This window comes from Medicago truncatula, chromosome 1, assembly GCF_003473485.1.
Source record: "Medicago truncatula cultivar Jemalong A17 chromosome 1, MtrunA17r5.0-ANR, whole genome shotgun sequence".
Classification (NCBI taxonomy): domain Eukaryota; kingdom Viridiplantae; phylum Streptophyta; class Magnoliopsida; order Fabales; family Fabaceae; genus Medicago; species Medicago truncatula.
The window spans coordinates 37,428,527-37,497,841 of record NC_053042.1 but is presented as its reverse complement, the minus strand read 5'-3'; the positions used below and the strand labels follow the sequence as shown (position 1 = coordinate 37,497,841).

The following is a 69,315-nucleotide window of genomic DNA, read 5'->3' as shown; positions in this document are numbered from 1 at the left end:
ATGAAAACAAAACCTTTGTTAGAAGCATGTTATTTCAGAAACCACAACAACAATCTAATGTTGTTGATTTGGCTTCATTTTCAGCTCCACCATCAATACACCAACAAGGGGCTGGTGGTATGGAAGTCTCTCCGATCGATGGAACTAAGCCATATATCAACATGTTGGATAAACCCATCGACAAAAATGTCTTCATTAACTTCATTGATGAGACATCATTGAATTTGGAGCTAAAGCTCTAGAGATTATTAGTGTACCAAGATATGATATTGGTTGTTGTCAATTATGTCATGCATGAATTAAATTAAATCCTATATTGTGTTTTGATTGTAATTTGTCTGAAGAAATTTATGTTTAAGTGATTAATTGAAAGTTGAAAACTTCATGCTTATTATTGGAAGAGGAAATTATTATTGTTTTTGAAAGGGTAAGAAGAAAATTATAATGATCTAGTTTTTTTTAACTCATTTGGTTTGGTCTGGTGGTATAAGCTTGAGATCTGGAAGTGTGATGATTTTTTTTTTATTAATTCAAGTGGCACGGTTGACCAGTTTAGAACTGAATTCGATGAGATTTGAATTCGATACTTGGATGTTAGTATGTTACAAGTTTAAGCTCTTACCATCGAGCTATAACTCTATAGTTTACTGTATTATTTTAAATTTTAGTGAAAATGGTTGTTGGACAATATTATTTGATTATGTAAAGAAACTATATTATTTGATTAGATATTGAGTTTTAAAAAAATATTAATTAAACATACACTAATGATCATTTACAACCGTTTTTGAAAAGAATTAAAAAATAATTATGTACACGTGGACAAATATATGTTCTAATTTCAGTGAATACTGTAGATATATATTATTCATTCAAAATTTTCACGACAACATGATTTTTTTTTACGGGATGATTATTTTTTTTCTAATAAGTTCATATTGTCTACGATTACTAATCAAAAAATAAATAAAAAATGGTAAGTACAAGTATATAATTTAATATTATTGGGCTCCTGACGTTGTCGGTGGTTACACTGTGCGTGGTGTTTACCAGATTCTGACTACGCAGTCATACCCCGTTGATGATGGCATGTTGGATCTTGTATGGCATAAACAGGTACCTCTAAAGGTCTCAATCTTCGCGTGGAGACTGTTGCAAGATAGGTTACCGACAAAGACCAATCTTTTGAGGCGTGGGATTATTCACCATGAGGCTGCGAGATGTGTGGCAGGGTGCGAAGCCGACGAATCAGCGGTTCATTTGTTCCTTCATTCTGATGTTTTCGGGTCCTTGTGGCAGCTAATCAAGTCTTGGATTGGCATCATAGGAGTTGACCCCAACAATATTAGTGATCACTTTTTTCAGTTTATTCATTGTTCAGGTCACTCGAAGAAGCGTCGATCGTTTCTACAGCTTTTATGGCTTTTGTGTGTTTGGCAGGTTTGGAATGAACATAATAACATGATTTTTAACAACACCCAAACCCCCATTATGCAGCTCTTAGATAGAGTTAAATACCATTCGTTGTGGTGGTTGAAGGTTAATAATGTCACTTTAATGTACGGTTCTTATAGATGGTGGTCGAACCCTATGCTTTGTTTGGGTATTGACCGACCGTGTTATTGTAATTATTACACTTGACTGTTGTTTTTTGGGATGACTTTCTTGGTACATCTTGTGCTAGGAAGGTGTTATCGCCTTACTTAATATATTTCATTTTTGATTTTTCAAAAAAAAAAAATTAACATTATTGGGAGCATTTAACTAATATGGATATCAAGTAAATTTTAATAAACTTGTCAAAAAAAAGAAAAGTAAATTTTAATAAATAGTACTTTTCTTCTCCTTTTTATATTATAAAACCCGCTTTTTTTTAGTAAAATTGATAAGCATCTTTGGTAAAGTTGGAAATTGATTGAGTTGTATTTGTCTGAACTCGACTCGATAATAATTTATTTAACTTGAAACTCGACTGAAGTTTGATATGAGTCTCTATTTTAGTTCGAGTTCGGCTCGTTTAAATTTCACGAACAACTTGATTCACCTTATTAGATTCAGCTCCTTGTCTTGAACCACATAATTCAAAAGGCATATTTTTATTAAAAAAAAAAAAAAATCAAACAAACAAACTTTATATATTTGACCTTGTATTTTAATTTCAAAAAGACAAATATCGAATTAAAATAAAAGCTATAACAAACATACCGTGTTTAATTGATAGACATAAATACAAAGTTCAAACCTGCATACATATAAAAATCTTAAAGCATAGTCAACTACACCTACAAGCTACAAACACCCCAAAACAAAAATACAAAAACAACTCAAATAAAGTATATATAACAGAGGCAAATTTCAATACTGGGGTTGAGAGTTTTCTCAAAATACTCTTTCATTTGATTCATGAATTGAGTTCAATGAGTTAATTATCGGATCGAATTTCAGACTATATTTGAGTTGAATTTATTTATTATTTTCCCTAATTTTTTATGTCCATATTACAATTTCCCCATATTATTGCTAAGAAAAATTCATATACAAAAATTAAAAACAGCTCGTGTATGACACAAGTACACTCTAGTAAATATAAGATAATATATATATATATATATATATATATATATATATATATATATATATATATATATATATATATATATATATACACACACATTAAGTGTAATACAAGTGATAGATATTTGGATCCCTTAACCATTTGGTAAAGAGTGACTGATGTGTATAAAAAATATTTGTTGGGAGACGTCAACACCTTAAATAAATGTCATTATTTGAGGATTAGTGATGGATAATTTATCAGTTGTACTAAATTGTTGTCAAATAATAAAATATAAGTTTGTATCCACGTCAATTGTTTCAATTTTGACTTAACAATTTTACGTACTAAAGATGCAAAACTGGAGGGGTATGCTTAGCATATAGGTAGAATAACATAAATTGAAAGACTTTGATTAAAATTATAAACTAAAGATGATTAGGTCTTTTGTAACCCCTTTCTTTTCTTATTTGATAATCACGGTCATAAATTACAATTACTTTGCTAGAATTACTATGAATTAACAAAATGGTTAAAACCAATGTCCTGATTCATAACTCTTTTCTCTAATTAGAACACACTAATGTTTTAGGTGAGTTTGTAAATATCAAAATTTCGATCAAACGTTGATTTAATATCACAAACTAAATAGTTCGATACTTTTAAAGCTGCTAATTGTTTTTAATTATTTTAGATCAAGATCTAAAAGTTAGAGTTAATAATCATTTAAATTTTAAAATCAATTAATACATTTATCAACATGTGAAAGACAATAAACACAAAGATAATTGAATAATTTTAGATCTACATCTCGCCGGAGCAATTTAAAAAAAAAAGGGAGAGGGACGAAGGAGTCCCATTCTTATTTTATTTAAAAGGGTTTGTCTAACATGTAAAATATTACACTTGTTAAAGAATCTAAAAGTAACAATTTTTTTTTAAAAAAGCAGCAATCATTTATTAAAGAGTTATATATTTAAGAGTTAATAGGTCTTTACCTCCCTGTAATATAGGTCATTTTCGATTTTCCACCCTGTAAAATTATTTTTTTTGATCTACCCCCCTGTAATATTTTTTTTTGTTTTGATTTACCCCCCTAATAGGCCAAACAAAAACCAATTTTATTACAGGGGGAACCCGGAAATGACATACATTACAAGGGGTAAAGACCTATTAACCCTATATTTAATATAAAATTCAAAAATTTCAATACAAATTAACAAATATTTTATGGTCTAAAATAAAACAGCAATGACCAAAATATTGAGCACATGATAAATTAGATACATGTGTATATTTCTATTGATCTATTGCATATATTTTTTTAGAGGATCGATCCAATAAACTTGAATATGGGTATTCAAGAAATTGAAGGATATTGAAGTTGTCACAAACAAGAACCATTGGAAGAAATTAATAACCCAAGGAAGAAAGTATATAAGAAGAATTTAAATTAACAATGTGTATTTTAAGAGGTTAACAATGTGAATCTATATGGTTGGTATTTTGTGAAGATCCTAGTTTTCAGTATAGCCAATGTTGTATGAAAATTATGGCTAGAGTAAAATTCATATAATATATTATTATATTTGGTCAACTTTCTAATATTGGTCCAATCCCTCTCTCTCTCTCTCTTTTTCTTGTTTCCTTTGTTTTCCAGTCATCAATGAACACTGTTCCTACATTATCTGAGCTATAATTTTGGCCATCCATAAATGCATTCTTATAGGCTTCAATTAACACACTTCCATGGTTTATCCTCTTTTCACCATTTTCCATTGAGTCACCATTTTTGTTGATTATTTAGTTATATTATTGTAGCAACTATTTTCTAAAGAAATACAATACATACATTAAGATAACAATATTCATATATCAACCAATTGAAAGTTTGATTTAAAAATATAGTTGAAATGGGTAGCCTACTCCTAGATCAAATTAAAAAGCAGACAACAAATTTTCTACAAGAAAAGTACAAATCTGCTAGGATGACATTTACAGACGTTACAGGAGCTGAATTGTAAGTATGTGTATATTTTACATGTGTTTTTTATGCACTAATAATTTATAGATTTTCCTCATCTAAATTTCTGGTAAATAAAATGTGACTCTTAATTTGTTAATACATAATTATGATTAATGGGTATTAACATGTTATAATAATAATAATTTTATTATTAATTAGGCTAGCTGAGGAAGCAACAAATAAGGATGATTGCAGCCCGGATGCCAAAACAATGACTAAAATTGCTGAGGCATCTTTTAATATTGATGAATATTGGAGGATTGTTGATGTTCTTCATAGAAGGTATATAAGCATGCATATTATATTTTTTTGGTTGTTGAAGAAATAACATATTATATATTAAATTCATAAAAAATATTTCAAATATACAATATTTTATGATTGAAAGTGCAGGTTGTACAATGTTGATTGGGAACAATGGAGGCAATCTTACAAAGCACTAGTTCTTCTAGAATTCATGCTCACCCATGGTCCTATAGATTTTGCTCAAGAATTTCAATGTGATGCGGAAATTATTGAAGAACTAGGAAATCTTACTCATATTGATGATAGAGGGTAATTAACCTTTTAACCCAGTTAATATATGAATGAGAATAAGTAAGTTTTGGACGTATCTTGACATATCGTCTTTAGTTGAATTTTTCTTTTCTTTCAATCATATTTTTGCTATTTGTAATATTCAAACTCGAGACATTACTTAAGTAATTTGAACAGTTCTAAACGGACCAATATAATATAGTTTGGTATTTCTATATATATTTCATGTAAAGAGGGGTACATTTTTGTACCCAGAAAGAAAAAAAAAAAAGAGCAGTGCATTTTTTTTTAATTTAGTTTTTTTATCAAGTTCATAATTTTGGTTTGAACTTTCATTCTTAAATCAACTTGTTAATTATTGATTTCAGGTTTAATTGGGGATGTAGAATGCAAAACCTATCAAACGAAATACTAAGACTTTTACAAGGTGGAGAAGGTCTAAAAGAGGCACGTTTGAAAGCACTAAAAATAACAACTGAAATACAAGGTTTTGGAGGTTCATTAAGCTCTCCATCATCAAGAACAACATCACCTAGTTCATTATCTTCTGATCAATTAGCATCGCCAGGATCTTCATCATTTTCTTCATTTTCTTCCTCAGGCACTCCTAATAATATGCCACAGAAGAATAATGTGGATGAAAAGCACCTTTGGGATGGTCCAGCAATTGAAGAGATTTTGATTGATTCCGATGATGATAAAGATGGAGAAATGGGAAAACCAAAAGGATTTGTTAGTGAAATGTGTTCAAAGATTATTGGTGGTAATGATCGTGAAAAGATTGAATTTAGATGCATCTCTGATGTTGGGAGGAAGGTTACTAAAAAAAGATATGATCGACAATATTCACTTTGGTTTTAAATTAAGAATTGTATGTATGATCCATTGTTATTGTATATATACTATATAATATATTTTTAGAAAATGTACCATGCATGACATGCATGTTAGTTATTCAGCACTATGTACAAGTGTCCCTCAGTTTTGTAAATTTGATTACGTATATATGAATAGTGTTTGGAGTTTGAACTCCGATTTCTATATATTTTAATTTATTGTTTCTATCAATTGAGGTGAACTCATTGAACGTTTTAAAACTTTTAATTTTCAGTAGTTTTATAGTTTGTAGCACCTTTTTACAATTCAATAATTTACTTTTGCTCTTTTATACCATTGTCTTAATTTTTCTTGCAATTTTACCTTCATTTTCATTTCTTTGTTTGTTCTTAAAAATTCACAATCAAACTCATCCATACCAAGAACTTTATAAAAATCCACACACTTGCATATCAAGTCGTCTAATTTACTAACTAACTCATTCAAAATCCTATGATCACATTAAATAACTTGGTAATTTTGCTTCTAATCTATACGAGTGTAGGATACAAAATACACTAAACAAGTTGCAATTTTTTTTTATAGATATGTGAGGTTTTGTCAAGCTTTGCATAAGTTTGTCGGATTGAGGTTTCCTGCATATATGCATGGTAGGGCTATCCGTGCAAATCTAACTATCATATCATATTATATTATATGCTTAGACAGTTTCATATATAAAAAGACATTATTATCCTTAAAAAAGAAGACATTATTATAAAAAAATCTAAATATTCCCATAAGAAACTAATGAGAGAAAAGGAAGCAACAAGGCAAAAGCATAACAATATTATATGAAACGATGAATGCGTCGTTTATTTGCTGTTTAAGAACATATCCTCTTCATTTGCAATGATTGAGTAGATTTGTAGTGATGATGGTCCATTTCTTCATCATAACTTAAAATGTAGGTTCCTCGACATCCTTTCTGATACCCTAAGAAGAAAAAATCGATGATTGCGCAAATTAATCCTCACCAACTTGTGGCACGTTGCCTTCAACTGGTTTTAAAATAATAAAATATATGCCAATTATTTACAAAAAAAATTATTATACTTTTATACTAATTTTTATATTAAAAACTAAAAGATGTGCCCATTATTTCTTATAAAATTAAATAAGCTTTAATAAAAAGTTGATTTCGAGAAGGCGTGTGACTCGGTTGATCTGAATATCTTGATGCAGCGATGGTGAAAATGAATTTTCCAACCCTTTGGCAGAAATGGATAAATGAATGTGTAGGGACAGCAGTGGCGTCAGTTCTTGTAAATATGGGTGTCCTACGGAGGAGTTTCCGTTGGAGCGGAGACTTCGTCAAGGGGACCCTCTTTCCCCTTTTTTATTCTTATTGGCGGCTGAGGGATTTAATGTTTTGATGAACGTGGTGGTGGAGGCCGGATCTGTTCCATGATTTTGAAGTAGGAAATGGAAGTGAAGTTCGTTTAACGCACCTTCAGTTTACGGACGACACTCTAATTATGGGTGGAAAAAGTTGGTTGAATGTGCGGTCCATGAGGGCGGTTCTGCTTCTATCTGAGGATGTGTCAGGCCTAAAAGTAAATTTCCACAAAAGCATGTTGACGGGAGTGAATATTTCCGATTCTTGGTTGGCAGAGGCCGCGTTGGGTCTTCCAATTGGTGGGGATTCGAGGAAGTTGAGTTTCTGGAAACCTATCATTGACCGTATTGTGGGTCGACTGTTGTCATGGAATAATAAATTTCTCTTTTGGTGGTCGTCTGGTTCTTCTGAAAGTTGTCTTGTCCTCTCTTCCGGTTTACTTTCTTTCCTTTTTCAAAGCCCCTGCAAGTATAATTTCTTCTATTGAATCTATTTTTAAAAGTTTTTTTCTTCTTCGAGGGGGGGTGGGTGGTGGTGAGGTTCTTAGAAAAATAGCTTGGATTAAATGGGACTTAATTTGTTTATCAAAGGAGGACACATGGTTGGGGGTTAGGAGGATGTGAGCATTTAATGTTTCTATGTTGGGTAAGTGGTGTTGGAGAATGTAAATGGAAAAGGAGCAGAAGACGGTGTGTCATATCCGTGAAGGAGTAGGTATGAGTGTGGGGAATTGGTTTGAGGATAATATTAGGCGGGTGGTAGGTGATGGGCTGAACATTTTATTTTGGTATGACAATTGGATTGGGGATATTCCGTTAAGGATGAAGTTTCTGCGTTTGTTTGAGTTGGCTGTGGAAAAGGTGAGCTCGGTTAGGGACATGGAGAGTCGTGGGTGGGGGGTTGATGTAGGGGCGTGGGAGTGGAGGCGTGGGCTGTTTGCCTGGGAGGAGGAGTGTGTGAGGGACTGTTCCTTGTTACTACATAACATTATTTTGCAGGATACTGTTCCAGACACTTGGTGGTGATTGCTTGATCCCATTCATGGTTACACGGTGAAGGGAGCATATTCCTTTTTTTACTAGCACTAGCGATATGGTGGACAAGTCCAATGTTGACGACGTTTGGCACAAGCATATACCTTTGAAGGTATCTCTGTTGGTGTGACGTCTCTTTCGTAACCGCATTCTAACTAAAGACAATTTGGCGCATCAGGGTGTTCTACCTTTCACAGACATGTCATGTGCGTTTGGTTGTGGCTCAAATGAGTCGGTGGTACATCTTTTTATACATAGTTCCTTATTTGGCACTCTATGGGCTCTTGTTTCGAACTGGCTCGATATTTCATTTTTTCATCCTAGTGAGCTTCGATATCACTTTATTCAGTTCACTAAGATGGCGGGAATGCCTATTTATTCTCACTCTTATTTCAGGATTATTTGGTTTGCCACAGTTTGGGTCATTTGGAAGGATAGGAATAACCGAATATTTCAAAATATGGTTTCCGGTCCTATTAAGCTCTTAGAAAAAGTAAAACTTAATTCTTTCCTATGGTTAAGGTCCAAGCAGGTGAATTTTGTCTATTCTTATCATGATTGGTGGAAACACCTCATCCCTTGTATGAGTGTTCTCTTGTAATTTTTTGTTTGGGGGTGCTTTTGTTTTGGCACCGTAATTTTATAAATATTTTCCGGTGTTTCTCCTTTTGCACATCTTATGCGGGGTGAAATATTGTTGGTTTAGTAATATATATTTTGATTTGTTAAAAAAAATTAAACTCTAATTAATTATAAAACTAAATAAGCTTAATAATTAAACTCTAACGGTATATTTTTTCAGATATTTTTTACTAAAAAAAAAAATCAGAAATTTTATTTTCTAAACAGAATATGCTTTCTTTTCTTCAGAAAAGATTCAGAATATTTCTGGTTTTTTTAATTTCTTCTAAAACTTCAATATTATTTTCATGAATTTATTATGTTCTTTTTATTGCGCTAATGTTTGTAAATTATGAACGGTATTTTTTTTTTTTTATAAATTTTTGATTTTAATTAATATTAAAAATATAAATATTTGTCGCTTTCAAGTTACAATAAACCAAACTAATGAATTTATTCTGTTCTTTTTATTGCGCTAATATTTGTAAATTATGAACGGTATTTTTTTTTATAAACTTTTGATTTTAATTAAAATTAAAATTATAAATATTTGTCGCTTTCAAGTTATAATAAACCAAACTAATCATGCTTATATATTGCAATGAAATCAACAATATAACAAAAAAAAATCTAAATTCTTTTTTTAATGATACCACATCAATCTTTAATTATAGAAAAATTTGTTTAAGGGTATAGTTGAGACAATAAAAAAGTAAGTATATATATACTCATCTAGTTTGTTACATTTTTTAAATAATAATGGAAAAAAAAGCTAGACATATATGCATATATCTTGTTTGTTACACTTTTATTTTAATATTTAAATTTATTCTTGTTTATTTGTTTTTTTTTTTTTGAACAAGCTTGTCTATTTGTTATATGTGTTGTTTGTATTGAAAGTTGAAGATAATTTTAGAAATAGTAAAAATCAGATCAAAAAGACAAAACATGTCATTTTCTTTGTATATAGTAAGTATAGATTTACATAAATACTAACAAAAGTTACCTCTTCTTGGGCAATATGGAAGGATAGAAACAACCGTGCCTTAAAAAATGCGGTAATCGATCCTCACAATATTCTTGAAAAGGTGAAGATGAATTCTTTTTTAAGGTTATCTTCGAATTATGTTCCATTAACTTTTGGTTTTCATGATTGGTGGAGACATCCACTCCTTTGTATGGACGTCATGTAATTTTATTTTTGTCTCGTGGTTGCATCCTTTTGATAGGTGTCTGGTCTTTGTAATAGATTTTGAATGATCCATCACTTTTAACACACCTTATATGGGGTGAATTACTTTTCGTTTGAATGATATATTCCGTTTTGATTTGTTGAACAAAACAAAAGTTACCTCTTAATTTTGCCGTGCGATGTACAAACTAGTAAAAATAAAAGCTTGAGGGATGGTACTATAAAGCTTCCAAAGAATGTGTTAAAAAAAATGGTTAATTAAGTTTTTAGTCCCTACAAAATAAAATTACAATTTTTAGTCCTCTGACATTTTCCTTAAGCATTTTAGGGACTAAAAATGCTGATGAAAAATTTTTATAGGGACTAAAAATGCTTATAAAAAATTTTATAAGAACTAAAAATGTTGATGAAATTTTTTATAGAAATTAAAAAGTGTGATTTTATTTTATAGGGATTAAAAACAAAATTTTAAATATTTATAGAGACTAAAAACTTAATTAACCCAAAAAAGAAAGCCTCTCAAAAATATTCCACCGCTATGTTTGTGTATATCATGCACATGATCTTCTGTTATATTCTTTTAAGATCTTGCACATGATCTTCTACACATTAATGTGATAGGATACAAAAAAGTCATCGAATTTTTTGTTAAATTTCCCAAGTCACACAAAATGGTCCCGGTCCCGGTCCCTAATAATTTTAACTCTTTCTGAGAACTCACAAATTAGTCATTAGAATGACTACTATTAGTAATTTAATTTTTTTAGGGAACTATTAGTAAATTAATTACTTCACTGATTATAAAATTGGAAACTGCCCAATTCCCAAATAGCCTTATTTGATAAATACTAGTATCTTATTGTAAAAAAAATAAAAATATTTCATCGTTTCAAAATACACGTCACAGCCTATGACTTATTAATATTTTTAATTATTTAAAAAAAAATTATAGAGATTTAATATTTTAAAAATATTTATCGAAATAAATTAAACAACATCTTAGATTATAATATTTGAATTTATATACATATCACACAAATTTCTTAAACAGAATTTACTGAACATCTATCAATAACTCTATTATCACATTTTATTTTTTAATATTAAAATAATGTAAGACCCGTACGTAAAATATTATTATTGTGGATAGTCCAACCATTATGAATAATGGATATTGCAAACAACAACATGTATTTTGAAACGGATAGTAAAAGTAAATATTAATCTTAGATCTAAAGAGTAATTATTTTGTTGACTAAAAATGATTACCTACGACAACTTCTTTAATATAAAGTCACATGCTATTACATTACTTTTCTTTTTCATCACCTACATTCCATATTTAAACCAAAAGCAATTTTAAGAAAAAGTGATTAATCTTTAATAATAAAACGCAAAGGTTAAATAAAGAGGTTACCAAACAGAGAATAAAGGGAGACAGATAAGAAAAGAACCCTCAAAAAAAGGGAAGAAGGGTAAAATGGTAATTTAAAAGACAACCTTGAAGCCACAAAAAACACAGATCTCTGTTTGTCTTGACCATGTCACTGTCTAAACTTGGCACCTCCAATTGTTTGTCATTTTTAATGTTTTTCCATTTTTACCCTCAACTGTTATTCTCTCTAAATTGATGAAATTATTATTTGTCACTCTCACACTGGTTTTGGTTGGAGTTGGTATCCAAAGACAACAAGAACAAAAAACAATAACACAATCTTTGGATCCTTTTTTTTCTCTTTCACATTTTCTACTTAACCCCTTTTTTTCCTTTTTTGTTTCTATATATAAAAATACTATCTTTTTCTTTCATTGAAGCTATTTTGGCTTGTTCTTTTGAGTTTTGATGACCCTTTTGGATTGTTAATCTGATTCTGAACTCTATTGGTGGGTTATCAGTTTTAGCTTTGTTGGGTCTTTTTTTGTGACAAAAAAATGAATTCTTCAATGAGGTTGGATTCAGCTGTTTTTCAACTCACACCCACTAGAACAAGGTAATAATAGTTTATTCATTCATTCATCAATGGGTTGAATTGAATATTTTGTTTAAAACTTTGAACTAGTTAGTGAACAAGTTTGAGTTGTGTACAATGGTGAAGTTTTTTTTTTTCTTTCTGCCTTGGTTAATACTTGTGGTATATGCTGTTTTTGGTGTCACTGAATTTGTTTAAGGATGTTAATGACTTTAGTTTATTTCTTTATTTGGCAAATAGTTGTTTAGAAGATATGTTTTATTTTCAAGTTTGTTGATTTAATTTAATTGGAGTCAAGTAACATGATATGGTTTTTACAACAAGGGTATTGGGTATTATGTGCAAAGTTTAATCCTAAATTTTATGGAAATTTCTGAGCATTTTCTAGTCTGTATTTGGTTAGGGTACTATTTTGCATGTAATCAAATTTGAAGTTTTGTGGATTTCACAGTGATGTTGTTTGTATGATTAAAAAGTACTAGAATTCAAATTTAGAAAGGGGGCACTAACGCCTACGAAGTTAGAAACCGATGTTTTTTCACTTGTAACTTTTAGTTACTGATTGATGTGTGCAAAATCTTGTTCAAAAAATTTACACATTGTCTGTGGACTTGTGGTTTTGATCCATCACTTTCTCTGCCTTTGTATATATCAGGTTTGACTTGATTATAACTGTGCATGGGAAGAAGGAGAAAATTGCCTCAGGTTTGCTCAATCCGTTTCTTTCTCACTTGAAGGCTGCTCAGGATCAGATAGACAAGGGTGGTTATTCAATTGTTCTTGAGCCTGAGGGTGGCAGTGATGCTACATGGTTTACCAAGGGAACTCTTGAAAGGTTTGACTCTTAATATATCGGTGTTTATTAATGTGTTTAGCATAGAGCTTCAAAATTGATGTTGCATAAACATTATCATTTTATTATCGCATGATCTAGAATGACATTTTGAAAGGATAGTGAAATTAAGCATAGAAGTGGTAACTTGTAACAGTTGAATGCAAGACTTATTTTTTTTCTTCCAATTAGCTTAGTGTGCTGGACTAATCTTCTATGCTTATATAGGTTTGTTCGCTTTGTAAACACTCCTGAGATATTGGAACGTGTTTATACTACAGAATCTGAAATCTTACAAATTGAAGAGGCAATTGCAATACAAGGAAATAATTCCATGGGGATTAGCACAGTAAGTAAATATCAAGCATTATTATATGATTGATTGTCTGCACTTAAAAGAATGTTTCAGTAATTATGTATTTCTACAGGTGGAAGAAAACCAAGTAAAACATGCAGAAAATACAGAAGGTACGTTTGAAATAACTAGTCTATTTCAAATTATCATTGAAAACAACTCACTTGTATTAAACAAATATGAGTGTATTTAATGTTCTGCTTAGATTTTCAAGATTTACAGCTACAACTTACAAAACTTGCTGCTGTGCACAGGTAGGAAGACTCAACATGATACTAACGAGGAGAAAGCGATTGTACTTTACAAGGTTAATAACTTAATAGGTCTTCAATAATACATACCATATTCATTTATTAAATTAATTTATTATTCTAATTGTATGGTTATGTGTCAGCCTGATGCACAGCCACCAGAAGCAAATGGACATGCCACATTAGAAGGAAACTCAAAGTAAATTCCGTTTCCTTTATTCCTCCACTCTATGACCATCTTTTGTAGTAGAAAATTTTAACTTTTAATTCAGTGTCGTCTCTGATTAAATAATATAATCCAATAAGTGTACATTCCATACTTTGCATACTTGAAGTTGTATCAATTAAGTTTCATGCTAGGATATGCTTGTAGAAAATAAAGCAAATGTGTTAAAAACCTTGATGATTTCCTTTAGCATTAACTTTGAAGTCCATTAAAATTCAAAATTCTGATAGTACAAAGTTTGGACACCTTTTTTTACATCACAGAAAATCCTAAGTTCCGTTAAGAGTTTTATGGTGAATCTTACATAAACTTTCTGTTAACATGATATTTACATCTCGAGGTTAATTGGTTATCCACCACTGTATTAAAAGCAATATCTTAGAAGACTATGAGTTTTTTATTTACAATTATTGAAGATTATTTTCAAATGCAATTGGAATTATTTTCTAATGCGTCTATCACAGCTTAAGTTATTGGGACAAGTTTTTCCATGCTGTTATAAATTTTTAATTAAAGCTCTGTTGGACTGAGTTTCTTGTTTCCCACAATTGCACATAACTGATAAGATAAATATGCTTCTCTTTTCTTAATTTGTTCGTTATTCATAAAGCTTTTTTTCACAGTGCGAAACAGATTGTTAACATGTTTTCTATTCAATACTATCACATATTTTCTCAGAGTTCAGCTTTTGAAAGTCCTAGAAACGCGCAAATCAGTGCTACAGAAAGAGCAAGGCATGGCATTTGCACGCGCTGTTGCTGCTGGTTTTGACATTGACTATATACCCGCGTTGATGTCATTTGCTGAATGCTTTGGAGCATCTCGGTTGATGTAAGGGAACTTCTGTTTTTTTCATACACCATTTTGACCTTAAATATTGGTTGGTCAAAAGTTGTGTTCTTTCTCCCATTGACCTGTAACATACATGTAACATCTAGACATTCTTATTGATGCTATTTTTTGTCACTTATCAGGGATGCATCCGCAAAATTTAGAGATCTTTGGAAAAGAAAACACGAAACTGGACAATGGCTTGAAATGGAAGCTGCTGCTGAAATGATGTCCAGCCGCCCAGACTTCACTGCATTAAATGGCTCTGGCATTATACTTCCCAATATGGCCTTTGCATCCCCTACTGAATTGAACTCGGAGAACAACGGGAAAGCTAGTTCAGGTACCTGACAATTCCTGAACATTTTGAATTTGTCAACTTGTAAATTTATGGATTCTTCTGGACTTGATATACACAATTATAATAAGCTACTTTGAAGAATATAGAGGCATGTTTGGTCACATTGATCTTAATTGTTTGTGTTGGTTTTTATTTTGGTACCGTATTTTTCTTCACAAAGTTTGATTACAGCACGCATAGAAAACTATGAATGATAAATGTCCTGAAAGGAAGAATTGTTAGCGGCCAACACTCGGGTGGGTTTTAGTCCCACATCGGATAGATAGGATTCTTGAAAAGAGTTTATAAAGAGGAGGCACTCCTCACCGTACAAGCCGGTTTTGTGGGGATGAGTTAGGCCTTGATATTCGTTACAAAAATACCGTTGTTTTATAACTGTGCCATGTGTGGTAACAGAAATGGGACCAAGGGTCTGTTTGGGAAACTAAAAAAAAGAGCTTTTAGCTTTTAGCTTATAGCTTATAAGCTCGTTTGACAAAAAAAGCTCTGTTTGGTAACACTTTTTCACCATGAGCTTATAGCTTATTTCACGAGCTTATAAGCTATTCCAAGTAGCGTTTGAGCTTATAGCTTATAGCTTCTCACTTTTTCTTCCAATTTTACCCTTATTATTTCATTTAAATTGTATTTTTATCCATTATAATTTTTATAATAAGCTACGTAATAAAGACTACTATCCCTTTATTCCAATTTTTGTATATATATCAGCTGACCTTTTTTTTTTTTTGAAAAAATATATACCTTCGTTTTTTTTTTTTTTTACGAAACAAAATACTATTATTCTATTAGTGTTACTTTTTATTTTTATTTTTTTGAGGTAAGTGTTATTTTCTTTATTCTCTGTTATTAATATTACTCTATTAGTGCTACTTTTTTTTTTTGTTTTTGATGTAAATGTTATTTTCTTTATAAAGTAGAAACACTTAAATAATAATAAATATAAGATAAAATTTTAGTGAATAAAATTTAATTTAATTTATAATACATAGGATATATTAAATTAATAAATTTAAAGTATTTTTTTAAAGAAAAATTAGTTTACAAAATTACAAATACTTAAATTAATGATATAATTTTTATTATGAATTAAGAATACCTGTCATTTTACATTTATCAGCTAGTTGAACCGCTATTTTTACCAAACACTTCAGTTAACTTATCAGCTAAAAGCTACCAGCTAGCTTATAAGCTAAAAGCTATCAGCTAGCTTATCAGCTAAAAGCTATCAGCTAGCTTATCAGCTATCCGCTATTTTTACCAAACAGAGCCCAAGTGTTGGGCTGTCAAGAACCACAACAAATATAAATTAAGCGCAGCATAAATGAGGATGGATGTTGCGTTGGATGTGGTAAGACTAAATGGGATAGGATTGGAAATGACAACATTAGAGAGAGAAGACCTGTAGATTCTGTAGTAAGGAGAGTAGATATGATGGAGGGTAGTCAAATCACTAGAGGCAGAGGAAGTCCTAGAAAAACTGTAAGGGAAACTATTAAGTAAGATCTAGAGATTAGCGAGTTGGATATAAATATGGTATATCAGAGAACATTATGACATTGTTTGATCCATGTAGCCAACCCTACTTAGTGGGATAAGGCTTGGCTGTTGTTGTAAAACAGTGCCATGTAGCAATGCAAAATGTTGCTTCGATAAAAATGAACTACAATACATGTGACAGGTTTTGAAAGGGGATATATAAGTCTTTGTGTTCAAATGTTTACCCGTGATATCTGGCTTATAATTTTCCTCAACTGAGATTTTTAAATGGTGATAGGCACAGTACATGTCTGCCTTTTTTCTTTGATTATTAGAAATGTGTCTTGAGATTTTTGTTTACTTTTCCAGATGTGCCTCCAATGGACCGTCAAGGCCACCAAGATAATATGCATGCTCAATTTCCACATCACATGTTCCCTCCTTGGCCTGTTCATTCTCCACCAGGCACTGTACCAGTCTATCCGCCATATCCAGTTCAAGGCATACCTTACTATCAACCATATCCTGGAAACAGTCCATACATGCAGCCCAATTATCCACCCATGGATGACCCTAGACTAACTCCTGGTCAAAATATGGGTTTAAGAAGGCATTCCATGGATAGTAGACATAGCAATACGGGATCAGAAACATGCGATGTAGAAGCCTCAAAATCAAGGTTGCATGATGAAGTGGATATGGAGAGGGAAGGTTCGCAGACAGGAGATCGACGGAAGAAGGGTAGCCGGTCGGGTAGACAGAAATCTGGCATGGTGGTTATTAGGAATATCAATTACATAACAAAGACTGAAAACTCCTCTGGCAGTGGATCATATTCAGATTCTGTCTCTGAAACTGATGAAGATATTGATGAACAGGAGCATGCGAAGACTTCAAAAAGGAGAGGATCAAGAAAAGAATCTTTGAAGAAGTTGAACTCGTCCGATAAGGAAGAAACAGACCATGTGAAGGATGCAGATGGAGGACACTGGCAAGCTTTCCAAAATTGTTTACTGAGAGATGTTGATGAAGATAGACATGCCATTGACCAAGATCAATATGGTATGGAAAAGGTGCATGACAGGAGAAGAAATAAACACGTTTCAGTCAATGATCCTTTAGTTTTGAATGATCGGGAAATGCATGAAGTTCAAGGCAGTCGTACTATAGATGATGCACAATCTTTAGAAGTACATGGAAGAAGCAGTGGTTCAAGGAAGGCTGTTAGTGATGATTTCATTCTTCGTAAACAAGAAAGTCAGTCTGGTAATTCATATCCTTCCTCAGATCTGGAAATCACCGGAAGTGGACAAGGTTATTCAAACGATAATTTGCAAAGGAAGTTGTTTCATGATATGAATGATGATTCCTACATGTTGGAGCATAGATCAATCCAAGTCAATGATGCAGGAAATGCTGAGAGACACATGATCGACATAGACTCTGAGTTCCCGATGGTGCGTCAAGAGGATGAAAAAACTTCAAACGGGATTGACCGTATGAACAATCAGCTAGATGAATTAAGCATGATGCCTGTACGAGGAGCTGAAGGGGGATCGATGAGTTACGATCCTGCTTTAGACTATGAAATGCAGGCCCAAGCTGGTGGTGCTCTACAAGGTAAAAACAAAGAGGTATTGGCTGATGCTAAACCAGGATCTAAGAGGTTGGATAAGGAGCCAAAATCAAAACTTACTCCCAATAGCTCCGATAAAAGAAAGTCTGTTGGGCCAATAAGGAGAGGGAAGACTTCTAAACTGAGTCCTTTGGAAGAAGCACGGGCACGTGCCGAGAGTTTACGTAACTACAAAGCTGATCTCCAGAAAATGAAGAAAGAGAAGGTAATCGCTCCTACTCGCGTAACTCCCAGTCTCCCTTCCCACTCATATTTCTATTTCATACAATTAACTTTAAATGGATGTGGAACTTGTATACAGAACCTTAACATGCTTTTTAGTTATATTAAATTGATAAGTAATTTGTTTGTTATACAACTGTTTTTTTTCCCTCTGATATCTAGGAAGAGGAAGCGATTAAACGCATAGAAACTTTAAAGATGGAAAGGCAAAAGAGAATCGCTGCCAAGAGTAGCTCAGTCACTACACAGTCACCCGTGGCATCTCATGCTACCAAGAGACAAGTTCCATCAAAATTTTCACCAAGCTCTCATAAAGGATCAAAATTTAGTGATTCAGAACCAGGACCATCTTCACCCCTTCAAAGATTCCCTGCCAGAACTGCTTCTGTTGGATCTGTTGATTCTTTGAAATCCTCAAAAACCAGCAGATTGAGCATTAGAAGCCCCTTGAATGATAACAAATTAAGCCAATCAGTGTCTTCTTTGCCTGAATCTAAGCTAGAGAAGGATGATAGCGCAACTAATACCAAGGTATCTATGGCACGGATTAGAAGATTATCAGAACCTAAAATGAGTTCCGTTCGTCAGACTTCCTCGGTTAAACCGCTTGGTGCAGGGACAAAATCAAAGACTAAAGCATCTGATGGACCAGAGAGCAAAAAGATTTCTGCTATTGTGAATCATGATAAAAGCAAGATAGCAGCCCTCCCAGAACTGAAAGTTCGAACATCTAAAGCAAGTGAAACAGTCCAAAACGTATCATCAGCGAAAGTGAAGACACAGAAGTTGAATGATAACAAGTCTTCAATGAATTCAGAAGGTACTATACTGAAGAAAAGTAAAACTGGAATTTCGTCCAGTAAAGATGATGGAGATGATAATCCTGTCATTGAAAAAACTGTTGTGATGCTTGAGGATGAGAAACCTTATGCGCCTGCTATTTATGCCCCAAAGAAAGAATATGATGGTGATAAAATGACGGAGAAAACTGAGACATCATCCAACTATGTTGCCATTCGTGCTCCTATTTCACCATTAAGCATGGATACACTAGAGAAAGGAACCTCAGAGAGCCAGTCACACCTGCAACTCATATCTTCTGAGGTATGTATTCACAACAACTTACATTAACTTTGATGATGATTTAGATACATTGTTTGGTCATACTCTCACAGGGGAAAGGTGCATGAAAAAACTTGATATTTTGACTATGAGAACAAATGTGCTACTGTCTATTAGCATATCCTATGCTAGCATTTTCCTTTAAATAATTACGGTAAACATGAGTATTGCAAACGCAATGTTTTGTATTCACGGTCTTATCTTTCCTATAAACTTATGGCTCACTAGATCACAGAGCAACATGCTCGGTCCCTTATTTGTTCCTGCCTTTTACTCTCTACATTTTCTACAAAAAGAATCTGAATTTTTTTTTAAGAGAAAAAAAAAAATATCTGATTTGGACACTTCAAATATTATGTGTGAAATATAAGTCTATTCAGTTCTATGATAGATAATTAGAATTTCTATAACATTTGATTTTAAAACATATGTACAAGAAATTTCATTTTGATTTTAGATATGTTGGTATTGTTTATCCAAATTTTTGATGGATTAGATAACGTCTTAGTTCATCAGCTAATTTTGAATATAATATCTTCCAAACCCAGGTCAAAATGGATAATACAGGAAAAGAACCTTCAAAATCATCCAGCAATTGTATAGCCGAGGAAACATATCATGCCCCATATGCTCGAGTTTCTTCCATGGAAGATCCTAGTACAAGAAATAGTGAGTATGGCAAAGCAGCTCCAACAAGTTTAGAAACTGCAGCAATCGGTGCAGACACCGGTAAAGCACGTGTGTCTGACATCAGGAACTCAACACTTGAAAAGATTCCTGAAACAACTGAGAAGCCTCATGCCAAGGAATCGCCGAAAGGGTTCAGACGACTGCTGAAGTTTGGGAAAAAGGGTCATAGCTCAGCCACACGCAACGCGGAATCAGATAATGTCAGCATTGATGGTTCCGAGGCAGATGAGGTTGGAACAAATGGTTCCTCTAATGAAGGTAACGTGCTCTCAAAGACATTGACATATTAAAATTAGTATTCTGTAGCATTTTCTGATGGTACACTGCCACTTCTAGGACCTCAATTTTTGTACCATGATCCACCAAACACAACCTTCACATGATTTTTAAGGACAAACTGTGAGGACTGAGGTGCAATCCATTAGGTCAAAGTTGACAATACTAAATGAGTTTGGGGCTACCCTACTATAAAAGAATTGTTTCAAGAGTTTTCCTTAACAGAACTAAACTATGAATATGAAGATTCAAGATTATGACACTAGTGTGCATCTTGTAAAATTACTCCACTTTTTGAAAGATTATACTATTGAAAGTATCTTCTGATATATGCATTTACATAAATTCAATGATATTGACACATTGTTTTGAAGTCCTACTTATTCAATTATTTGGTTTATATTTATTCAATTCTATATTTGTGTACATAATAAACTGACTATCAAATTTTCCATGTCACCTTCAGTTCATACTTTAAAGAATTTGATCTCTCAAGATGAAACTCCAACTGCCAGCACAACTCAACAAAAGTGTAAGCACTAAATGCATGCTCAATTTACTAATTAGACTTGAGTCAACTTTATGTCTATGGTAGTATTACTGATCTGAATATGAATGTTGTTGTTATACAGCTTCTCGCTCGTTTTCATTGTTATCACCATTTCGTAAGAATAGTGAAAAAAGATAATGATGGCGTGATGGAGTGGATGCTGTTAAGGTTGATGCAATCACAAGCTTAAACCCTTGATTCTTTTTTTTGGTCTTAAATGTCAGTCAGGAGCAGGAAAAGAGAACTGAGTCATGTATTGCTATAACATTGATCTTTGTATATTCATCTAACGTTGTTGATATCCACAAGTGATTAAGGATGATGTTTTTTTGTCTCTTCTGTGTTCACTAGAACAAATACTTGAGCATTTTTGTTTTGATCCGACAACACATTTCTTGCAAAACATAATACCATTTTTGTTTTGATCTGACAAACCATTTCTTGCAACACATTTCAATATTTATAATATTGAAAGGGTTTTATTTTTTGTTGATAATTTAGGAATGGCTTAAATGTGTGTTTAGTCCCTACACTTTCGCCCAGTTTTGGCATTGGTCCCTGCGCTTTTTTTTGTTTGGTATTGGTCCCTGCACTTTCTAAAACTTTTGGCTTTAGTCCTTCCGTTAACTTTCCGTTTAAAAAAAAAACCAAAACTAACGGTGTGCCACGTGGCCCAATCATGACACGCCACGTGGCACACTAAAAAACAGAAAAAATCAATTTTTAATTATTTTTTTACTTAAAAATATCATTAGTCCCTGCACTTTCAGTATTTTTTGATATTAGTCCCTGCACTTTTGTATTAGTCCTTGAATTTTATTTTATTTTAAAAAAAAAAAAAATACTTTCAATGAAATTATTATGTTTTAATTATTGTTTTGTTCATTATTTTTATTGAGAATAATCATAAAAAAATAAAATCAAAAAATCTTTGTTCATTATTGTCGTAATATAGTCTATTGTTCGACTTTGAAAGTACAATTATATGTTAATTAAAAATAATGAACAAAGATTTATTTTATTTTATTTTTTTATGATTATTCTCAATAAAAATAATGAACAAAACAATAATTAAAACATAATAATTTCATTGAAAGTATTTATTTATTTTTTTTAAAAAAGTTCAAGGACTAATACCAAAGTGCAGGGACTAATATAAAAAAATGTTAAAAGTGCAGGGACTAATGATATTTTTAAGTAAAAAAATAATGAATAAAATAATAATTAAAAATTGATTTTTTTTGTTTTTTAGTGTGCCACGTGGCGTGTCATGATTGGGCCACGTGGCACACCGTTAGTTTTGTTTTTTTTTTTTTAAACGGAAAGTTAACGGAAGGACTAAAGCCAAAAGTTTTAGAAAGTGCAGGGACCAATACCAAACAAAAAAAAGCGCAGGGACCAATGCCAAAACTGGGCGAAAGTGTAGGGACTAAACACACATTTAAGCCTTTAGAAAATGAAAAAGTTGGTAACATAAAAACATCTCAAAAACATGTAGCACATAAACCGTGCTAATATGAACTTGTATTTTTTTATTTTTCTTAAATATGCTTGGTATTTCAAAATATTCCATTGTAGCTATTTTTTCTGTTCTAAAATAGTTGAAGTCTATTGAAAATGTTTAATGATGCAATGTAAATAAGTGGCATGAGTATCTATGATCAATAGTGATGTAATAAAGGGTCAATGATGTAAGGAGCAATTTGGCACACAAAGTTTTCAGTCTATAGGATACATCCTTTTGGCTATTACTATTAGGAATTTAGGAGTGAATATGGTGAAGCTTCAGTCAAAACGAATGATTAAGCATGAGATATTGCTTTTGCTCATTCTATTTAAAGCTTCATTTGCTAAGCATTCAGCTGCTTCTTGTGGATCCTCTATGTGACTTATTAGATTCACAGCTTCTTGATTCTTCATCACCTACACATATATTTGAAGATTCATTTACTTCAAAGAATTATTACTATGAAAAATGATATTTTCCTTTTGTTTAATATTTAAATAAAGAAATATGGATGTTATATTTGAGAGTGTGGATGGAACCAAAAAAGAATTCTACTATTAATAGTGATCTATCTTACCTCCCATATGCCATTGCTTGCTAGTATCAAAAATTCAGTATCAGAATCAATACTTTCACTTCTGATGACAAGTTCTGAGCTGCTAGATTGCCTGTTAGCTACTGCATTTCCTGATTCATATGCTAGTATGAGATAAATGAACAAAATATGAGTCCATTTATTGATGAACAAAAGAAACAGTGACAAAATATATTACGGTTTGTTTTCTTTAACATATGTGAACATTTTATTCCAAGTTCTAATAAAGCCAAACACATTTTTAATATTGGATACCTGAAAATATTCTGCGAGACCAATGTCTTTTGGCTGATTGTTGGTATGTGTCAGTTTTCTGGTGAGCCATTCCATCTTTACACACAACAACTCTGTAATTGCCTATATTAGCTATTACAAGTTTTTCTCCATTGATTACCATAACAGATGCTGAACCCATTCTACATGTCTCTTCATATCTATGTTCTTCTCTCATCTTTGCCCTTACACCTAGATAAGCTCTCTTCATCATTTCTTTGCTTTTTCTCCATATTTGAGCCTAAGAAGCAATACATTATGATGCATTTAAAAAAAGAATCTTTCATAATAAAGTGACCAATATTTAAAGGAAGCATAGTTTGAAAAAAGAAAGCATTTTTAGCAATACCATCTACTTAATGAGCTAATAAAAATGATGTTTACTCAAAGTACCTCTTGAAGCTTCTTAGCAAAGAAATAGGATTGCATGTACTTGGTAACCTTGTCTCCAACTAGTGGATCAAAGATTCCAAAATACCACAATTCTGTTTGATCCATTTGCTCTCTCTGTACCACAACTGAATCAAAATCTGAGTAATCAGAACCATCTTTGATCATATGATGCTCCACCACTTGATAACCATGTGTTACTGGTGTCATCCATGAAGGCTTCTTTGCTGGCATGAGCCTTCTCTTCCTTCCTAGAAATCTTAGCAGAAACCTTCTCAACCTAAATGCCTGTCCAAATCAGTAGTTAGATTAGCTCCACACTAACACAGACACCAAACACGACACTGATACGTAGTAATAATTTAAGAAAATAAAAGTAATTGAAGTAACTACATGTACTGACACATGTTGGACACTAAACACACACCATTGATCTATAGTGTCTAAAGAGTTTATGGATGTGTCATAACCTCTCTCAAATAGCCACTAGATAAACTCAAATAAACAAACGCTAAATAGAAGCTCAATGTAATGTAATGTAATATGGAAATAATGGAGAGAGGACATTGACTTACCTTGAGCTTGAGATGAAGATGTCTGATTCTCATATTGTTCAATATTGTTTGATCAAAACATGAAGGGAAAATTAACTTATATTTGCAGAAGTTGACTAGAAAAGTTAGTAAAACAAGTATCCTAGATAGAAAATAAGACAGAACTCAATTCATTTGGTTTTTGGTAATATATATATATATAGCTGTTGAGTAAAAAATGGATTGGCCTTTTTTTCTTCTCCCTTGGCGCTGGCTACAAGGTTGGTTTAATGGGCACATGCAAAATCTAGAATAATATTGTTCCAAAAAGAAAAACTTAGACTCAAAGATAGATATACCCTTGGGAATTCCCAAGCTACTAAATTGAATTAACCATTTCAGCTAAGAGGACTTTGAATAACAAGTTAAGGTCAAGCTCTACTTATTTGCACAAGGTTGGCATGAGACACACAGTTTTTTTTCTTTTTTTCTTTTTTAATGGCAGCATGACACACACAACATGATCTGAGGTGGATTTTGGTCCAATCCATGATGTAGGTTTAATTATTGCATATGATCTGAGGTAAATTATTACTCCAATCAATTTGTATGATCATTCTTTCCCCCTTTTAAGGGTTATTCTTTTTCTTTGACGGATTTTATGGGGTATTCTTAAGTTTGTAAGTTAGTGTCAACTATTGGGAGATGACTCGGTCCCTAGGGTGTAGTTTATTATTATTATTTTTAATTAATATGAACTTGTTTCTTACTCTAATATACTCATATCTGTTCTTGATACTCTACAAAGATTTATAACTTTGATTCATGTACAAAAAAAGTTGAAAATGGGAACAATAGAAGAATAAATAAATAATTGTGAACGGCAGAGGACATAAAAAGATGCTGGAGAAATGACAAATGGCACATAAATATTCACGGCTTTTTGGTTACGCTTCACAGTGTTGAACGCATTCTTTTAACTTTAAATGGAGTATTATTAATTTGGTGTCAATACATTAGTTTACTTTTAGTTTAATTAATAGGCATACATAGAGGTTAATTCAGTTTATATGAACAATGCATAAATATATATAATAAATGTTATATGTCAAACTTTGAACACCTTGTTTATTTTTTTTTATGTTAAACTTTTAATCACTAAACTACTTGATTGGAAAAGAAAAATGACATATATTATACGCAGAATAGATCAACACTATCATCCAATTAAAAATATTATTATACTATATCATATAACTAATTTCATAATACTTTTTTGATTTGGTAGAGTATAAAATGATCATTGTATTCCATTGCAAAACTATTGGTACATCTCAATTTCGGAAGATGAGGGACTTGTGTAAGCGTGGTTTTCTTCTTGATTATATATTTTTTTATACATATATGATATATTCGTGGGCGATTTAATTCGAGACAATTTGCATATTTGATTTTTATTTTTATGCAAATACATTAAACATTTTGAATGTGTAAAACAGAAGCTACTGAGGATTGCTGCTAGTTCAATCTACGTTGCCATGAAAATTAGAAAGTATTTAATGGTCGTGCGGTTTTTTTAGCCATTCAGAAGTCAACGGGGTTTGTAAAATAAAAAAAACTAACATAGACGGGAAGCTATGAATGACATATACAAACATGGACATGACAGTAACATGGATAATTAAAAAAAAATCATATAATTTAAAGTAATCATATGTATCGGTATTGTAATGTGTATCTGACATTGTGACACATCTAATCTAAGATGTGTTTGTATTTGATAGACTAGGAGTAATTAGATACCACCTTTGTCCTTTATTTTACTTTTTTAAATTGAGGCTCAAGGTCTTTCATTCATTGATTCATCAATAATACAAAAAGATTAGAATGATGATTAGTTATGGATAGAGCTTCTCTAACAAGTTTATGGGCAACACTATTTGTTAGATTCCGAATAAAACTTACGCTAAAATGTTGTCAAATGGAAATAAGATATCTTTTTTTTTAAGGAATGGAAATAAGATTTGTTTAAAATACAAGCTAGATCATATAAATAGGAGTATCATATAGTAACTTGTAAATAGGGATAAAAATACTTGTTATTTTTCATTTTTACAGTAATAAGTTTCATTTATTAAAAAGTTAAAATAAAGATAACACAATGAGTTGCTGGATACATGCATATATTGATATCAATACTAGCTATCGAGATAGGTAGATACATGCTAACGAAGTTGCTGGATGAGGTGAAGGACAATCCATCGGAAAAAGACTTGTAACAGTACGGCTCCACTGGGATGTTGCTCTTTATCTTCTCTATTGTCGTAATGTTCTTCTCTATTACTAGCTCACAAACACTCAAGAGCTTTCAAAAGACACATGTTTTCCCCTCTCTCAATCTTTGAAGCAACAAAAGCCTCATTTGAGTCCCCACGACACATATCCAAACCAGTAGAAGTAGATGGAAAAATCAACATTCACATTACATTTTAAGAAACCATTCGGAGGGAGTTTCCAACGAGATTAGGAAACCTGGCAACTAGTAGTAATCGACCCTTCCCACAAGCCATCATTTAAAGCTTAACTTGAATTGGAAACTTTAAAAAAGAACCTTAACTTTAACTTTTCTCTGTGAATATGCACATCCAAAATGTTCACAACCATGGACGATTGAAACATCGTGAACATGCAAATGAAAACTACATGAATGAATATACCTAAGTTCACTTATTGGCATGTCGCCTATACTGGAGCATGGACTAAACATACAAGTTACTGGTGGATACTTCAACTGTACAGTTAAAAGGAGGGTGTGTTAGTTCCTCCTCTAGGGAATGTTGATGATGACTACAGTAATCATAACTGCAATATTAACAACAAATAATAATTAAACTGAAAACGGGTGAGTGGAGAATTATTTTATGAACAAACCAACTAGTCAAATTATGAACCTTAATTTTGCAGGTGATATACCAAGATAGTATGGTTACAAAATTGACATTAAGCACTCTCAAAAATTGACATTATGCAGGTAGGTTGAAACAATCCTATCCTATTCCGCATTTTGATTGGATCTAATATTGAGCACGCTAAGTTCTTACTCTGCACTAAACATCATGTACAATTCTTACTCTACACTAAAACATCATGTATAATTATCTTTGGAAGTATGTTTGTAGATATTCAATAATTAACTTGATTAATTGTTTATAACGTTATGGATGCCCTGGGTAGACACCACATTGAATCTAATGTAAGTTTAAATCATAACACAGCATTGCATAACAGTTCAACATCGTTGCAGTGTAGTGCTGCACTTCATACGAATATCAACTATGCTCATGTCATAGGAATCATCATTTCTTTGGCCATTTCTACAATATTACAGGGAGTAGCTAGATATATCTACTACTTGTTATCAAACATAAAACAATACAAAAGTTGCAAGACTATTACGACAAAACATACAACTTCCAGGCAAATGAATATGCTGAATTGTCCTAGACTTGGAGTGATCAAAAAACAATTAAATAAAAAGTCACACCCTCTTCTTCCTCTGCTAACAAATGTTGGAGAACTTGAGTAAGCATTTGTATCGGTATAGTACCATGTCATGGATTGGAATTGTATCTAAGCTAAATGAAGTTGCCATTTAAACTACCAACAGATTATAAACAAGAACAGAACCAACATTAAAAAATAAGCAAACCTAATAACAATAAAACCTCTAGCTCTTGCTTGCTTGATTATATATTATCAAAAGACCGACATTAAAAAATATGCAATCAAAAGCAAAAATGGAAAACTGAGTACCAACATAAATCTCGTAACACAAATATCTTAGGATCAAACATTTAACTAACTGTCTTGGTGATAAAAAACACTCAAACATCCAAGTTGTACTAAATAGAAGGAAATCAACAACAAAATTTGAAAATTGTATCATGAAGGAATGCCTAAGCTGCGGTCTTCCTCAGCTTAGCAAGTTCTTGCCTAACAACACCAGCCCTCTGCACAAATTGAAATTTAAGAACATCAATACTACATCAGAATCAGAATGAATGCAACCTAGACACAATTTGAAAAACAGAATCAAACAATTTGAATTCATTTTATCTTGTGCAACAGTAACAGCTCATCCATAATATTAAGCCCATTTACACTATAATCTACAAATGAAATTATTTATACAAAACAGGGTCTACCTTAAAAGCATTTTTCACACCAGCTTCTATAATAGCCACTTAAACTATAAGCTGCAATTAAGTTGTCTATCCAAAACAGGTCCCTAACTATAAATCACTTGACAACACTAAACAAAAACACAATTTAAAATTATACCTTAATCTTTGCCAACATAATCTTGAACCTATCAAAATCGTTAAGGGCAGCCCTCCTCTTCTTAACAATCAATTTCCTTCCCCAGGAGCTCTTCTCCCACTTGTTCTTCACATCTATCAAGTTCAAACAAAACCAATTACCACAAAAAACAAATCCAATTTAAAACAAAAATAAAAATAAAAACAAAATTAAATATATAGATAGGTTAGTAGAAAATCTACCTGCAGCTTCCATGGCTTTGACGAGATCCTTCTTCTTAGGAACCCTCTTGATATCAATCTTGATATCAGTTAGAGAAAGCCTCTTGAAATTGATTGGGACTCTCTCCATGTCAGGTGCATCAACAAGAGCCTGCAAAACAAACAAATCACAAACATTTTTAAGAAATTAAGCAAATGGGGTTGGTTGAAAATAGAAAAAGCTTCGAAATTTGAAAATGGGTTACCCTAGTTTGGTCGATAACATCAACGATGACAACGAGCTTGCCATAATCTGGGCCATAGTTGACAAGTGCAACTCTTCCGATCTCAACAAACCTCTTGAACGGCTGAACAAAGAACACACAGTAAGATTATAGAAAGATTAAGAAATGGAATTGAAACAAAGATGAACAGAGAAATGTGATTCACCATTTTCGATTTTCTGAGGCACTCGCTCGCAGCTGAAACTAAGGTTGGAAGAGTGTTTATCAAAATTAGGGTTTTTGTGATGTTTTATAAAGAGGGGCATTGGAATGGGCCTATCTTCGGGTATGGGCCCAAAACAACAAAATTCATATTTGTTTTCGAAATTTTCTACTATTTCCTCCTCCTCTTTACTTGTGTTAATGAGTGATGAGTTCATCTTCTTTTTTAGTTGCATTGTATTCTAACATTTTTCAAATTAAATTTTAAAATATTTTAAAAATAAAATGTTAGAAGAGTGAGTATTTTGTATTCTAAAAACTTTCTCTTGAAATCAAATGCTAAGATGTTTGGTCACTCAATTGTTTCATAGCATTATTAGTGATATTACCCTAGGAGAATTTGGTCATTCTGAGTGGATTTCGTAATTGAAGGAAGGATCTCATATTATGTTGAGACATAAGGCACATTCTCCTCAAATTGATACCAAAAATATTATGATGGACACGATATTAACTTACGCTTAAGACCCACCATCCTCAACCTACTACAATTAGACAATTCAAGTTTGTTTATAGAGACAAACAAATGATTCTTTTGCGAGAGTAACCACATCTTCTTATAAATAAAATGTCTAATAATGACAATTTTTATTTTAACCTCATGTCTAATAACTTATCTAACTGATAACCGACACTGTAAATATTAATAATTTTTTAATTTTTTTTTCCAATTAAAAAAGAATAAGTGGACTCATTTCTTCGTAGTGCCGTCGTGGGAATCACTCACTTTGCAGATCTGAAAACGTACGTACGTGAATAAAACAATCAACCAAAAAAACGAAATTACGTTATTTAAGTTAAAATACTGATTTGCGCCTGCGATTGTTGTTGTCAGTCACAGATCATCGCTGTTCTTCATTCTTCAACTTTGTTTCACATGTAAGCCTTTCTCAATTCTTCAATTCTAATTCTTTACTTAATGGATCAATGTTTCTAACATTCAAAAGTCCTCAAATTTTCGATAATTACTTCATGGCCATGCAATTCAACTCATTTGCATTTCATTATGGGCACAAAACTAGAGTTCAATTATGTAAGGGTGATGATCAGCTATAAGCTTTATGTAAAATGGAGACTATTCATTGACTTAATTTTAAGATTTTCATGCACTGTTAGGATATTTTAAGATAAAATGGCTTCTTCTGTATCTATCCTTTTAGTACTGTACATGCTATTTACCTTTCATCATTCCTGCCTTTTATGAAAGATCTGTGTTTTTATTATCCATTTTATATTACGAAATTTATTATCTAGTCAAAAAGAAAGGAATATATCTTATATATGTGTAGGGTGATAGGTTGATTTTGGGCCTGTTTGGATAAACAGCTTATTCGCAGCTTAAAGCACAAGTGTTTATCATGATATGCGCTTTATAATCTTGATTAAGCTATTTTTATGGCAAAGGATATAATGACGCTAAATTCTTTTTGTATATGCTCTAAGTTGTTTTTATAAGCTAGATTGAAGAGCTTATGAAAATACGTTTGAAAAAGCTTATGAAAATTGACAAAACTTATGTCAGTCAACAGGCACAAATAAGCCAATCGAAACAGCCCTTGGTCTGTTAAATTTTACTTGTTTGTTTATTGAGTTATGCATGTGTCATGTGCAGCAAAACACAAAAATGGAAGGGACTGTTTTCGCTGCTACATTGGAAGGAATAAAGCATGTAAAGTCTGAACAGGGAGAAATTCTGTCACAGCCTTTCTTGGATGTGTGCAAGCATATACTTCCTGTTATAGGTAATTGCTCTATGTCCTTTGATTTGTTATTGTTGTAAGACGAGGATAGTGAAAGGAAAACTTGTTTATTTGACATGTTTTATTTTGTGAGGGGAATATAGAATGGCCCGTTTGAATAATCAAATGTATATTAAACAATACTATAGCTACCATAAATTGAATCTAATATTCCAAATCAATTCAAGTAGCATTGAAGCCTGTAACCTAAATAGCCACTATCTGCAGCTTAAAAGACCTTTGTATCTTTATCGAGCCTACTTCTTTACCTTACTCCTCCTTTTATTCGACACATTCTAGCATGTTTATTGCAAGGTAACTCCGATGATTGTATGGCATGTTTTAATGTATAAATTTGTTTCTTTAATTATACTGTGGAACTGTTTATGCAATATCACTGCATTTGTGGCGTCTGCGCTTTTTACCCCTTAGCAATATGTGAACATTTTGTAGACTGTTTTTAACCTGTCTCTTGGTTATTCAAGTTTCTAAATCATTTTAATTTTAAGGAAATATTTCATTAAGAGGAAAAGGAATAGAAGACAGGAGGATCTTGGACCCATCTCTATCAAAAACATACACAAACATATCTTTTAATCTGTAAAAGTAGTTGATTACAATCTAAACTCTACAACTTAAATATGTAAAACATGATAGATTGCAAATCATTTTGTTACAATTTGATGCCTGGTCTGTCTCAAATGTGCCATAATATGACTACTTGTATCATTGTTGACTGATCTGGTGTTATTCTTATGGCAGATAAGTTTGGAGCTGCTATGACCCTTGTCAAATCTGACATAGGTGGTAATATATCGGTATGTTTTGTCACCTGTTTTTATCTTGTGTTTTTCATCCCGTATATATATCTCATATGATTGCTTGCAGCTTTAGATCAATGTAGTATTTTTGTTTTCCTTAAGATGACATACCATGGTTATATGGCTATACTATACCTTGAAGTGTATGCTGGGTGTAGATTCATTTTTCAAATTCATATTTAATTGGCTTGTATATATATATATAATTACGCTGTACTACATTTTATAGAACTTTTGGCAAATCGTATGTACCAAACTTATATTTTTTATCGAAAAAAAAACTTAAATTGTATTGGATTCAACAATTCAGATGCCACATATTCTTACTCTACACTATTTTGACTTTCACCGCAGAGATTGGAATCCAAATATTTATCTAATCCAACCAAATTCAACTGCCTGTATAGTTTGGTACAAATAGAAGTTGAAACTAAAACTGCCAAGGCATCATCCAGTTGTACCAATGGACTTCTCTGGCTTACAAGGTAATGAATGCCAAACAATTACTGCTTAACTTATAATTCCTACTGTTATGGTGTTCACAAATCTATTATTATAGAAAACTTTCTTGACATTGTGATGTTCCAAGTAGAGTTTGTTTTGCATGAGTAAATGAACAGTCAAAATAAAGATCAGGAAAAAAAGGATGCCAATATATGCATAAGATTCCGAAAGGATTATTTTAGCTAGAAATCTGATAATATAAGTTATGTCAATGCACGTGCTTTCCATAATTTGGGACCAAAAATGCAATATTATACTGGACATAATGAATAGAGATTCTATAAAGAACAGTAATGTGTGCATACATGCAAGAATGTTTACTATGCGTGGATGATTTATATTATTTCTATTTGTTCTAATTGAGTCACTTTTTCAAGGTGTGTTAGGGAAGATTTATAATATTTTTATTATCTTTCAGCTCAATGGTGGATCTTTTCAGTAGCTTCAATTATAAAGCTTTTTATTTTTCTTCAATTTATGTTGAGGTTTTGTAGCTCGGAATTATTCGTAGTTTACTAATTTTGTTTTCCCATGGTCAGAGGCCTCAGCAAATGCTTATTTGTTTCCTTTATGTAATTTGTTAGTATTTTAATTTATGATACATTTATTTCTGACATGTAAAATCTTCAGAGCAATGGATTTCTTGGTGGCACTGTTCCGAAACTTAATTGAGCATGCGGATTGGTCAATGTCACAAGCCTGTACTGATTCCTATAACAAGACTCTAAAGAAGTGGCATGGCTGGCTTGCTAGTTCAAGTTTCACTGTAATGGATTTGTTTTCTATTTTTCAGGAGTGTTCATGTAGTATATGGTAACATGGTTTTGTAACAAATAGTTTACCTACAGGTAGCGATGAAGCTTGCTCCTGATAGGAAGAAATTCATGGAGGTGATACAGGGAGGTGGTGATATCAATGCTGACATTGAGCAATTTTGTACTAGCTTTTCTCCTTTCCTTGAAGAGAATCACAAGTTTCTGGTAATTTTTGTTTTAGTTCTTTTAGCGTATTAATGATGATTGCTGACATTAATCTACAAGGCCTGAAAAAGGAGACTGAACTGTGGACTTTGGATTCCCTGCATTTTGAAAACAAGGGATTTACACACATTAATTGAGATCAGTCGAATCAGATTACATCTGCATGAAATCATCTGGGAACAATGTTCATCTTGGATTTGAGATTGGACTGCCAAGATCAATTAATGTGTCATGCATTTACTGCACGGAATCCAAATCCCTGAAACTCTGCATTATCGTGTTCTTAGTTAAGCCATATTTAGAAATATATATATATTTTGTTAAATAAAAAAAGACCAATACACAAACACACACACACACACACAGTGATTGCAGCTCCATGATAAAAATATTAATTTCTTAAAGGATCTTTGAACTTAAAAGCTTGTTGTTTTGGCACAGGCTCGATTTGGATTGGATGATATGAAGGCTTCATGAAGGATGGATTCATGGACAGAAGTCTATTGAGGAATGGCTCTTGCATTCTCACTCTCTGTTTTGTTTGAGTCCTTAAACTCTGTGTTTCTCTATTGGCATCCAAAATAATGGACATGATAACAAAATTAATGACCTATAGTCATTTACCTTACAAATGACTTGTTTTTTGTTTGGTGAATGGAATGTTGGGATAAACGCAATTTGGTTTGGCAAGAAACAAACTTATTGAACTATATTCGCATGCGGTTAATATAAATATTGATTATCTATACAAACAAGAAGAGTGATTATTTTCAGCTTTATCAATAAAAGCAAGAAGAGTGATTATTCAGTTTTTGAAAGAACATGACTGTTGTTTACAACTGAGCATTAAGACACTAACTGAACTCTAGCTAGAAAAGAAAAAAAAAAAAGACTTTATTTTTAAGGGAGAAAAAAACAGACTTGATGGGATGTGTAAACTGTAAACTGTAATTTCGTTTGCCAGGACAAGAAGGGTGTGTAAACTTGATGTCGTAGGTTTTATTTTCAACCAAACCAAAATTGCCTTAAAAGGCAGTTCTGATACTTCTAACTAACACACTTGGCACGTCAACCCAAAATATGAGAACAATTCACACCACCCGTAGACCAAATTCATTTTGTTTCACATAGCTCTTAAATTTTTAACTAATACTATGATATCGTTTAATGATATTTGTGACGAAATAATTTATCAACTAAAAAGATTCATTTTTTTTGCCAGAGCAACCGCGTCTTCTATTAAACAAATGTTGTAAGCATTTTATGTATAGAAAAAAAAAATCAATAATCACAATTTTTATTTTAACCTCATGTCTAACTTATCTAACTGATTACCAACAATGTAATTTTTTTTGGTCAACCGACAATGTAAACTTAATGAAAAAGAACAAGTGGATCAAAGAAGCCGTTATGACTTCATTTTCTTCATTCTTCAACTTTGTTTCACATGTAAGCCGTTATCACTTGCAATTTTGTTTTGTTTAACAAGAAATTCAATTGTTCAATTCTAATTATTTAATTAATGGATCAAAGTTTGTTGCATTGGAAAGTTGTGAAATTTTGAAAAATTAGTACATGGGCATGCAATTGAACTTCATTTTGATTTTTTTTTTTCCCAGTAAAGTTTTGATTTTTAATTTATTTTAAAATAAGCAGCTCAATTCTGTGTGTGTTCTTTGATTTCCATTGGTGATGGGCACTAAACTAGAGTTCAATTATGTAAGGAAAATAAATTGTGATGATCAGATGCAAGTTATTATGTATACTTAGCTATAAGCATTATGTAAAATTGCTTCTCACTGGCTTAATTTTTAGATTTTGATGCTTTGTTAGGATATTTTAAGATAAAATTGCTTCTTTTGTATCTATCCTTTTACTAGGATATTTTGAAAGATCTGTGTTTTTATTATCGAATTTATATTACGAAATTTATCATCTAGTCAAAAAGAAAGGAATATATAATATATATGTGTAGGGTGATAGGAGTGGCTTTATGTTGATTTGGGGCCAGTTTGGATAAACAACTTATTTGCAGTTTATAGCACAAGTGTTTATCATGATAAGCGCTTATGTATAAGCTTGAATAAGATATTTTTATAGCTAAGGATATAATGATGTTAAATTCTTTTTGTACATGCTCTAAGTTGTTTTTATAAGCTAGATTAAAGAACTTATGTAAATAAGTTTGAAGCTTATGAAAATCGACAAAACTTATGTCAGTAAATAAAGCACAAATAAGCCAATCGAAACAGGCCCTTGGTCTGTTGAACTTTTATTTGTATGTTTATTGAGTTATGGATGTGTCATCTGCAGCAAAATACAAAAATGGAAGGGACCGTTTTCGCTCCTACATTGGAAGGAATGAAGCATATAAAGTCTGAACAGGGAGAAATTCTGTCACAGCCTTTCTTGGATGTTTGCAAGCATATACTTCCTGTTATAGGTCATTACTCTACGTCCTTTGATATGTTATTGTTGCAAGACGAGGATAATGAAAGGAAAACTTGATTATTTGACATCTTGATGTGTTTTATTTTGTGAGGGGAGTATAGAATGGCCCGTTTGAATAATCAAATGCGTATTAAACAAAACTATAACTACCATAAATTTAATCTATTATTCCAAATCAATTCAAGTCTATGCAGCATTGAAGCCTGTAACCTAAATAGCCACTATCTGCAGCTTAAAAGACCGCTGTATCTTTATTGAGCCTACTTCTTTACCTTACTCCTCCTTATATTCGACACATACTAGCATGTTTAATATAAGGCCACTCCGATGATTGCACGTCATATTTTAAAGTATAAATTTGGTTCTTTAATTATACTGTGGAATTTATACAATATCTCTGCATTTATAGCGTCTTCCCTTTTTACCCCTTAGCAGCATGTGAACGTTTTGTAGACTGTTTTTAACCTGTTTCTTGGTTATTTAAGTTTCGAAATCATTTTTTTAAGGAAATATTTCATTAAGAGGAAAAGGAATAGAAAACAAGAGGATCTTGAACCCATCTCTATCAAAAACATGCACAGACATATCTTTTAATCTGTAAAAGTAGTTCATTACAATCTAAACTCTACAACTTAAACATGTAAAACATGATAGATTGCAAATCATTGTGTTACAATTTGATGCTTGGTCTGTGTCAAATGTGCCATAATATGATCACTTGTATCATTGTTGACTGAACTGGTGTTATTCTTATGGCAGATAAGTTTTGAGCTGCTATGGCCATTGTCAAATCTGACATAGGTGGTAATATATCGGTATGTTTTATCACCTGTTTTTATCTTGTGTTTTTCATCCCGTATATATATGTCATATGATTGCTTGCAGCTTTAGATCAGTGTAGTATTTTGTTTTCCTTAAGATGACATACCATGGTTATATGGCTATACTATACCTTGAAGTGTAAACTGGGTGTAGATTCATTTTTCAAATTCCTGTTTAGTTGGCTTGCATATATATAATTACACTGTACTACATTTTGTACAACTATTGGCAAATTATATGTACCAAACATATATTTTTTATCGAAAAAAAACATAATTTGTATTGGATTCAACAATTCAGATGCCACATATTCTTACTCTATACTATTTTGACTTTCACCGCAGAGATTGGAATCCAAATATTTATCTAATCCAGCCAAATTCAACTGCCTGTATAGTTTGGTACAAGTAGAAGTTGAAACTAAAACTGCCAAGGCATCATCCAGTTGTACCACCGGACTTCTCTGGCTTACAAGGTAATGAATGCCAAACAATTACTGCTTAACTTTAATTACTACTGGTATGGTGTTCTCGAATCTGTTATCATAGAAAACTCTTTCTTGACATTGTGATGTTCCAAGTAGAGTTTGTTTTGCATGAGTAAATGAACAGTTAAAATGCAACATGATACTTGACATAATGAATAGAGATTCTATAAAGAACAGTAATGTGTGCATACATGCAAGAATGTTTACTATGCGTGGATAATTTATATTATTTCTATTTGTTCTAAATGAGTCACTTTTTCAAGGTGTGTTAGGGAAGATTTATAATACTTTATAATCTTTCAGCTCAATGGTGGATTCTTTCAGTAGCATCAATTATAAAGCTTTTTATTTTTCTTCAATATATGTTGAGCTTATGAAGCTCGGAATTATTCGTAGTTTACTGATTTTGTTTTCTCGTGTCAGAGGCCTCAGCAAATGCTTATTTGTTTCCTTTATATAATTTGTTAGTATTTTAATTTATGACACATTTATTTCTCTGACATGTAAAATCTGCAGAGCTATGGATTTCTTGGTGGCAGTGTTCCGAAACTTAATTGAGCATGCAGATTGGTCAATGTCACAAGCCTGTACTGATTCCTATTACAAGACTCTAAAGAAGTGGCATGGCTGGCTTGCTAGTTCAACCGTCACTGTAAGGGATTTGTTTTCTATTTTTATGAGTGTTCATGTAGTATATGGTAACATGGTTTTGTAACATAAATATTTTACCTACAGGTAGCGATGATGCTTGCTCCTGATAGGAAGAAATTCATGGAGGTGGTGATATCAATGCTGACATTGAGCAATTTTGTACTAGCTTTTCTCCTTTCCTTGAAGAGAATCACAAGTTTCTGGTAAAATTTCTTTTAGCTTATTAACGATGATTGCTGACATTAATCTACATGGCCTGAAAAAGGAGACTGAACTGTGGACTTGGATTCCTTGCATTTTGAAAACAAGGGATTTACACACATTAATTGAGACCAGTCGAATCAGATTACATCTGCATGAAAACATCTGAGAACAATGTTCATCTTGGATTTGAGACCAGACTGTCAAGATCAATTAATGTGTCATGCATTTACTGCATGGAATCCAAATCCCTGAAACTCTGCATTATCATGTTCTTAGTTAAGCCATATTTAGAGATATATATTTTGTTAAATAAAAAAAGTCCAACACGCACACAGTGATAGCAGTTCCATGATGAAGATATTTATTTCTCTAAAGGAACTTTGAACTTAAAAGTTTGTTGTTTTGACACAGGCTCGATTTGGATTGGATGAATTGAAGGCTTCATAAAGGATGGATTCATGGACAGAAGTCTATTGAGGAATGGCTCTTGCATTCTCACTCTCTGTTTTGTTTGAGTCCTTAAACTCTGTGTTTCTCTATTGGCATCCAAAATAATGGACATGATAACAAAATTAATGACCTATAGTCATTTACCTTACAAATGACTTGTTTTCTGTTTGGTGAATGGAATGTTGGGATAAACGCAATTTGGTTTGGCAAGAAACAAACTTATTGAACTATATTCGCATGTGGTTAATAGAATATTGATTATCTATACAAACAAGAAAAGTGATTATTCAGTTATTGAAACTAAAACAAGATGCTTAAATTAAAAACAAACATCATACATGTTTTTATCTTCCTTAAAAAAAAAAAAAATAAATACATGTTTTTATCTAATGCGATACTTCTAACTAACTCACTTGATACGTCAACCCTAAATATGAGTACAATTCATACCACCCCTAGACCAAATGCAAGTTGCTACACGTTGCCCTTAAAATTTTAACTAATACTGTAATATTTTATTTTAATTTTATTTTGAGGCTTATTTTCTAATAAAAGATTATTTATTTTTGGAGATCTAAAACAAGGTTTTGAGCTGCTTTATGCTTGGACCAGCCATGTGTGTGCAAAAGTCATCGTGTTAGACATCATGAGGGCTTATGCTGTTAAGGGACGGTTGAATCCAGCTGTCGGTCGACATAACTAACCCTTGAATCCAGCTGACGGTTGCGTCACTCTTATCTTTTTATAACCCTAATTCAGACTTCATCCACTTCCCTCTAGAATTCTGATTATGTCTTTGGAAAGAGAAAGTATTATAGAAGAAAATGAGGTATTATAGAAGAAAACAAACTTCAAAAATACACTTCCTTAGTTTGAGTGTATTATTCTAAAACACAAATTAAAAAAGAAAGGAGAAAGTAAACGTTAATAATTCAAAATTAAAAGATATATATGGAAAAAAGAAAAAGAGATGGAAGAAAAGTAGTTGTAAATTGAAGTGACAACACCATGTAAGATAAGATGATGATGATACAATGTCATAACAATATAAACAAGAGAAGAATAAAATATATCCTGCTCTCGAAATCTCTCTCTAAAACTGAAATTATTTATGCCAGAGCACTATTAATCACTTAAGAGGTGTCTATTGGGCTGAAGGCCCTGGATCTGTGAAGGGGATATCAGTTAAGGAATCAGCCTTAGACGACTTTCGAGTTCTAGAGGTCTTTCTTGTGGAAGAAGTTTCCTTATCCTTTTCCTCCGACGATGATTTTGCCTTTCTGCGAGATTGTTTTGTAGTTGGGGGCTTGCTGTTTTCTTCATCTTCATTGGATTGACGACTTTGTCGGTGTCGTCGAGTTGTCTTTGTGGATGCTCCTTCCTCTCGTGGTGGAGACGAGTTCGTTGAGGATTGGTTCTCTGATGAACGCGGCCTTGATCTTCGAATGCTGTTTCTCTTCCCTTCTCCTTTTACACTATTGGTGTCTCCTTTTACTCTATTGGTGTCACTATTATTACCGTTATCTGCATCCATAGTTATATTTATTAGAATTCAACAAAATTCTGTCAAAAATAGTTATATACCAACAACATGAAAAAAAGTTGAAATTATTGTTACTTGTTAGGCAAGTCTATTTTGCAACTTCTTTAACATTGTACACTAGTCTAGGATTAAATATAAATACCATAACTTCTTTTAACATAATTGTTTTGACTATAAATAATGAAAGAATCAAACCTTGACCTTCAGAGGTCTTTGCTCCTGTTGAAGGTTGTTGTGTTTCTTTGAACTCTGTCATCTGCAAAATTTAACATTTAATTTAATAAACAATTAATCAAGTAGTGTGGGGGTTCATTTTATTGAAGGAGAAAGAAAAAAAATGAACATTTTACCCAGCTAGGTTTATTTGTCTTTTCATCTTCACATCCAATATGTGCCAAATGCTTTACATCTGTTGGGAACCCAATTTCTATCTCCTGTTCTTCATCCTCATCTGGAAAATTCTTATCCTTTAATTTTTTTCTAATGTGTAGATATATATATTGAAATTCATTAGCACTACTAAGGTTTTGAAAATATATGTAGTGCATGTTTGTTTTCACGGTGACATGACTCTCCATAAAAAATGACTTATTAATTTAATTTTTTTTGTGACATAGAGACTTACCAAACATCTGAGATATGTATCTGAGTCCTTTAAGGAGACCTTTCACTTGGCCTTTCACCGCGGTCGAGGACATCTTTACAGATGTACCACCTCCTTGATTCATTTTGCAATACTATGTATAAACTTTCCACTTTAAGGTGTTGACACTTTCAATCTTCAATGAAATCAACTACAATTTTCTGAAAGTCGAAAAAATAATAATATCAATCATACAATAGATCTTCGGTCATAATATAAGATGACATATGATCATAAATTTGGAAGCTAGCATACGACAATGACAACGTTGCTAACAAATGAACGGCATTATTATCAATCACATTACCTATTTACCAACTAAACTAATCATCATTTCATCTCATAAAGTTATGATCATCAAAATAATTGGAAAAATATGATATAATACAAGAAAAATGAACGTGACAATTAATATACCTCCAAAAAGAAATGTTGGAATGAACCATGCACTAATTTGTTGGCCTAATTCCCAAAGCTGAAAACCATAAATTAAGCATCAAACAAAAATGATGAATAAAGAAAAAATGTGAATGTTGATGACAACATGGGAGGAAAAGTATAGGACAGTTCTTGGCTGGAAAGGTTTGGAAAGAGAATTGAATCTTAACCAAACCAACCAAAAAGAGGGAGAGTTTCAGGAAAATCTCAAAAATCAAAATTGAAAGCTTACTGGATTTTGATCTACAAGCCCCTAACGGTGGCCATGCAAATCAAAACCAGTAACTAAACAAGTTTTTTTTTTAATGGACATCCATAGATGTTGCAATCTAATTTTCATTTTCTTTGGTTATATTTGTGATTAATATTAGCAACCTATTTTTAGTCATAAATTATGCGACAATAACGCTTTCAATTCTCAAATGTATAATACATATTCCATGGCATTTCTCAATTTGGTGAATAAATAAAATACACTTAGTTATTTTTTGCTGGAATAATTATTTATAGAAATTTTAACTTTTGGCCACTCACTAATATGCATTAATTCATGGTGGTTTTCATTGTTTAAAATATAATTGCCAAAATATAATAGGATGAAAATAGGAACACAAAATTCATATGCGTTCTCTCCATTGGAAAATAACTCGAGGAAGTGGAGATCTTGACCATTGATCTCCACATTGTTTCCTCAAGTTTCTTTTCAATTGAGAGAATCTATTTCCGTAGGCATGAAAATGTATATGACTATGCAGTGGATCATTTTTTTTACAAGATGTAATGCATCATATTTGGAGTCCAATTTCATGCAAGCCATTACTTCAAGTCCCAACAAGGGAACAACTCAAGTACTCAACAGTTTCAAACAAATGGCTCTGCACTATTTTTAGTTTTAACAGGAGTTCTCGTTGGCCTCAGATTTTAACCAAATTCTAAGCTCTCTTGGTCAGGAGGTAGAAATCTGTAAAATAAAGGGGGCATTGTAGGAAGAAAAAACTTCTGTAGAAATATTGGTTTGTGATACTTTTCTGGAATTACGATAAAGCAAAGGATTTGGATTAATGCAAGTGCCAAAAGGGAAGAGGGTATTTACTCAGTATGGAATGGAAACAAAGCAGACAGAGAATACATTTATATAGATCATTCATTCATTATCAAATATAGAGCAAACTCCACTTTAAAAAAAAAAATACTGAACAAATTCAACACAAAATGAAATAGTAGTATTTCATAGGAAGAAACACATCCTCCAATCACATATTATACAGCTTTTTTCATGCTTCAGTACATATAAATTGAAGCTAATTTCCAATAACATATGCTTCCAAGTTCTCCTTGTTGGACACTCTTAAAACAGAATCCTTCTTCTCACTTGATTTCACAGGAGAGCATTTGAAATCAAAACTTTCATCAGACCTCTTTTTTGTAGGGATTGGTGTTCCATATTGGGAGAGTTCCCTTTGGTTTCCACAGAGAGTAAATATGTTGTGAATTCTCAGCAGCCTATTGGAACCATTATTTTCCTTGTCCGCTCCAGTATAATCCTCTATCTTCGGACTTTTGTTAACAACACTACATACCCTCTTTTCCTCTATCACCTCTTTCTCCACTTCCTCATCTTCTTCCACTTTATCATGATCCTGCTCTGCTTCTTCTTCTCCTTCTTCTTCATATACTGTACTTAGACATGCTTTTTGACCAAAGTTTGGTGCACAAACATAAGCATCTTCTTGTACTCCATTTTTCAAAGTATTTGGACAAGGTTGGTTTGGTGAAATGCCTTGCATGCCGACAATAACTTCGCGCGCAAGGAATGGTTCTTGATCATCCATGTCCAAATCCATCGATTTCACCATTCCAAGATCATCCGTGCTTTTGTAAACGCTAAGCAGTTTTCTCATGAACCCATTCGGCTCCATTTCTTTTGACTCGTTTTCATCCTTACGCTCTTGCTTTGAAGAACTGCACAGCTGCAACTCAATTTCTTCCAGTCTCTTCCTCAGAATTTCAACTTCCTCCTGCTGCTGCAATATCCTTTCTTCCATTCTCTTTCTCTCCAACTCAACAAACTCATTGGTCATTCTTTGACACTCTTCCAATTTCTTTTCCAACTCCTGTCTCAGATGGCGGGTTCGTTCGTTTACCTTAAGGTTAATCTCCTCCTCGCTTGCAGGAGCTGTTTCCACTTTAGTTCTTAAAGCAGCAATTTCTTCCTCTTTCTTCATGAGCTTTTTGTGCGCTTCGTTTCGCTCTTTCTCTCTTAGCTTGTTTTCCATTTGTAGCTTCATGATAAATTCATCCATTGCAGCAATTCTTGATCCCAAAATGACAGTAGAAGAAGAGTCCTCCTCCTTAACCGGGGTATGAGGACCACGAACTATACATTTTGCTTTGGCTCCATATTCTAGTGTAGAGATTGTCTTGTGGATCTCCTTAGGATCCGGACTTGCACATAGTATCATTAGAATTTTTGACTTATCATCTTCAAATGAATCCTTAAAAAGGGAAAATAGAAAAAGTACTCAGCATCATAAGAACTAACTTGGAATAACACGGATCGGGATCAAACAATTAACTCAACTAGAAAACAACAATTAGCTGATTACCTGCAGAAGCATGGTAAGTTTGCTGTCTCTAAAAGGCACATGTGAATCACCATTTGCAATAGACTCGACCACTCTCTTCAATGCTATATTTCCTTGATTAATTTTTGCAGTCTGTAAATTCATCAACAGTGTTATATAATCCATAGAGAACCTGCAAGATTAAAAAAAGAGAATCGATATGGCAGAAATATAATAACCTGCATTTTTGCCTCAAATCCAGTTTGACCAGCTTGTTCAATATTTTCTGATCCTGCCATGTCGACAAGCATTAGCCGTCCTCCCACAGTTGGGACATCAAGTATTACCTGGTCAGAATCGAAAACAAGTCATCAGTTACCAATCAATGAAACTTAATAAACTTTACAAGAACCACCTTCCACAAAATCAACTATACCATGCAGTGACTTCTGGAACTCCTGTCATTACAAAGTGTGCTTTTAACAATCCTTCGCTTCTCCACTTTCTGAATTTCTTTTGAGATCTTTCCTGCTTCATTTCCAGAGATATAGGTTGCATTCTTAGCCTTTTTTCCCATCACTTCAAGTTTGACCTACCAGTCAAATTGAAGAAATAAGAAAGTGGCACCATCAAGTGTTCAGCTCACTCAATTAATTAAAAAGGATATGGTTCAGTTAACACCTTAAACTAACATCTGATTTTCAATATTAGTATGAATAACTAGCCAAAGTAAGCTTTTCAATACTATGGTTCAGTTAACACTTCAAACTAACATCTGATTTTCAATATTAATATGCCCAAGTAAGCTTTTCTTATCCTGAACCAACTGAGCTAAAGAAAGAGCAAATTTAACCAACCAAATGTGTACAAATTTTGAACATAAGTTGTTTCGATTTCCAAACTCATCTGACTTTTTGGTTTACCGGAACATAAGAAGTAAAACATGCAAACTTCATAAGCATATAGTGAAACTGAGCCAAATAACAACTGTAACGCTAAATCCTAGATATGATCAGAAGAACAAAACCTATAGAGTACACAAGTAAGAAAGTGGCACTATCCAATTGTTCAGCACATACAATACAATTAGTTAAAAAGAAAATGGTTCGGTTAACACTTTCAAAACTAACATCTGATGTTTAATATGGATTTGAATAATAACTAGTCCAGATAATTATTTTTTTTCATCCAAAGCAAACTGAACCATACAAACAGTAAAACTAACCTACCAAATTTGTACAAATTATGAAAATAACTAAAACATACAAATTTTGTGAGCATATAGCGAAACGGAGTCAAATAACAATCCTAATGCCAAATTCCAGAATCATATGATCTGAAGAACAAAAACCTAAAATGTACAACAACAGACTAAACACATTTGAAGCAAAAATAACAAAACATAAAACAGATCAAATGCTGAAACCAACATGTTATGTTATGTAACATGTACTATATATTATTACCTTTGAAGCATTGCTCTTAGACCAACCAAATCCAAACCCTCCACCTCCACCACCACCTCCATTAGTGGACAAAAGATCATAAATCTCCTCATTATAAATCTCCAAAACAGTAACCTGAACAAAAGTCCTCACCCCGAGACAAAACCCTTTAGAAGAATCACCATCACTACCCTCAGAATCTGTATCCCCATCTCCAAGAATATCCCTCAAAGCCCTATACACAATCCCCGCCTGCTTCGAACACCCAAACATCGTATGACTCTTACCAGAACCAGTTGGTCCATACATCATAATAGTACATTTATCCCCCAATTTCACACCATTAATCCTTGATTCCACAAATTTCTTGTAGAACAAGTCCAATTCTTCTTCCTCAGAAACAGACACCCCATCAAGAGTAAAATCTCTATAACCAAAATCAGCCTTCACCCTTATAGATCTAGAATTAGAACTTGCTTGTAAAACAGATAAAGGCTTGTCTTTTCGATCCGGGTAGTCACGAATTCTCGCAATAACTTCAATTGGGTGTTCAGGGGGAGAATCTTTGTTGTTGAAATTTGGATGGGGTGATGGGTGTGGATGTGGTGGTGTAGGTGCTGGTTTGACGCCATTGAAATTAAGACGATGCTTTGAACGTGGAGTTATCAAATGGGTTGTGTGGATTTGCTTGGAAGAAGAAGAAGGTGTGGGTGCCATGAATGTGAATTTTGAAGTAAAACCCAGAAATGAAATGGAAGAAAGATTGAATCTTTTGTGTTGAATCAGTGACCCAGTTGAGAGAAAAGATTGAAGATGAAGAAGAAGAAGATGATGATAGAGAAAGAGAAAGTAGAGAGAGTTATGGTGAAAAAAGAGGGTTTTGAAGTTTAACAAAAATATAGCCGTTACAGTCTCTAACGGTCTATATGTCATTCCAAAAGTTTTAATGAGTGAGGAAATTTTAATATTTTCACAATTACACTATTTTAGAAGTTTTTCTTTTCTCCCTCAAAAAAAAAAAAAAGAAGAAGTTTTTCTTTTCAATGGTAATTTTTTCTTTCTTTCTCGTGCATATACTTGTTTATGTAACCAAAAAATAAATCTTATTCAATGTTCTATATTTCTATCAATTTCTTTTCTTTCTTAACAATTTTAAAATAAAATTGATTGAATACATTATACATGCGTAAAAAAGTTTTACACCATCAATATATGAAAAGTAAATCCCAAAAATTTAGACTGAATTAGTATACGTCCTAAGTATAAACACTTTTTTACACGTGCATCTAATTATATTTGAGAAACAAATATAACAAAGTAAATTGACAAGATAGGCTTAGTTTGCACATCCACAAACAACAACAAAATATTCAACAAAACAAACTAAAATTAAAATAATGCTTATTGTTAACTTGTGATTTTAATTGACAACAGAAAATTTCTAATTGTATTTTGTAGAAGCAAAAAAATATTCTAATTATTTGTTTAAATAACCTCTAGTTTTTTTATTAGCGATCCATTTCAGTATTAGAGCAGCGCCCACATTTTCATTGAGACGCCCCTTGAAATATCCTTTCAATGTACATAATGAGTAGTATAGAGTAAATCGATTTCTACCGGACAAAAAGACGTGGCCTATAGTGTCTAGCCTCACTCAACTAATTTCGTGGTAGTGCGTTGGTTTTCCTCGTTGAGGGGTTCGTGGTGCCCCACATTCGACTATCATCTTTCTCCTTCCCAGCATGATCCGTTGGAAAGGTCCTTAGTGAGCAACCTTCCCTCAAACGTGCTCGCTTGCTCATCACTCATTGTGGTTAGTTGTGGTATAAACATGTAGCGAGCGTCTAGAGCTTCATTGTCTAGTTCTATCAAGCTTTGACAAATCCTGAGACTCTTCAGACTCATGTTCTTGGTCCTGAGACTCTTCAGACTCATGTTCTTGGTCAACATACTTGATAAAGAATCATCTCTCCCTCACTCAGTTGTCTTCGCCTATCGATCCATTAGTTGGGAGGATACTTGTCTAACACTTAATTATCTATCTCTCGATGTCAGCTAATATGGTAATTACTTTTGGTGTAAACAAGTACATATAATAATCTCAGTTTTTTCTTAATGACAATTTTATTTGTACAAACCAAAATATTACTCCATTTGTTCCTTGATATTTTTTTTTGGGTGATAAACATAGTTTTAAAAACTGGTTCGAACCGACTAGTCGAGCCGATCCGATCGAGAACCAGTGGATATACTGGGTCAAGCCAATCATTAGATTGGTTATGCATTTAGATCGATGCAAACCGGTAAGATCTGTTGAAAATTGATGACTCGGCCGGTTCAAGAGCCAACCCGGTTTAACAAGTTTTTTTATTCTTGTTGTCATTAATTAGATTAAATGCCACCGGTTTTCCATGCAACTAATTTTACTTTCAGCAGATTCCTATGCCATAGCAGCTTGTCACGCTCCAATACACGGAGAAGAGTATTCATTGCTTTGACTAAAAAATTGTTAATAATGCAACTAATTTCTTTTTTTGTTTGAAAAAAGTTAAATGCTGAAACTAGTTATTGTGTGTCGATAGCTATAGAACTATTTCCAAGTTTTGTCCTTGATGAAATTCATTTTGAGTGAAAATTATTTTTTATTTAATTTACTTTAAGCAAATGATTTATATTTTGATTTTTCTACTCTAGAAGTTAATATAAACCTTGTTTCAACAAAAAAAAAAAAAGATAATATAAACCTAACACAAAAACTACTTTTCACTACTAGTCAAAGTGTGAAACTGAGACTAGCAAGCAAAATTATTTTTAACTTCCAATAAGCAAACTGATGTATTTACACTAAATGTGTGTTCAGATTCATGGTGGATAATGTTAAAAATTGACATTAGCATGACAGTTAGAGTTTATATAATCATGTACTCAATAGTCCTATTTATATAACTTAATTATACCAACTAATTGAGTAACTGGCTCCTAACTTACTAATTAACAATAACATAATAATATTATGTAGCAGTTTTGTGTAGACACTTCTCAGAATCGTCATGATCTTTATGCAGGAATGGTAACTCTTCAATGTGCATCACACAATCCATGTTCTTATAAATATCATTTTATTATAGAACTTAATTTACTCTTCAATTTAAAATATTATACTTGAAAATTCATGCATTACCAAGATAGATAAAAGCTAGTTTGTCCAGAAAGAGAGGTTGAGATAATTTTTGGCGTAAACTGCATTTGTAACCTTCAATCAAATAAAGCAGTTCTGATGCTATTAACAACATAGCATTTGATATCAAAGTGAAGACACACCAATGACTGTGTTATCTCAAAATAGAACTTAATTTCAAAGTAACTGGAGACTAAAACTGAAAAGGAGTTATCTCAAGGGTGTATATTATCAACCATATGTAATTATCTATAAACAAATATTCCTTTAAGGTTAAATATGTTACACTTAAACAAAAAACCCTAGGAGCTCCATAGTGTGGGTTGGCTATATCAATGTTACAATATTGAACAACATTTAGCAAGACAATACTATCATAAAAAGCATTGTCACTTATGCAATCACAAAGACCCTTAGCTCGCCTCTATCTCCTCTGGTGACGCGAGTATCCGCGTCAAGATATGTAACTTCAAAATCACCACTTCCTCTATTAGATTGTGGCCTCAATGCATCTGGAATTTGAGGCAAATCTAGAGGCGGCAACTGTGAAAAAGTCCCAGTTGTCTTCACTGTGGTTTTCTCAAATATTATCTTGATCTTCGACGATCCTGAATCATCACAAACCATACAAAATAAAGAGGCAGTCTCAAGATGGTACAATACTACAATTTTGATATCTTGCAAATAGAAGAAGAAAAAAAATCATGCAAAAGCTACCATGTATATGAAGTAGAAAGCATAAAACTAACCTACGAGCTCAAATTTGTGAGCTAATGTGGCAGTTACTTCAAGGGGTGGTAGAGGCCATGGAGCACCCAACTGAAGATCCACTATATTATCAAAATCCTTGCTTAAGATGTCAATTCGTTGAAAAACCTAATAGCAAAAGCAAAACAGTTGTTAAACATTTGATAAACATATTATTGAACAGCGGTTTTGAAGATCAAAGCACACACATAGGACCAGAATCAGACTAAAACATAATTTGTGATAATCTAACAAGTTTCTCAGCCGCAACTGCCAGTCAAAAATCATATATTTCTTCCAGGAAAGATGGTTAAGAAATTAGCACAAATATTACGTCATTATATGAGGTTCGTAGTAGCAGACCTGTCCAAGAGTTATAGGAAGGAGCCTTCCTATGGGAGGTCCAGGACGGCTCCCACCTAGAGTACGGGAGGAGAACGCGCTGCTATATATAAGTTTCCATCTTCCTTGCAACCTATCAAGGTTATCTGTGAGGTCTACTAACCCTCCAGCATCTTCAAGTTCCTTAGCCGCAGCGTCTGCCTTTTGTAGGTCTTCTTCACTTGCTGCAAGACCTCTATTTAACCCAGAAACAGCACTCTGCATTACCAAATCAAACATGAGAATTGAGTTTCGGGAAAATAAAATAACAAACAAAAAACAATAAAAGCATTTTGTAAATCACAAATAAGTTTACCACCATTCCAAAATCCAAATCAATGTGCTATATCAGGCAATTGCCTTATGTGGTTGTGTAAGGATTTGCTTGGATTGACTTATTTGTGTAAGGATTTTGTAACATAAGCACTTGTTTTCAGCTTATACCCATAAGCTCTCCATGACAGCTAATGAAAACAATTTATAGCTTATGATAAATTATACATAAGCGCTTATAATATAACTTTTGTTAAAGAAATAACTTATACATAAGCGCTTATAATACAAGTGTTTATACTACAAGCGCTTGCCCTGTTTGGATAAACAGCTTATTTTGCAGCTTAGAGCATAAGCGCTTATGAATAAGCTATTTCTAAAACAAAAGATAAAATACAGTCAAACTGTTTTCATATAATCTATAAGCTGTTTTCATAAGTTATCCTCGAGATCTTATGAACATGTCATATGTTATCCCAAATAGTGTAACAAGTGCTTGTGTTAGCAGATAAGCTCAAATAAGGTAATCCAAATTGGCCCTCAAGTTGTTTATCCCTAATAATGCTTCCAATTGCTAAGGCTAAAACTATCAGAAACCTTACATAAAATCACAAAAGATTCCCCTAGAACTGTTTAGTTTTTTTTAACATGTGTATGATATAACAAAGAACTTCAAATACATAAATTCAACATGTGACTGTGACCTATACCTACATATTTTCCTTTTGCAAAGGCAGTAATCTATTACTACTTCCCCAATCATTTTCCCAATTTCTATTATGCAATCATACACAAGTGTAATAAAAGCTAAGAAAAATCAACATCCAAAGAAGCTAAGCTAATGAAAAAAAGAAAGAAAAAAAACTGACCAGAAGATTGAACTTCAAGGGGGAAGTAGAATCAAAAGGATTAGAAGGAATTGGAATAGAGCCAGAGATTGAAATATCAGCTTCAGCAGCAGCTTTTACAATAAGGGATGAAGGCTTGATATGTTTACCCTTTGGAGTAAGAACATTGATGCTGTTGGTTCTTGGAAAGAAACAAGAACATGAAGAAGAAAATGGTAGTAGGGGGTGAGAGAGAGAAGTTGAGGGGTGAAGAAGGAGATTGAGGGAAGCCATGAAAAAAAGTGTGGAAGAGATTTTTGGAAAAAATGAGAGATTACTGTGTTGTGTTATAGTAGAAGAAGAAAAAGACAAGACAAGAAAGAGTTAAAGTGTTGAGAGTGTTCTGTGTTCATTCATTCACACGCGTACTTAATAATGTGCCACGTTTTGCTATCTCCAACCAGGATTTTGGTCTTTCATTTAGTCAACCTCTGTCGACATGCATGCCTTGTTAGATGCCTTTTTCATTATAACAAGATACTCTCTCTTTTAAGAAGATACTGTTGCTTTTTTCTTTTCGTACTCCATCCGTCTCGCAATAGATGATTCATTTAAAAATGTGTAATTTTGATCTAATTTACTTTGACTATATTTTTCTACTAATATACAAAAATAAATAATTTCATATAAGATGTCATTAGATTCGTCTTGATGAGTATTTTCAAAATAACAAATTTTCATAATTTTTTCTAATATATTATTCAAATATTTAAACTCAAAATTATGTATTGGTATATATAATAAGGTCAACTGTGTCATGTATCATGCACACTGTGTCAAAATAGATTTTTTCATAGTTTTCCTTGTTTTTCTTCTCAGTGGTTAGCTTTTTTGTTTGTCTGATTGTATTTAGAATGTGGGTTTGAAGGTTGCAGATGGGTATAATTTATTTTGCCTTGAATGTGAGTCTAAAAGGTTGCAGCAGAAGAGTGAATTTTTTGGAATGACAAGAGTAATTTTTTTTAGTAGCATGCAACCTAACAATAATAATTCATATTATGTACTATTATGTTTTATGTCCACTTGATGTCAAAATAATTTTTTCTAAGCTTTGTTTGTTTTTCTTCCCAATGGTGATTTTTTGTGTTTAGAATGTGGGTTTCAAGTTTATAGAAGAGTATTGATTTATTTTGTCTCAAATGTGACTTTGAAGATTGCAGCAGAAAAATGGTTATTTTGTTGTAAGATTGCAGCAGAAGTGTGAATTTGTTTTAGTAGAATGCAATAGAACATAATGATTCATTTTATGTTCACATTCTGTCATAATGATTCATTCCACTCTTTGTCAAATTTTTTTTTCTAATGCATTGCTTGTTTTCTTCTCAGTAGTGATGTTGTGTGACTGTTTGCTTGTATTTTGAATGTGTGTTTAAAGGTTGAAGAATAGTGTTAATTTATTTTGTTTAAAATGTTAGTTTGAAGGTTGCAGAAAAAAGGTTCAGTTTGATAAAAATAACGGATAACTGATAAGATAGCTGATAGCTTATAGCTGATAAGTTAACTGAAGTGTTTGGTAAAAATAGCGGTTCAACTAGCTGATAAATGTAAAATGACACAAAGGGTATTCTTAATTTATAATAAAAATTATATCATTAATTTAAGTATTTGTAATTTTGTAAACTAATTTTTCTTTAAAAAAATACTTTAAATTTATTAATTTAATATATCCTATGTATTATAAATTAAATTAAATTTTATTCACTAAAATTTTATCTTATATTTATTATCATTTAAGTGTTTCCACTTTATAAAAAAAAATAACATTTACCTCAAAAACAAAAAAAAAGGTAGCACTAATAGAGTAATACTAATAACAGAGAATAAAGAAAATAACACTTACCTCAAAAAAAAAAAGTAACACTAATAAAATAATAGTATTTTGTTTCGTAAAAAAAAAAACGAAGGTATATATTTTTTCAAAAAAAAAAAAAAAGGTCAGCTGATATATATACAAAAATTGGAATAAAGGGATAGTAGTCTTTATTACGTAACTTATTATAAAAATTATAATGGATAAAAATACAATTTAAATGAAATAATAAGGGTAAAATTGGAAGAAAAAGTGAGAAGCTATAAACTATAAGCTCAAACGCTACTTGGAATAGCTTCTGAAAAATAGCTTATAAGCTCGTGAAATAAGCTATAAGCTCATGGTGAAAAAGTGTTACCAAACAGAGCTTTTTTTATCAAACAAGCTTATAAGCTATAAGCTAAAAGCTAAAAGCTCTTTTTTGGGGTTAACCAAACAGACCCAAAGTGTTTTTTCGAAGGTTGTTGTAGCAAAAGAGTAACTTTTTTTAGTAGAATACAATAGAACAATAATAATTCCTATTTTGCACACACACTATGTCAGAATAGTCTATACAGAGTATCAGAGATTGCAACAAAACAATAATGATTTCTATTCTGCAAAGCTAATAAATTAAACAAGGGTTAAATATGTTTTTGGTCCCTATAAATATGTCAACTTTTCATTTTAGTCCCTCTAAAAATTTTCTTCAACTTTTAGTCCCTATAAAGTTTTCAATCTTCATTTTTGATCCCTCTTTTAAATTAAACTTATATGTAGAATTCATATTATTTAATAAAATTTTTCAGAAAAATTCAAAATATTATAAGAATGACTCCAAAAAAAATTAAGAATTTTTTAACAAAATATGAATTTAATATGAATTTTTATATTGTTTATGGTTAAAAATTCATATTTAATTTGTGTTTTGTTAAAAAAATCTAAAATTTTTTTAGGAATTGTTTTTAGAATATTTGACACATTTCTGCACAATTTCATTAAAAAATACAAAAATTAAATTAAAAATAGGGACCAAAAGTAGTGATTGAAAATTTTATAGGGACTAAAAGTTAAAAGAAAATTTTAGAGGGACTAAAACGAAAAGTTGACATATTTATAGGGATCAAAAACATATTTAACCCATTAAACAAATATGAAACAAGAATCATAAACATGTCAAAGACAAGCAAACTTTGATAGAAAAAGATAAAACTGAACAATTAAAAAAGTAGTAAAAACCAACGGAAAAAATATAACTGAACAATTAAGTTAATCATTACTATGTAACCAAAAAAAAAGTTAATCATTACTATAATTTAATCATTCTAGTTATAGTATATTTGATAAGTAGTTGGAGGATGAGATCCTCAACATGTTAATTTCAAAAATCATGTATTAAAAGGCTCAAAATTTAGGAAACGATCATCTCGGAAAGAGGATGGAATTAATGTTGCCATCGTTGTGGAATTTCAAATTCCACAAGGAAGAAGAAAGAGAAGGGATGGATGCTTGCATGTTGTTGAGTAATGAAAAACACAAATATGGATGGTTTTCAACCCAAAATATGTGATTTTGTGATTTTTGAATCTCTTGCTCCTATGAATACCTCAAATCTTGGCTTGCTTTTCTTCTTTCTTGGTGAGCTTATGTTTTTGTTTGCTTATACTTTGAATGTGAGTTTGAAGGTTACAATAGAGTATTGATTTACTTTGTGATGAATGAGGATTTAAAGATTGGAGCAGAATAATGATATTTTTGGTTGAAAGGTTGAAGCAAAAGAGTGAATTCTCTGTTGAAAGGTTGTAGAACACAACAAAGCAATAATGATGTTTAGTCTGTGAATATAGGAGAACAATAATGAATCATGAATCATATGCAGGAGGACAATAATGAATCATATTATCTGAATAGTCTTTTTTAACATATTTTGGCTTTAGATCAAAAAGATATTGTCTTATAAAACTCATAATCATATGGTAGGGACCAAACATATTCTGGAAGAATTTGCAACAAAGCAAGATTTCTATTTTTTCCACTCTTTGTCAAAACAGTTTTTTCTTCCTTGCTTTGCTTGTTTTTCTTCTCAATGGTGATCTTGTGTGATTGCCTGCTTGTATTTTCAATGTGACATTAAAGGTTTAGATAAAAAGTGTCCTTTATTTCTTTTTATTGTGTTTGTGATGGAATATTCACATTACTTGTATGCATGCAGTATGATGAGAATGGTGAAAACCAAGCATGGGAAGCCATTGGTTATCATGTTGACAATGATGAGAGCACAAGTAATATTCAAAAAGAGAGGCCTCTTGAAAAGGGAATAGTGGAAGCTATGAATGAGGATGATTTGAGTCTGGCACAATCTCTTTCCAATAAAGGTCTTGAAATTGATATAGATGCTAATAGCAACATCCTCAAAGTGAAATGTGATGTGGTAATTGTCGGTTCCGGTTGCGGTGGAGGAGTTGCAGCTGCTGTTCTTGCAAGTTCAGGCCTCAAAGTACTTGTTCTTGAAAAGGGTAACTATTTTACTCCAAGAGATTTTTCTTCTAGAAGGTTCCTCTTTGAATGAGCTTTATGAACAAGGAGGAACTTTTGCAACATCGGATGGAAAAATAGTTCTTCTAGCAGGTTCAACAATTGGTGGTGGTTCTGCTGTTAATTGGTCAGCATCGATTAAAACACCGGATTATGTGCTAACAGATTGGTCAGAGAATCATAATCTCCCACTCTTTTCAAGCCAGGAATATCTTTATGCTATGGACACAGTGTGTGAGAGGATCAGTGTAACTGATACTTGTGTGGTTGAAGGACTTCAGAATCAAGTTCTCCGAAAAGGTTGTAACGAACTTGGTCTTCAAGTCGATTATGTGCCGAGAAATTCATCAGAGCATCATTACTGTGGTTCTTGTAACTATGGTTGTACAAAAGGAGATAAACAAAACAAGGGACCGATGTTACATGGCTTGTCGATGCTGTGGAACACGGTGCTGTAATACTAACAAGATGCAAAGCTGAAAAGTTTATTTTGGAGAATAACAAGGAAGGATGTGTGAGAAGAAAGAAATGTTTAGGAGTTATGGCAAATGTTTTAACAGAAAACATCACATAGAAAATTCAAGTTGAGGCCAAAGCAACAATCTCATCATGTGGAGCACTTTCCACGCCACCTTTAATGATCTCTAGTGGATTAAAGAATAAGAATATCGGCCGACACCTTCATCTTCATCCGGTGCTAATGACGTGGGGACATTTTCCAGACACAATGTCTGATCTCAAGGGTAAAAGCTATGAGGGAGGAATAATAACTTCTGTACACAAAGTGCTATCAGATGATGACTCTAAAGTAAGAGCTATAATTGAAACTCCATCACTAGGACCAGGCGCATTTTCTACCATGATTCCTTGGGAATCCGGATTCGACTTCAAAGAAAGAATGCTAAGATATTCGAGGACTGTTCATTTCATCACAATTATTCAGGACAAAGGCTGTGGAGAGGTGAAGAGCGAGGGTAGGATAAACTATGAGTTAGATGAAGAATTCGACAAAGAGAACATGAAGCACGGACTTCAGCGGGCGCTGAGGATACTTATAGCAGCTGGAGCAGTTGAGGTAGGTACTCACAGAAGTGATGGACAGAGAATTGTTTGTAGTGGAACTAATGAAATGGAATTGAATAAGTTCGTGGAATCGGTTTACGCAGCAGAAGGACCAATGTCACATCAAGAAACTTGGAATATGTATGCATCTGCTCACCAGATGGGGAGTTGTAGGATAGGAATCACTGATAAGGAAGGCACGGTTGATGAAAATGGACAGAATTGGGAAGCTGAAGGACTATTTGTGTGTGATGCAAGTTTGTTTCCAACTGCCATAGGTATCAATCCCATGATAACTATTCAGTCTATTGCATATTGTGTTGCCAAGAGAATTGCACTGATTCTGAGAATGAAATAGAGTTTATTGTTTCTTTGTTCTCTCTTTCAAACAATTATATCTTCTGGGGTAGTTGATTGGTGCTAAAAGCATCCTTTAATTTAATAGTTGTTTGTAACTTTGAATTGTAAAGCAGTGAATAAGTGATGATTATCATTATGGTGGTTTTCCCTTTTTTGAGTTAACATTCTTGATTTTCCATTATGTTAGTCATTTACACCAGAAACATATTAGGAAAAAAATGTGGTATATTCTCTGATTTGTTCTCATTCAACTAGTTCAATTGACACTTATTTCTTTCCTTGTTGATTACATTTTACAATAGATCAAATAGAATCAAGCCTGTAATAGCTGAAACTAGTTTAACATAACAGAAATAGATGATAACACATGTTATAGGAATGGAATTCTTAATAGTCAGAATCTGTCTCTCGAAATGGTAACGGAACTGTCTTCACTGCTCGGTAATGGCCGACATTATTCAGATGCTCATTTTCCAACCTGATGAGAAAATAACAAATTTCTTGAGTCATTCTGTGATTTTGTTCACTATTTAACAAATTTTAAGGACCAATCTCTAAGAATCTAAAAGGTTTTAAGATGATAATAAAATGCACCTGTAGAAATTCCAGTGCCCTCTTCGAATAACTTCAAGTGCAGCCAACAAAAATTCTAGTAGTCGCGATTGAACATGTCCGACTTTGAAATGCATGATAGTCTCAACCCATGTCACCCTCAAAACAATGTTTAAGGCCTGCAATCCAACATCACTCTCTGATATTAAAAACTTATAACTGTTTTATATTATATTCATTCAGACCATTAAGAGATAGAGAACTTACAATAGACATATAGTATATGCTTTTTTTCTTTAACACCAAATCATCTCTAAGCCATGGATTTCTGGAGTTGGGATTTAAAAATCCCCAATCCTTGATAAAATCCCAATACAGTTGATAAGTTGTTGCTACTACAGAAGTGATTAAGACTATTGCAAACCACAGGTGATCACTTTGTCTGCTGTATGTTACTCTCGCCCCCGCTGCTACCATCGCCGAAACATACTTTCCCATGTTAGCTAAGTGGTTCACATCACTGTCATCAAACCACCGTCTCGCACACTTGTAACAAAATTCAACAAGCATGTGTACTATTAGTCAGTAACATAAAAAAGTTTAATTAGCAATGTAACATTTTCTGAATCTTGAAGATGCTTACTTGCATAGCACGCCAATAATATGGCATAAAGGATATGATATAAGTTATTTCCATATATAGCCTTCCAGAGTGACAAGTCTCAGGGTGGTGAGTTTTAAAAACTTTAGCCAATAGGTTACAACTAGTAGTTTCCAAATGCCTTAGCAATGGAATCTGTATTCATCAACCATAACATAAAATTTAATATTAATAACTAGGATGAATAATAAAGTATAGGTGAAAAATGACCCCAAAAAAAAATCAACTCATGTGAACAAATATAATCACCTGGCTAGTTAGTTGATCAGCCATAAAAAAGTCTACTAGCAGAACCTGTTGAAATGACAAATTAAAATGAAACTAATAATGCTAAGCTCAATTTTCTGTGTTATTACAATGTATCCAACTTGTTAGAAGATAATTGAAGTTCAAGTTTACCTTATAAAATGGTGAGCAGATTATGTTGCGAATGACACGGATGAAACAGTAGCGGGTTGGGCGATAAAAAAGGTCGAATGGACAAATGAGCAGAGCTATAAAAGACTGAAAATTGCAGTTCATAGTTAGCACAAATGTGTCCAAAAATGCTCTAAAAGATAAATACTAGGGATGATATGATAAATTATTTATTTTCAAGCAACCTAAATCTAGCTTATTTATTCAAAAATCAAAATATATAAGTCATTATACTAACCAGAAGTAATATTCCAGGAAGTGCATCAATTTGGCTAGGAGAAAATCCTGCAGCCCTTAAAAGAAGGTGCATAACCATTGCTGCAACCACAGTTGTCATTAAGGTAGTGCATATCAAAAATGCATCTCTATGCTTAAGTGATGTCCTTGGGGAGAATTCAAAAATGAAGTTGTAATTGATTCTTGTTCTCTTCCACATATATAGATTACATCCATACATAAATAAGTGCAGGCTTAGCAATGCAAACACACTGCACAAAATCAATGTAAGCATTATCACATTTATGATGTAATCTACTAAAGTTCATTTCAAACTGATTTTTGTACCTGAAAACAGGATAGACATTTTGCATATAAGCTGACTCATTGCTAGGAGAGAATATGGCGCACAAATGAGCCAAAATTGCGTATACACAAAACAATGAAACAAAACAACCTGTAGACAACCCTGCAAAGGAAATTAAAATACATAGGTTAGATATTATTTAGTTAGTGGCTACTTGCCATTATAGAACTATGTGTCATCGACTCTTCAAATTAAAGACGTGTTTGATGTCCGAGATAACACCAACACACATGTAGTTAGTTACCTTCAATCATATTTATGTTCTTAAATTAATATCGGTGCCAACGTGTCGTATCTGATATTTGTCTTAGTGCTTCATGGTTGCCTAGTAGTGCAGCAAAATTTTACTTGGCCTATATGTCATAGACTTATAGTGTTGGTATGGTACATGTAGTGTGCACCTCATATATTGCATTGCAAGTTGAATTGAGGGTGTTGTCGTTATGTATAAAATAAAACACTATACTAATGTTACTGAATCAAAAGTGCCCTTAATTAAGGAGAGACAAAGAGAGAAGCATTAAATTACCGACAAGAAAAGTGACCATATGAGAATCTTTATGTTGTTGGGGTCTTAAAAACTTCATTGCCTTTTTCCTGTCATTGTTGGCGAAGTGCTTTGTGAATATGGATTCCACTTCGTCCATTTGTCTAAGAACCTAATAATATAAATTAACAAGTATTATATATAACCATAGCAACATATTAGATTATCATATAATAGAACCCATTATGCACATTGTTAAGAATTTGTGAAGACCAAAACCAAAAGGTTATTAAAACTATAATGATACATGAATACCCACATTTTTTTTACACCCGAATAACACTTGATTAATCACATTTTAAACCATGCTAAATTTAATTGAGTATATGATTAATTCATTTTAACGACAAAATGTTCGGTAAATTTAATCCGCCGTAAAAAATATGGTTAATTCGACTATATGAATTATTTTTCGACGTGAGTTTGACCAACCATATTTTTGCACGTGATTAACCGGATGTTGCGATTATCTAAAACATTTTTGTGATTATAATGATTGCCATATTATTTGTCTTCACTTTTTCTTTACCCCATGCAGCTTTGAAAATATTGAAGGGAATATTCGGATATACCTTATCAGAACTAACGAAATGGGATTTCTTCACTTCTTTTAAATAACTTGAAGAAGCTTTTTGGCAAGACACCTGCTTGATTACATGGCAATATGATTTAGTTCATATTATTGGAAGTAATGTTCAAACTTGCAAAAATTAGAGATGCTAACTTAATAAAAGTTAGTTATAGAAATAAACTATCAATGCCAAGCAAATGAACAAAAATAGTCAATGCATGCATGTGTGATTATTATTTTCACAAATTAAATAATTATCAGGTGTAAGGGAAGCTAGTAATAAACTGAGTTATAGTTTACTTTATCCATTTGTAACGAAATATTGTCCAAACTACGGGTTAGTTTTATTGGCACACAAGCTAATATAGTCGTTCATTGCTTAGTTGAAGCGTCAATACTATATGATAGTCAATGTTCAATTGAACTTGTATCGAACATCGATAATAAAAGTTTTCTTTACTTGAATAATTTAGGCTTTCTTCTGTCGGGTAAGGGGTCAAGCCCTTGCGAATAATTAAGACTAACAATCTAATGATTGGGCTCAATGATAATCAATAAACTTTAGTTAAAGTTGACTTAATTGAAAGTATCTGAGTAATCCGAATTCTGATTTAACAATAATTAACTAGAAAGTCATATCAAACTCTAGATTACTATCTCATTCATTTAAGATAAAAATTGAAGGGTTTATGACAAAACCAAATTAGGTCTAATTCTGTAAAAGTATAAATCTAGAGTTTGGTTCTTCTTTAAAATGTAATTGAATAATTATTATAGCTTTAAGACACACAAAAATTGAAATGGGCATGCTATATATACAAGAAAAGCACAAGCACCATGCCTAAAAAATTTAATAATTCCATAATATATTTGTATAAATGGGATAAAAGCTTCTTGGCACGCATTAGCTTGTAAGCATTGAAATCTAAGCTTTCTATGAATATGGTCATCAGTATTATCTTAAAAAAGTTACTTTTCTCATAGACTCATGTCATGACTCACCCCAATATAGATTAAAGTATATATTAAGCAAAAATATAAACCGTGTCAATAGCTGTACTCCTCCCCATTATTATTTAAAATTAACTAAATATATGCACCAATGCTTAATTAAATTTTATATACAAGAACTGTATATAAAGCAAACTGCTATTTAAATACAAAATATGACTTTATCACTCAAAAAGGGGAATGGGAAAGGGAAAACATTGATTAGTTTGTTACGTTCTTTAATTTAATTAGTTAATTATCTGTATTTGCGTCTCTCAAGTATAGGCGACTTAATTTGGAAATTAGGTATAGTTTTCTCAATTATGGATATAGATGTTAAGAATTTAACAACCATCATACGAGTAGAGTAGTTTTCATGAATAGTGTGATAAAAGGACAAATAAACTTAACTTGCTTCCTTTTATTTGTCTTTACTCTAACAAAATGATACATGAATAGGAGATTTTTCATGCAAATATAGCAAAATTGCATCTCTTAGTAAATAAAAAGATGGAATAGGCAAATTGGTCTATGAATTGTAACAACCGGTCAAAATAATCCATCATTTTTTAAGTTTAATTAGAAATACATCATTGATATTATAGAATGTCATTTAAAATTGATGAGACACATAAATATAACATGTCATATTGCACGTTGATCCTGCATCAATGTCTGGTTACCAGCAACTAGTTTGATCTCTATTTTAGTGACATTGAGTTGAGATCAACGTCATGAAACGATCATATAACTAATTAGCAAAATTTTTACAAAGAGATTAGTGACCAACACTTTACATATTTAGATGTATTTATCAATTAGGAAAAAAAAAAAAAAAGGGAGCCCATTTTAACCTATATATCTTTTTAACAGCATTTTAACCGATATTCAGAATATTTACAATATCAAGTCCAATTTGGCCCTATCCACTCAAATGAATGAAAAACAATAACTCATCCCTCTGTGTGTTTCCCTATGCAGACATGTACTTATAGTGTGCTAAAAGTAAAGAAGATGTGATATTTTAGGCCTTACCTTGTCAAATTTCTTCAATATCTTGGAAAATGCTACCATATTCAGTGAGCTGCCAAAGTGAGAGAATGTAATTAGAATTTGCATAGTTATGAAACAGTTGTTTATAGTTTTAAGAATAAGGCATATAAAGTATAAACACACCACATGCTATTTTTAGAAATTCTATGCAACATTATTATTATTTTTACTCATGAATTATTAATTACCTAGAAAAGTAAGATTAGTGAAAAATAAATAAATATTGACAAAACATTAAATCTTAAGGAAAAAAAATTAAAACCTATAAGTTTTGAGCAAGCCAAGGCCTCTATAGAGCTCCACAAAAGCACTTCTAATCATTTTTTCAGCACATTGAATTTTTTTCTTGTGAATGAAATCTCCTGTTGGATTGTTCACTAAATCCTCCCAAAGCATGCTAGTAATAGCTGTAATTGCTCGAGTTGCATTTGTTCCTGGTACATCAATTCTCATTGCCATTCTAGGTTTTCCTTTCTTTGTTTTTGTCCTCATTGCTGAATTCACAAAATTTACACCATTTTTCTCTAAACTTGCTATTACCTCTTCTGTATGTGAAATTTCTGAATTTGTTTCGTCCGAATCTCCTAAACATTCTGCAAATTAAGCAACCCATTCATACTTTAAAATAATATAGAAAACAAACAAGGCTATTGACTTTTTTAGCTTATGAGCTATATATTCTCAATTAAAAGAAGTCTACGACTTTTCATACAAGAAAACTAAATTTTTTTTAGCACTTATCATATTATATACATCAAAGTAAAGAGATATCATAAAAATATATTAAAGAATTTTGGAAGTTTATATATATAAACACAAATATAAGATGATTTTATAAAAGATTGAGAAAGAGAGAAGTTACATTAAATTGAATTTTACTACTATCTACGAAGGATTTAAACTTCGTCAAAGAAAACTAACCTAATGAGTAATCAGAATCCCGTGTTGGAGAACGCGGGAAAGTCTCTGTATTATTTGCTTTCGGTGGCGGATAATTTTTCCGTCGTCTATCATTAATAATTTGCTTTAGGTCTTGCAAAATCTGAAGCTGTTTGTTCAAGGCTTCTCTTCTCTCAATGAATTCATTCTCTTGTTTAATGTAAAATTGGTTCACCTTGTTTAGCTCATCATCAAGCATCGCAAAAAACACACGTACCTGTGAATAGTAAAAAGGATATTTCACACACACATATATATATTGATGTAAGTCCAAAAATGTAAATACAAGAAGTTATGAAGCCTACCTCATCCTCTTCCGAAAATAATTGTACAAGCTCTGTTTGGTATATTTCTTCTCCGCTGCCTTTTATGGTTTTTTTCCTCACCTACACCAATCAGAAAAATATCCATATTAGTATATTTTTTGTGACAGAAAATATCCATATTCATATATTTTTTTTTTAAAATATCCATATTTATTTTATTTTTTTACTTGTTCTATTTACATTAATTTTTGTGTGTTTTAACTTTTAGTTATTTTCAATTTTGTGCTGCTCACTCTTCAAAAATAAAAATTATGCTGCTTATTTTAGAATTATATATGTACACCATTTCTGGTGCTAATAGAGAGACAATCACAAATGAGACAGCTATTTTAATTTGCTCGCTTTCGTGAGATATTGAAAAACCCACAAAAAAAGTAAGGAAAAAAAAGGCTTTAAAAAGGGAGGCCACTAAACCCACTTTAATTAGAGGCCTTAACCCCACTTGATAAAAATATTAATCAATATACACATGATGTATAATCATTTAAATAAATAATAATCATATTACATTTTTTAAAAAAAGTAGGGAATAAGAAATTATTATTAATTCCTTCAAAAAAAAGAAATTATTATTAATTAAAATGTTATTAATTTTCGACAATAATTAAAATGGTGTTAATGATAATTTTTTTAATGTAAAGCGAATTGATCAAACTCTAGAGTTAGATCTAATTACCATTAAGATGACACCTCATTGACTTCTATTATTGTGTATATCACCACAATGAAATATAATCGAATTATTTCTTCATTCTTGGAGGACATGGTACGATTGGGTGGTGTTTGTATAAGATGACAAACAAAACTTACATTTGGCAACAAAAAAAAATGAGAAAACAAACGAACCTATACTATATTCTAATTTTGGCAACCATAGCAATCAAATTTGTAAATGATTTATTAATATATGCTTGATTTATAAAGATTTATCTATATTTGTTGTTTTTGTTATTTAGTTTGCAATTCATATTGACTTCATATTATTATTAACTACTATAAATCTATGATAATAATTGATGTGCGTAAAATAAATGATAATAATTGGTGGCTATGTGAATGAATTGAAAATAATCCTTGGCTAATTAAAATGATGTTTATTCTTTGTTCACGTTTGAAGCTGTAAGAAATTGAGTCTATAGCATAAAAGATTAGTCTCTCACAATATAATTACGTATGTATGGATAATACTACCACATACACACCTCCTTGAATCACTCCACAATCATAGTGATCTTGTCTAAATGCCTTCATTGTAAATTATTGTGTATAGATAGATATTACATTTCAATAATAGATGCAAATAATATCATTTCACATCACTAGGAATTATCAAGTTATATAGCCTCAACAATTTTAAAGTTATGAATCTACTATTTGTGTTTCTATATGGCCAACCATGGTTCAAATTTCATTTAGAGGATAAGGCCACATTTAGTGTATGATAGTGCTATATATATGAACGTGGAAGAAATCTAAGGAGTAAAAAAGATACGCACTAACAAAGAGAGAGTATAATGAAAATGATGAAACACTAATTCCATTATGTGACAAAATATAGAAAACTAAAAGACACGCAATAACCGCACCATGCTTTCACCGTGTGCATAACATTTTGGACTTACCAGAAATTATACAAAAAAAAATCTTAAATTATACAATACCTTAATGATATTTGTGTTATCATTATCAGATTCAGGTGAGAGTTTGAGGGATATTTTCTTGACATGAAAGCAAAGAGAATTGAAAATGGAACCTCCACCTTCGGCGTGGTTATGGTTTTGCTTTGGAATTTTTGAGAGCTTGATTCTCTTTATCTGCTTCTTCAGCTGCCAGTAATTCACGAATGCCTCCTTCCATTCTGGTATCAGTTGAGCTTCTAGCTCCTTTGAGAATTTCACCATTTCTTTTTCTATATGGTGAAGGAAGGAGTTGTATATATATATATATATATAGAGAAGAAAAGTGGGAATGAGGTTATTATGAAGTGGATGTAATTTGATACGATAGAATCTTATAGAGATTATTTTATATAGAGAAAGTAAGAGCCGTGTGGTGAACATTAATCTAGTACCATATGTTTTTATTTATTTTATAATAAGATAATGAGACTTGATAATTATTTTGGAGTTCGATCGAGAGATTAATAAAGAGAGTAAAATAATATGATCAAATATTTGTTCTGTTTAGATTTTGAATTCGGGTATATTCAAACGATTCTTTTACATCTAGAGTTTATTAATTATTTAAGTCCAATCATTTGATTAATCTAAGTAGATTAGTTGTGGAAAAATGTACATCACTAGTTATTATTTTGGTCCAAAAAAAAATCTTGGAATATAATTAGTATTTTAATTTTGTTTTACTAAATAATTTGACTATGTTCATATAACATGTGTTAATTTCCTCTAAAAAAAAGTGTTGATTTATGTTACAAAGAAAAAAACTTGTGATAATTTTTATTATTTTATAAAAAAATTTACCATAAAATTTTGTGTCAACATATAATGAAGTTGAATAAAATGAATCTATAAAAAAAAAAAATTGGCTTAAAGGAGATTAATCGTATTTTTATTCAACATATTATGTCAAATGGTAACCTTTACAAAAAGTTATTTATCTTTTTTCCCATACATGCTATATAATTAAAGGTATAGAATCTGAGATGGATTCTCCATTTTCGTCAAGCTAATCTTCCCTTATATATTTTTTTATTAATAATCGTCATCTGTGTTTACTAAAATTAGTTGGTTCATTTTCTTTTCCTGAGTTTGTAAGACTTCACAATTGTGTATGTGAATTTTGATCGATGCTTATCACTTCATCTACAACAAAAAAGAATCTCTTGAATATATTCATATCATTTAATAATCAAAATCGTGATTCAAATTCTTAAAAAATTGAAATACAGATTATATGTTGATGAGAAAAAAGAGAGTTGAAATTTGATTGATACAGATGGAAAGCAAATTAGAGACGGCTTAGTCCTTAACAAAATTGGAAGCGAGAGCCAACTATTTGAATACAGTTCCAAATTAAAATACTAGTAGACTTTGTTATACAGATATGCTTCTTCTTACACATCATTTGCCACAAATACAAGTATTGTCGTTTTTATATATAAGTTAAAAATGGATTAAAGAAAAAGAAAAATTTGGGACAACCCAATAAGAAGAAGAAAAAAATGTAAAAGTACTAAGGCCCTGTTTGGATAAACAGCTTATATAGATGCTTATGGCATTAGGGCTTATAACATTAGAGCTTACATCATAAGCTCTTATACTTGATAAGCTATTTATGTTTGGATATGTACACTAAAAAGTACTTACATAAATTAAAGTGTTTGGATCTGACATTACATAAGAAATTATTGAAATTTTAAATATTTTTAATTTAACAAAAAAATCAAAGAATCGAACCACAAAAATCAAAGATAATAGTGTACAATTTGTTACCAAAAAAACACAAGTTAAGTTTGTTTTATTTATTCAGTTTCATTTTGTTACGTAACAAAAAAATAATAAAAATCTTAGTTATGTGTGTTACTTTGGTAAGATAAGTATATAGCAATTTTGTTACTCATGCACGCCAAAGATAACTAACATTATAATTAAAATATATGTTTGTTTCTAAAAACAAAAACAAAAAAATTAAAATATATGTTTTGAAAAAGTGGATTCAGAGAGAATCGAAGGAGGTTACATAAATTCATAAGCTCCTTGTTAAGCCGGAGGGTAAGCTGAAAATTTAGGCTTATTAAAATATGGCATAAGCAGCTTATGAAACTATGATAAACTATTTTTATTTATTTATCCAAACACCTTTAAAAAGACTTATGGGAGTAGATAAGCTCATATAAGCTCAAAATAAGCCAATCCAAACGGGGCCTAAATACTTAAATCAAAGAGTTACGAAAATCAACCCTAGATCGAGTTTGTCCAAGAAACACACATATCATGAGTAACATTTGAGCTACAAATTTGTCCAATCAGTATGTGCAATTGATGAACTTTGAAAACTTCATTCTCCGACATTACATCGTCATTAAAAAAAAAGCTTAATTATACTTTTGGCTTCCTAAGTTTCCCAAAGTTGTGATTTCGGCCCCCTAAAAAAACAACTCTTTCCAGGCCCCTTAAATTTACATTCTGTTGCAATTTTGGCCCCCCACGACAATTTTGACCCAGCCAATGGACACATGTGTAAATTTTTATTTTATTTTTTGTTTTTAAAAATTATTTTTAATTTTAAAAAAATGTTTTTGTAATTTTTTTTAATTACAAAAATAAAATAAAAAATTTATTATTTTTTTGGTTTTTTATTACAAATAAAAAAAATTAATTACTATTTTTTTGTTTTTTTTATTACAAAACTTAAAAATAAAAAAAAATGTTTTTTTAATTAAAAAATAAAATAATTACACACGTGGCGCCCACGTCAGCGTTTACTGGGTCAAAATTGGCGTGGGGGGGGGCCAAAGTTGCAACAGAAAGTAAACTTAGGGGGCATGGAAAGAGTTGTTTTTTTTAGGGGGCCAAAATCACAACTTTGAAAAACTTAGGGGCCAAAGTGTAATTAAGCCTAAAAAAACATAATGCTTTATCTTTCTCACAACGTTTTTTCGTTTGAACAAACTTTTCTATTTCTTTAAAATATGTGATGTCCTTATCTCATAAGTTCGCTTATGTTTCAAATTGTTTTTGCCTTTATCACCACTAGAAGTTCAAATATTACACTTTGAAACATAAATGAGTTTGCGAGCTAAGGGCATCACATTGAGTAATTTTTACTTTTATTTATTTTTCTTAAAAGATTAGGCAAGATTTTGTCAGAAATAGGTTAGGTTTACCTAACTATAGGTTCACTTCTTTTTGAAGAGGTTTTGACCTAGTTTTCATCTTCTTTGATTACTTATCTTTTGGTAATGCTATTTGCATTACTTTTGTTTTAAAAAAAAATGCATTCCCCTCATTGTACAATCTTCAAGAGTGTGACCGATAATGCATTTGTATAAAGTGGAAAAAAAAGACAAATTTTCAAATTCTAAATCAGCAAAAAAAAGCCTAATTATTTTTCGTTGTTAATCATATAATTGTTTAGATAGATCAATCTCTACAGAAACATGAACAAATTTACCAAAATGAACGTTTATTTGTAGATTCATCTAAGAGATCGAAACTTAAACCACTCTAACAATATAGATCAGAGTTTTGGGTCACATATTCATGTGGAAACCCTAAAATCATAACTCAACATTGAGTATGAATTTGTTATTGCCTATTAGGATTAAAAATTCAAATCTATTTGGAAAGATGTAATATACACAACTTCAAAGAAGGAAACTCATAAGATATCCTTTTGAAAAGAAGGAAACTCATGATATATTATACCAGTAAAATCAAAATCCAAGAACTAGTCAATTTCCAAATAGACACCAATTTGACATGCAATTCAACAACTTTTAACAGATTATTATCCTTAAAGTAGTCAAACACCAATGAAATTGATTCTTACAACCTTCTAACCCAAGCCTATATTCATCTTCCGAAATTTTTATGGTCAACACCCTTTAATGCTTGATTTTGTCAAATGCGTTCAAGCGAAAAAAAAATCTCACTTTAATTTAATCGTGGAAAAAATTCAAGAGTGTAGGTAGGGTTCAAAGGATTGATGAGTTTGCTCTAGGACGAATTGTTCGTGAGAATACATGTTAGATTTTTAGGTAAAATAACTTTATATTATGAGGATCCTTTCCATTTGAACCAGAGAAGGGTAACAAAAGAAAACATATTAGGTTTTTCAAAAGATCATAGTCCGTTCTAAAAATAAAAATATGACAAACTACATGATGATCATGTGAGACTTGGACCATGCAAAATCTAACTCCCTGTGCTGTTTGTTCCACCCCTAATCAAGAGCATGAGACTTACCTGATGTAACGTTCAGACGAGCAAAAGCATGATGTGATGACCTAATTACATCATCTCGCGCATCATTTTATGAAAATTCTCCCATATATTCAACGTACCATTGACACACGTAACACAATAGCTACATTGATCCTCTCAAAAACTAACAAAAAAATATTTACATTGATCAGAATATAGGTTTTTTTCTTTGTTAGAAGATTGTTATTTTATTTTATTTTATTGTTATATATTTGACAAAAATAAGTGTCATTGGTTTAGTTTATATATCTAAAACTTTTATACATAAGCATTTAGTCAATATCACCCGTAATGCCATTTTTCTAGATTAATTCATAAAATATCTTTATAAATATCTATTTGATATAATTTAATTTGATGTTTGCATTAAATGGTTTCACACCGACAGTGTAAAAATTAATCTACTTTAAAAATTAAAAGTTTTTTTTTGTCTAGTAGCTTAGTGGCTAAAGCTCACACAATTAAATATAAAGAAG

The 69,315-nt window shown here is 31.9% G+C and overlaps 9 protein-coding genes and 2 pseudogenes across 11 annotated transcripts; 5 read left to right on the top strand and 6 right to left on the bottom strand.

Moving 5' to 3' along the window:
• Positions 1-4,467: 4,467 nt before the first annotated feature.
• Positions 4,468-5,978, top strand: LOC11431287 (epsin-3). The gene is made up of 4 exons (XM_003590790.1): positions 4,468-4,574; positions 4,740-4,862; positions 4,974-5,135; positions 5,486-5,978. The coding sequence occupies exons 1-4, from the start codon at positions 4,468-4,470 to the stop codon at positions 5,976-5,978; spliced, it is 885 nt and encodes a 294-aa protein (XP_003590838.1).
• A 5,774-nt stretch (positions 5,979-11,752) lies between these two features.
• LOC11430531 (COP1-interacting protein 7) lies at positions 11,753-21,411 on the top strand. The gene is made up of 13 exons (XM_039828584.1): positions 11,753-12,170; positions 12,805-12,984; positions 13,210-13,330; positions 13,410-13,449; positions 13,591-13,643; positions 13,731-13,786; positions 14,492-14,644; positions 14,788-14,987; positions 16,851-18,322; positions 18,502-19,443; positions 20,010-20,409; positions 20,894-20,959; positions 21,060-21,411. Exons 1-13 carry the CDS (start codon positions 12,112-12,114, stop codon positions 21,113-21,115), a joined length of 3,798 nt encoding a protein of 1,265 aa, XP_039684518.1. The 5' UTR covers positions 11,753-12,111; the 3' UTR covers positions 21,116-21,411.
• A 1,222-nt stretch (positions 21,412-22,633) lies between these two features.
• On the bottom strand, positions 22,634-25,005 carry LOC11431212 (putative protein phosphatase 2C-like protein 44). Of its 2 annotated transcripts, none has more exons than XM_003590788.4 (5): positions 24,318-25,005; positions 23,746-24,030; positions 23,335-23,593; positions 23,062-23,171; positions 22,634-22,900 (listed from the first exon to the last, which is right to left on the bottom strand). In XM_003590788.4, the coding sequence occupies exons 1-5, from the start codon at positions 24,348-24,350 to the stop codon at positions 22,763-22,765; spliced, it is 825 nt and encodes a 274-aa protein (XP_003590836.1). In that variant the 5' UTR covers positions 24,351-25,005; the 3' UTR covers positions 22,634-22,762. The 2 variants fall into 2 exon arrangements, with proteins under 2 accessions (XP_003590836.1, XP_013468718.1); XM_013613264.3 differs by having other exon boundaries at positions 23,062-23,183; positions 24,318-25,001.
• Positions 25,006-27,988: 2,983 nt separating this feature from the next.
• Positions 27,989-29,370, bottom strand: LOC11431211 (probable 60S ribosomal protein L14). The gene is made up of 5 exons (XM_003590787.3): positions 29,246-29,370; positions 29,062-29,163; positions 28,838-28,967; positions 28,617-28,729; positions 27,989-28,285 (listed from the first exon to the last, which is right to left on the bottom strand). The coding sequence occupies exons 1-5, from the start codon at positions 29,246-29,248 to the stop codon at positions 28,232-28,234; spliced, it is 402 nt and encodes a 133-aa protein (XP_003590835.1). The 5' UTR covers positions 29,249-29,370; the 3' UTR covers positions 27,989-28,231.
• Positions 29,371-30,004: 634 nt separating this feature from the next.
• LOC11423138 (glycolipid transfer protein 1) lies at positions 30,005-34,097 on the top strand. 2 transcript variants are annotated; one of them, XM_003590786.4, is made up of 7 exons: positions 30,005-30,180; positions 30,914-31,043; positions 31,803-31,858; positions 32,216-32,346; positions 32,996-33,131; positions 33,214-33,345; positions 33,787-34,097. In XM_003590786.4, the coding sequence occupies exons 2-7, from the start codon at positions 30,926-30,928 to the stop codon at positions 33,820-33,822; spliced, it is 609 nt and encodes a 202-aa protein (XP_003590834.1). In that variant the 5' UTR covers positions 30,005-30,180; positions 30,914-30,925; the 3' UTR covers positions 33,823-34,097. The 2 variants fall into 2 exon arrangements, with proteins under 2 accessions (XP_003590834.1, XP_039684510.1); XM_039828576.1 differs by having other exon boundaries at positions 30,008-30,160.
• A 120-nt stretch (positions 34,098-34,217) lies between these two features.
• LOC11425626 (glycolipid transfer protein 1-like) lies at positions 34,218-38,640 on the top strand (annotated as a pseudogene).
• Positions 38,641-39,395: 755 nt separating this feature from the next.
• Positions 39,396-41,243, bottom strand: LOC11432794 (CRIB domain-containing protein RIC3). The gene is made up of 5 exons (XM_003590784.2): positions 41,014-41,243; positions 40,579-40,757; positions 40,304-40,404; positions 40,149-40,209; positions 39,396-39,934 (listed from the first exon to the last, which is right to left on the bottom strand). Exons 2-5 carry the CDS (start codon positions 40,679-40,681, stop codon positions 39,555-39,557), a joined length of 645 nt encoding a protein of 214 aa, XP_003590832.1. The 5' UTR covers positions 40,682-40,757; positions 41,014-41,243; the 3' UTR covers positions 39,396-39,554.
• Positions 41,244-42,235: 992 nt separating this feature from the next.
• Positions 42,236-45,922, bottom strand: LOC11425625 (kinesin-like protein KIN-10A). The gene is made up of 5 exons (XM_003590783.4): positions 45,065-45,922; positions 44,035-44,190; positions 43,838-43,945; positions 43,641-43,751; positions 42,236-43,529 (listed from the first exon to the last, which is right to left on the bottom strand). The coding sequence occupies exons 1-5, from the start codon at positions 45,758-45,760 to the stop codon at positions 42,336-42,338; spliced, it is 2,265 nt and encodes a 754-aa protein (XP_003590831.1). The 5' UTR covers positions 45,761-45,922; the 3' UTR covers positions 42,236-42,335.
• A 2,493-nt stretch (positions 45,923-48,415) lies between these two features.
• On the bottom strand, positions 48,416-50,809 carry LOC11433292 (plastid-lipid-associated protein 6, chloroplastic). Its single transcript, XM_003590781.4, has 4 exons — positions 50,492-50,809; positions 49,332-49,568; positions 48,971-49,097; positions 48,416-48,829 (listed from the first exon to the last, which is right to left on the bottom strand). Exons 1-4 carry the CDS (start codon positions 50,741-50,743, stop codon positions 48,615-48,617), a joined length of 831 nt encoding a protein of 276 aa, XP_003590829.1. The 5' UTR covers positions 50,744-50,809; the 3' UTR covers positions 48,416-48,614.
• A 3,574-nt stretch (positions 50,810-54,383) lies between these two features.
• On the top strand, positions 54,384-56,370 carry LOC11433291 (long-chain-alcohol oxidase FAO1-like; annotated as a pseudogene).
• Positions 56,371-56,460: 90 nt separating this feature from the next.
• On the bottom strand, positions 56,461-64,880 carry LOC11429754 (phosphate transporter PHO1). The gene is made up of 15 exons (XM_003590778.4): positions 64,556-64,880; positions 62,874-62,954; positions 62,551-62,785; positions 61,892-62,222; positions 61,612-61,660; positions 59,588-59,659; positions 58,998-59,127; positions 58,450-58,570; positions 58,124-58,373; positions 57,868-57,972; positions 57,718-57,762; positions 57,451-57,603; positions 57,075-57,353; positions 56,850-56,986; positions 56,461-56,733 (listed from the first exon to the last, which is right to left on the bottom strand). The coding sequence occupies exons 1-15, from the start codon at positions 64,793-64,795 to the stop codon at positions 56,643-56,645; spliced, it is 2,319 nt and encodes a 772-aa protein (XP_003590826.1). The 5' UTR covers positions 64,796-64,880; the 3' UTR covers positions 56,461-56,642.
• Between the last annotated feature and the right edge of the window lie 4,435 nt (positions 64,881-69,315).

What these genes read in the sequence shown, in the direction of transcription:
- LOC11431287 (XM_003590790.1), top strand. Translation starts at nt 4,468, where the DNA reads ATGGGTAGCCTACTCCTAGATCAAATTAAAAAGCAGACAACAAATTTT. An exon ending in GACGTTACAGGAGCTGAATT is followed by an intron (nt 4,575 to 4,739) that starts GTAAGTATGTGT and finishes ATTATTAATTAG; the next exon opens with GCTAGCTGAGGAAGCAACAA. An exon ending in GTTGATGTTCTTCATAGAAG is followed by an intron (nt 4,863 to 4,973) that starts GTATATAAGCAT and finishes TTGAAAGTGCAG; the next exon opens with GTTGTACAATGTTGATTGGG.
- LOC11430531 (XM_039828584.1), top strand. Translation starts at nt 12,112, where the DNA reads ATGAATTCTTCAATGAGGTTGGATTCAGCTGTTTTTCAACTCACACCC. An exon ending in ACATTAGAAGGAAACTCAAA is followed by an intron (nt 13,787 to 14,491) that starts GTAAATTCCGTT and finishes ATATTTTCTCAG; the next exon opens with AGTTCAGCTTTTGAAAGTCC. An exon ending in CAACGGGAAAGCTAGTTCAG is followed by an intron (nt 14,988 to 16,850) that starts GTACCTGACAAT and finishes TTACTTTTCCAG; the next exon opens with ATGTGCCTCCAATGGACCGT.
- LOC11431212 (XM_013613264.3), bottom strand. Translation starts at nt 24,350, where the DNA reads ATGAGAATCAGACATCTTCATCTCAAGCTCAAG. An exon ending in GTCTCGCAGAATATTTTCAG is followed by an intron (nt 23,184 to 23,334) that starts GTATCCAATATT and finishes ATCTCATACTAG; the next exon opens with CATATGAATCAGGAAATGCA. An exon ending in CAAGCAATGGCATATGGGAG is followed by an intron (nt 22,901 to 23,061) that starts GTAAGATAGATC and finishes ATATATGTGTAG; the next exon opens with GTGATGAAGAATCAAGAAGC.
- LOC11431211 (XM_003590787.3), bottom strand. An exon ending in ATGTTATCGACCAAACTAGG is followed by an intron (nt 28,968 to 29,061) that starts GTAACCCATTTT and finishes TTTGTTTTGCAG; the next exon opens with GCTCTTGTTGATGCACCTGA. An exon ending in CAAAGCCATGGAAGCTGCAG is followed by an intron (nt 28,730 to 28,837) that starts GTAGATTTTCTA and finishes TGAACTTGATAG; the next exon opens with ATGTGAAGAACAAGTGGGAG.
- LOC11423138 (XM_003590786.4), top strand. Translation starts at nt 30,926, where the DNA reads ATGGAAGGGACTGTTTTCGCTGCTACATTGGAAGGAATAAAGCATGTA. An exon ending in GCATATACTTCCTGTTATAG is followed by an intron (nt 31,044 to 31,802) that starts GTAATTGCTCTA and finishes TTCTTATGGCAG; the next exon opens with ATAAGTTTGGAGCTGCTATG. An exon ending in TTGCTAGTTCAAGTTTCACT is followed by an intron (nt 33,132 to 33,213) that starts GTAATGGATTTG and finishes GTTTACCTACAG; the next exon opens with GTAGCGATGAAGCTTGCTCC.
- LOC11432794 (XM_003590784.2), bottom strand. Translation starts at nt 40,681, where the DNA reads ATGAATCAAGGAGGTGGTACATCTGTAAAGATGTCCTCGACCGCGGTG. An exon ending in ATACATATCTCAGATGTTTG is followed by an intron (nt 40,405 to 40,578) that starts GTAAGTCTCTAT and finishes AGAATTTTCCAG; the next exon opens with ATGAGGATGAAGAACAGGAG. An exon ending in AAAGACCTCTGAAGGTCAAG is followed by an intron (nt 39,935 to 40,148) that starts GTTTGATTCTTT and finishes CTATGGATGCAG; the next exon opens with ATAACGGTAATAATAGTGAC.
- LOC11425625 (XM_003590783.4), bottom strand. Translation starts at nt 45,760, where the DNA reads ATGGCACCCACACCTTCTTCTTCTTCCAAGCAAATCCACACAACCCAT. An exon ending in GTTCCAGAAGTCACTGCATG is followed by an intron (nt 43,946 to 44,034) that starts GTATAGTTGATT and finishes GATTCTGACCAG; the next exon opens with GTAATACTTGATGTCCCAAC. An exon ending in AACTTACCATGCTTCTGCAG is followed by an intron (nt 43,530 to 43,640) that starts GTAATCAGCTAA and finishes TCCCTTTTTAAG; the next exon opens with GATTCATTTGAAGATGATAA.
- LOC11433292 (XM_003590781.4), bottom strand. Translation starts at nt 50,743, where the DNA reads ATGGCTTCCCTCAATCTCCTTCTTCACCCCTCAACTTCTCTCTCTCAC. An exon ending in CCTTGAAGTTCAATCTTCTG is followed by an intron (nt 49,569 to 50,491) that starts GTCAGTTTTTTT and finishes TTGGTAATGCAG; the next exon opens with AGTGCTGTTTCTGGGTTAAA. An exon ending in TCACAAATTTGAGCTCGTAG is followed by an intron (nt 48,830 to 48,970) that starts GTTAGTTTTATG and finishes GTGATGATTCAG; the next exon opens with GATCGTCGAAGATCAAGATA.
- LOC11429754 (XM_003590778.4), bottom strand. Translation starts at nt 64,795, where the DNA reads ATGGTGAAATTCTCAAAGGAGCTAGAAGCTCAACTGATACCAGAATGG. An exon ending in ATTATTGGCGTGCTATGCAA is followed by an intron (nt 57,354 to 57,450) that starts GTAAGCATCTTC and finishes TTTTGTTACAAG; the next exon opens with TGTGCGAGACGGTGGTTTGA. An exon ending in GCATATACTATATGTCTATT is followed by an intron (nt 56,987 to 57,074) that starts GTAAGTTCTCTA and finishes GTTGGATTGCAG; the next exon opens with GCCTTAAACATTGTTTTGAG.